The 72,089-nt window shown below is 37.1% G+C and overlaps 4 protein-coding genes across 4 annotated transcripts; 3 read left to right on the top strand and 1 right to left on the bottom strand.

Annotated features, from left to right (window-relative positions):
* The first annotated feature begins 34,385 nt into the window (after positions 1–34,385).
* LOC104217278 (uncharacterized) lies at positions 34,386–35,708 on the top strand. Its single transcript, XM_009767471.1, has one exon. It carries the CDS (start codon positions 34,386–34,388, stop codon positions 35,706–35,708), a length of 1,323 nt encoding a protein of 440 aa, XP_009765773.1.
* Positions 35,705–36,733, top strand: LOC138882825 (uncharacterized). Its single transcript, XM_070163458.1, has 3 exons — positions 35,705–35,739; positions 35,837–36,065; positions 36,221–36,733. Exons 1-3 carry the CDS (start codon positions 35,705–35,707, stop codon positions 36,731–36,733), a joined length of 777 nt encoding a protein of 258 aa, XP_070019559.1.
* Positions 36,734–39,261: 2,528 nt separating this feature from the next.
* On the bottom strand, positions 39,262–45,190 carry LOC104217276 (probable inositol transporter 2). Its single transcript, XM_009767470.2, has 6 exons — positions 44,871–45,190; positions 44,238–44,308; positions 42,098–42,433; positions 41,771–41,878; positions 40,720–41,322; positions 39,262–40,028 (listed from the first exon to the last, which is right to left on the bottom strand). The coding sequence occupies exons 1-6, from the start codon at positions 45,004–45,006 to the stop codon at positions 39,519–39,521; spliced, it is 1,764 nt and encodes a 587-aa protein (XP_009765772.1). The 5' UTR covers positions 45,007–45,190; the 3' UTR covers positions 39,262–39,518.
* An 18,687-nt stretch (positions 45,191–63,877) lies between these two features.
* Positions 63,878–69,779, top strand: LOC138882824 (uncharacterized). The gene is made up of 2 exons (XM_070163457.1): positions 63,878–64,285; positions 69,714–69,779. Exons 1-2 carry the CDS (start codon positions 63,878–63,880, stop codon positions 69,777–69,779), a joined length of 474 nt encoding a protein of 157 aa, XP_070019558.1.
* The last annotated feature ends 2,310 nt before the right edge of the window (positions 69,780–72,089 follow it).

Here is a 72,089-nt window from a genome sequence, read left to right as displayed (position 1 = left end):
AACCTTTCCCCAGCTAGTCGGTATTAGGGCTCCAACCCTGAACTGAGCATGCATATCCGCTTTCATCAATTTTATGAACTTCCTGGCGAATAATTAACGAGATTTTCCTAGTGAAACTGGGGCAAAAAATTTTGTTCGTTTGTTTTCTCTCGCAGGTCTGACCTCGAGCCACATGGATCGAAATTACCCACGAGATGAGTCCCAGTTCGGAATCAAAGAAGAAAAAAAAGAAAAAAGAAGATGTCCCGAGATATCGGAGTAAATGGAAGGCGGATTGACTCCAACATTTGATTAAGGTCCTAAACCCTGCCAATCGCGCCTCACTCAGTATCCCAGAGGTTAAACAAGTCGCCGCAACTCGCAAGCATCAAGATTCAGATCGGAGTCTACAAGCAGAATCAGCTAAGACCCAAGATCAAGCCGTAAAAGAATCATAGATAAGAATCTTGTAACTAGCAGTTGACATGCATATAAGTAGTTAGTCCAGTTTCCAATTTTCGTTTGGTTGTATTAAGGCGGTCAGTGATGCAGCAGTGACAACAGCAACAGCAGTAGCAGCAAGCATTGCAATCCCATGGTAGTCCCAGCTACCGAAACTTCTCGAACTACATTGACCTGATTCCTGTTTAGCCCAGGGTATGTAGGAAATCTTTGAAGCAAGATTCGGTCAGATCTTTCAAAAACATGCTTCATACGGAGTGGTCCATAGGCGAAAATCGCTCATACACGCTCACTTTATCTTAGCACAAAAACTCTTCGTGTTTCCGAACAAAGAGGGGCAGCTGTGAGCACGTGATTTTTGTTTCGCACGACAATCGCTCCAAAAGAAATAAAAATAATAATAATTGGCCCTGCTGTACAATTTTCGGATTTCTGTGCGGCACTTGGTTGATTTATTTGTGATTTTTGCCTATTTTTATTTTTTCTTATTTATTTATTTATTTAAAACAAAATACAAAATGTGTGTGTCATGCATAATTCGAACCGTAATCCGGTCGTTGAATAGAAAATCATAAATAGGCATCTTCGTCCGTGATTTTATTTTGTTTACCTGTTTTGAAATATTTTAGTGTGTGTACAAATAATTGAATTGAGTGTGTATTTAATTTTAATTTGATTTTTTGCTTAGTTTTGTTTTTAAAATAAATAAGAAAAAGAAATAAAAATAATAAATAAAAAAAAAAGCGAAAAAGACCCCTTTCTTCTTCCGGATTGGGCCAATTTTAATAAAATTGGCCCAAACAAGCAATGCACCCAAACCAGGCCTGCCCGGTCCAGTCCAGTTGATACCCAGGGTGTCCAAACGACGTCGTTTGGGTCGTGCCTGATCTGGGCCGTTGATCTCAGATTGATCAACGGCCAAGATCACCTCCCCATAACCCACTAATGGCCCCGACCCGTTTCCACCCGGACCAACCCAAACCTTTTACCCTCGAAACGACACCGTTCCACTTAAGCCATCAGATCCAGACCGTAGATCTAGATTGATCTAACGGTTGAGATCCGCCTAACCACTAACTATATAAGCCCATAATCTTACCCTGCCCCCCATCCCGAACCCCAGCCTTCGTCTCCACAAACCCTTCCCCTCAAACCCTAGCCGCCCCTGCACACCTTCACCAGAAACCCGGCGGCATGAACGCCGGTGACCTCGCCCTTAACACCTTAGAACCCCCTTACCGTCCTAAACCCAAATCTATCAACCACACACCTCGAATCCTATCCCACCTTCTCGAATCTTCATTTGAAGATTCGAGTCGGAACCCGATTTACACCAACCGACCCCAGCTTCACACCAGACACTCCCCAGACCCTCCTCGTGACCAAACCATACTTGGTTTGGTCCGAATCTGATCAGGGAAGCATGAATCCCAGATCTGAGTTTTGGAACTTTGTAGTTCTTCGTCACTGGTTCAACCGAAGAGGTTAAGGTCTAATGGACTTTAATCAAAGTGTTTCTCATCTGAGAAACACTTCAATTAAAGTTCGTTCAGCCTTAAGAAAGGTCTGTTCGAATCCAAGTCAAGACTTTTGATTTTTCAAGTTTTAAGGTGAGTCTGCTTTCTTTCCTTTACTTGTTTTAGTCTGTGTGATTTGTTTTAAAAGTCTGTTCATATTTGTTTTAATTTTATCAACTTGTGTTTGTCCACTTTACCTGAACCTCTGTGTTTGTCTGAATCCCCCCTCCTATTCTGATAAGGCATATGTATTTGTTGTGCAATTAGTTTGAATTTTAAATTTGTACTGATTAACTGATTCCTCGAAGTACAGTTCTGTTTAATCAGTACAAGTCGAGTCATGTGTCCTATACTTTGAATGTCTGATTTTTGGCTACGATTGTGTATGTTAATGCTAATATAGTCGAGTCGACATGTGTCGTCAATTAGTTTCAACTGCCTGAACAAAATAAATCGATTTGCTTCTGTTGAACATTTGCCTGAATCAATTAAGAACCAAGTTCAGTTACTTATAGTTGTTAATATGATTTCAGAAACCTAAGGCTTGATCTGTAATTGAAATCTGAGTTGATGGCATGTGCACTTGTGCACAGCATGTGCATTGTGCACAGCCTGTTTCCTGCATAAAGGGGTTTCTGAGTTAAAAATGGTTTGACAGCATATGCTGTCAGATATATTCTACTGCTCATGCTTGCTTTTAGTTAATAAAATAGGAAAGATAAGTCTGCCAGGGAATATTGATGGGGTTAATACTTAATTAGCTAAAGTGGAACTGAAAATGGAAGGCACATGGGAGGGGTATGGTGATAGTCTAAACAGGCTGTTAAAAGGGGTAAGGAAGGCTTATAAAAGAGGCAGACATCTGACTAAAGATAGACATATACAGAATTAGAGGGGAGAAAGAAAAAATACACAGACTGTGAGGAATTTTTTGAAAGAGAGAGCTGAAATACATACAAATAGATACACACAGAGCATATAGGAGAATTGGAAAGAAGAAGAGGGAGGGGAATACACACTGAGAGGTATACACACACAGACATACATAGAGAGACACAGGGGGAGCCTAAACTGAAATTTTGAGAACTGAAGTTCTGGGGGGAAAACAGTAAAAAACTGGAAAAAGTCTCTTTCTGATAACTCAAGTATAAGTTCAAAACTGCAGACTGATATTGGATTCTTGAAAATAAAGAAGATAGGGAAAGGGATAAACAGAAAAATCAGCAATTATTTCTGTCTTGTTTGTCTGATTCTCAGTCTTGTTCAACCTGTTCAATCAACTCTGTTTTCTTTCAAGTATCAGCTGAGTTCATTGGTTGATTCATATTGTTCGTTTCCCCTGGATTGGTCTGTCTTGGAGTTTTATTCCTACTGCATTGTTTGCTGCTACCTGTCTACCATTTCTTATCGGTTCTAACTGTATCTTGCACTGGGAGTTGTCCTATTTGTTCCTGCTGTTACTGCTGTTGTTTGGTGTTGCTTCTGTTGTCCTGCTGACCCCTCGCTTCTTCTGTTGTATCCGACATCCAGGTACATACTAAGATTTTGCATCTGATGTAACAATGAAAACATGAAATCAAAGATATGCAGGAGTTTAATCATTCGTTTGCTGCAGTTACAGTTTTACAAACGTTATTAAGATCTGTGTAATTTGTTTAGCTTGTAATTCGATAAAGAAACACTTTAGATAGCTTTGTACTTAACCATAGTTTAGTTCGTCCTAAACTGTGATTTCATTTGTTTAAGGGGTTGTCTAATGAGGAATGCATGAGTTTTCTTTAACACATAGATAATTAGGTAACTCTTAGCTGACATTCCGCATGTATAGAAAAGATTGCTTTAAAGCTTGCCAAATATGATGTTTAGTTTTATTGAACCTTTGTAGATAGTTCACAGGTTCACATTCAAACTCTATTAGTAATAGGTTCCGAAAGGTTAATTCCGCTGATTTGTTTTAAATAAGCAAGTTCCAAACTTAGATCTGAATAACGTTTATCATAAGCTTTTTTTTAACAGTTCTATTAATCTTGTATGGTAATTTCCCCTGACAATTTAACAACGTGCTCATCTATGAAATAAGGCACTAAATAATTCACGCCTCATAAAAATCAGATAATCAAGTAAGGATCCAAAGCGGGTCAAGCATATAATCAACACGTAATCCTTTCTTTTATTTTTAGAGACAAACGTAGTAGAAATGTAATCACTGTAGGATACCCTTCTAAAATAATGAGACGAGCCTCGCCAAATAAAAAAAAATGCAAATCGCGGGGCCTTCAATAAATAACCATAATAAATATTTTAGAATTCAGGCTAGGCCGTTTAGTGAATCTCACGGCCCTCCACTAAATAATAACGCGCTAGACTCTTCAGGCACGGTTTAAGTAAATTATATTCTTAAATTCGGGTGCACATTGATGTGACCCAAATCCAAATCTCAACGAAGTCCAAATGTGCTGACGATCACGGGCGCATTGATTGTGACATGGTTCGAGATGCATTTTCACGACGTTGCAATTCTATAAAAATAAACGATAATAATAAAAGCGGTTTAAACTTAATAAAAGCACATAAGTCACAACATGTATTTAAATCAGATATTTTAGCCATTATAACAATTTAAGCGACCGTGCTAGAACCACGGGATTCGAGGGTGCCTAACACCTTCCCTCGGGTCAACAGAATTCCTTACTTAGAATTTCTGGTTCGCAGACTTCATTTGGAAAAGTCGAAAATTTCCTCGATTTGGGATTCAAGATAAACCGTGACTTGGGACACCAAAAGCCAAACCTTTCCCAAGTGGCGACTCTGAATTAAATAAATAATCCCATTTCGAATATTGTCACTTAAATTGGAAAAACTCCCCCCGCGCATTTAACCCTTTGGGGCGCGGGCGCGCAAAAAGGAGGTGCGACACCATGTAGGAGTGGGCCTAGACGAAACTACCCTTTCCAAGCCGAAACAGAAAAATTTGTACGGTGAAAATACACTGACATGCCGTCCCATGCGCCACATTAGTGAGGATCTTCAGAGAGTTGATTTTTTCACTCTGCAGGAATTTTGCACAAGCGCCCTGAGCCCCGCGGTGCGGTAGTGCAATTTTCTCAGAGTAATTTTTGTTTTCTCACTTTTTGACATCCAGACTTAGTCCTCGATCCCCGAACATGATCCCGACTTAATTTCTTGCGCTCTTACTCAGACTTCAAAGCTCCAACTTGTTCAAATTAGCTCCATATTATCTTAATAGCTCGAAATTATTTCCTACAAGGCATAAACACGTAATAAGCACAATTCAAACCATTATTTAAGCTCAACCACAAGTAAAATGCAATGATTAGAGTGCAAATTATGACTATAATATAGGTTTCTAGCCTACCATCACCGGACAATAACACAATAGCCACCCTTATCTCTCTGTACATTCAACAATAGTGAGATGACACCCTTATGCCCCACATAATATCAACGGTGAAATGTCATCCTTATACTCTACATAACAACAACCAAACCACATAACAATTTACCATTTGCTAACATCACAATAACACGACGTATCAACTTGTAACACAACTGCCCATAGGTCATAACCTCTTCAAAGATCCAACACTATCAATATTTCCACAACAAATAGCACACGGCTCAAACACAATGCGTATATAATCTCAATAATAACAAGTGAACGGTAAAGTAACTTAACAAGGAACAACAACCCATTTTTACAACACATCTTCAATTAAAATAGATTAATGACTTTTGATAACCTCAATTCCAATTAATTGTTTAAGGATAGACTCAATAGTAAACTATCTCCATGAAATGGAAATCTCTGGATTCTAGTGCATGAACTAGGTTAACAATGAAAGACATGGTACAAACTAGTACTACATCTAAATGCATGAGAATAACCCGACAACAAAGGGATATCATGTAGCAATAATTTCAACTAAGAGTAAATCAACAATAAAAGAGATCGCATAATGATAAAAGTGGTAACAACTTCAAGTATAGCATATAAGAGCAAACCCGACAAGTAAAGTATGTGACATGTAACAATAATTTCAAATAAATCATGTGATAGTAGACATGGCGAATGAAAGATATAACATGTGCTAACAATTCCAAATAACTACATGAAAGAAGTCTAAGAGTCTAAACCAGTCAATTTTCAAGAATAAGCCTGAGTACGTACATGTCACCTCGCGTATACGGCTTTCACATAACACAATTAGCACAAACGACTCAAATCCTAAGAGGTAGTTCCCCCACACAAAGTTAGGCAAGATACTTATCTTAGAGAAGCTAAACTGATACTCTAAAATGACCTTCTAGCATGAAACAGCCTCTAGATGGTTAAATCTAGCCAAAATAACTTAATATCATAAATAAAACCTATAGGAAATAATTCCGAATAATAAAGTTTCGATCTTTAATAAAAATTAAAAAGCCAACCCCGGGCACGCACCTTGGAACCCGATAAAATTTATAAAATCCAAACACCCATTCCGATATGATTCCAACCTTACCAAAATAATCCAATCCCGATACTAAATCGACTTTCAAATCCCCATTTTACATTTTTGAAAGCTTTATACAAAAAAATCATTTTCTCCCATTCAAATCACTAATTAAAAGTTAAAAAAAACAAAGAGGAAATCACAAAATATAATCAAATCCGGATAAAGAAAGCTTAACCCAATCCAACACGTGAAGAACCCCTCCAAAATCACCCAAAATCGAGGTCTATAAGTAAAGATATGATAAAAATGACGACCCTCGAAACATAACCTTCTGCCCCAGCACTTCTGCTTTTGCGGACAAAAACACGCACCTGCGACAATTGCTTCTGCAGGGAAAAGCTCGCACCTACGAGAAGCACTGAACACAGGACCATCCGCATCTGCGCTCCATGAACCGCATCTGCAGTATCGAAAATGCGGAAAGCATCTGCGCTCACTCTAACCTTTGCTACCCTCGCACCTACGACAAACCTAGCGTTTGTGCGCTTATGCTTCTGCGACCATATGACCGCTTCTACGGTCCTACCTTCTCCAACCAAAGTCTCACCTGCGCTCCAAATCTCTGCTCCTGCGGTCCCTCATCTGCAGGTGTGAAGACACCAGCATACAGTTTCTTCAGCAACTTCCAAAAGGTTTAAAATGATCTGTAACATGTCTGAAACATATCCGGGACCCATGGGACGCCGTTCAATCATACCAACCAATCCAAAATAATAACGCGGACCTACTCGAGGCCTCAAATCACAACAAACAACGTCAAAACTACGAATCGCATCTCAAATTAAACTTAATGAACTTATGAACTTTCAACTTCCACAACTGCGCCGAATCATATGAAATCAACCCAGAATGAAGTTAAATTTTGCATGCAAGTTTCAAATGACACAATGGAGATGTATAAACTCTCGAAATCGAAATACGAATCCGATATCAACAAAGTCAACTTTCAGTCAAACCTTTCAATCTTCCAAACCTTCAACTTTCTCAATTTTTGCCAAAATGCATCAAATAAACCTATAGACTTCCAAATCTAAATTCGGACACACGCCCAAGTCCAAAATTACCATACAAAGCTATTGAAATTATCAAAATACCATTATGGGGTTGTCTTTACAAAAGTCAAACTCCGGTTAACCCTTTTCACTTAAACTTCTAAAACAAGAATTGTTCTTCCAAATCAAACCTGAAGCATCCAAAAACCGAACTCGACCATGTAAGCAAGTCGTAATACATGATAAGAAGATACTCGAGACCTTAGACTATCGAACGGAATGCTAATTCTCAAAACGACCAGTCGAATCGTTACGAAATAAGAAATATTAGGGTAAAATAGACAATGCATATGATAAGAGGAGCAAAATATCTATTGTTTAATGTTAGAAGAGGAGTTTGATTTTTAAGGCAATGTTGGGGCTCAAAATTATTTTCACCCTTTATTCATAGATATATACTCTACTCGTTTCAATTTATATGAATTTATTTAACAGGACATAGAGTTTAAGAAATTACAGGAAATGTTTGGAACTTGTGATCTAAAATAAGTTATTAATATTTATGTAGCTATAAATCATCTCATTAAAAGTAAAATGAGAAGTTTAAAATTAATTTTTTTAAATTTAAAAAAAAATATTTTGAAATAGATTAAATGTCATACCCTAACCTTGGGAGGTGCAATCGACACATGATGCCCGAAGGCTCGTGCGATCCGACGCCCATACTTACATCTTTTTAGTCATAAAATCCAGGCCAACGAGGCCTTTAAGTAGCAATACCATAAATTTAAAATGTACATAACTGATTGGGGAAGAGACATCAAAATTCATACAACTTCACAATTGTTACCAACGTAGTCATAACCAACCATTATATACAATCAACAATAGTCTGCAAGCATCTAAGAATGCTGAGAAAATATACATATGCGTAAAACTTGGTCGGAACAGGGCCCACCGTACCATAAATGACTAAAACATACACTTTAGTACCTGTCGACTTCTGAACAGCTACTCCGGAGAAGTGGAATGCAATAATCAACAGCTGAAACGCACACCCTACTGGGGAGGTACGCCACTAGTTCTATTAACACCTTGTTGAAGAATTAGTTACGTTTCTCCGAATTCCTACGTATTCGTGATTATTAACTCAGCCTTTAACGAGTCTACACAAATCAGGATAATAGGTATTACAGTGATGATCCAAAGTTTCTTCACGCTAAATCCTACTAAAATCGCCTCTGATTTAGTTTAGTCTGCTTAGAAACTTTCAAAGGAGGTTTGAGAGAGTTATAGGTGAGTTAGTGGGTGAAACTTCCCTTAATGAAAGAGAAAGAGCCAAACTGCTTTTTATACAATACCAAATCTAGGAAATTACGCCACTCCTACATGCAAAATGGGTTGCCCCACCTCAGTCACTGCATCCGATGGGATAGCTGGCACAAGCCAAAAGAAATACGTAGCCACTTTTGTCCTCATATGCGTCGCCAAATAATTGATCGTGCTAGAAGCCAAACTTGCCAATCTTTAAGTTGTGTGTATGTGGGGTGTAATATCATCCACCTTTTTTGGAACATTCATCCTTGAGTGTTGAATCATAGTCACTCTTTACAAACTTTTTTAGTCATATTGGTTCATGCCCGTTGCAGTGGATTCAACGTTGCCTTCCGTGGTAAGGATCAGATGAGGGTACATGGATTTCATATATTCTTCAACTTCCCCGGTTGTTTATTCTATGTTATAATTCCTCCAAAGTACTTTAACTAAAGCTACCTCTTTGGTTTGTAGTTTGTGCACTTGATGATCTAGGATAGCCACTCGAACTTCTTCATATGATAGGTCCTCTGTAACTTGAATATCTTCAGTGGGGATTATATAAGATTGGATCACTCAAGCGCTTTCGAAGCATATACACATGGAATACCAAATGCACTACTTCAAACTCCGGGAGAAATTCAAGCTTATAATCCACTTGACCAATTTTTTGAATAATTCGATATGGTCCGATATACCGGGGGTTGAGTTTGCCTCTTTTGCCAAATCTCATCAAGCCTTTCATAAGCGACACCCTTAAAAATATCCAACCCCCACAACAAACTCCAAATCTTGTCGTCAGTTATCCGAATAGGATTTTTGCCTGCTTTGAGTAGTCAATAATCAACTTAGAATTATTTTGACCTTTTCTATATCATGTTGCACCAATCTGGCACCTAGTAACTTTGTTTCACCAATTTCGAACCAGTTGATAGGAGATATGTGCTTACACCCGTATAGGGCCTCATACAGTGCCATCTGAATACTAGCATGATAGCTGTTGTTTGAAGAAAATTCAATGAGTGGTAGATGGTCCTTCCAATTTCCTTTGAAGTCCAGGACACATGCTCGTAACATATCCTCGAGCATTTAAATAGTGTGTTCGGCCTGACCGTCTGTTTGCAGATGGAAAGCTATGCTAAGGTTGATCCTCATACCCAATCCTTTTTGGAATGATCTCTAGAAATTAGCCATAAACTGGGTACCTCTATCCGATATGACAGAATTCAAAACTCCATGATATTGAACTATTTCCTTAATAAATAACTTAGCGTAGTCTTCAGTCGAGAAGGTAGCCTTAACTTGTAGGAAGTAAGCTGACTTGGTGAATCAGTCCACGATAACCCATAAGGAATCAAATCTTCGACATGAACGTGGAAACCCTGTAATGAAATCCATGTTTATCATCTCTCATTTCTAGGTCGGAATTTCCATATTCTGCAACAACCCTCCTGGTTTCTAGTGTTCGACCTTAACTTGTTGCAAATTTGGACACCGAGGGACGTGTTCAACGATGTATCTCTTCATACTATTCCACCAGTATAACTATCAAATATCATGGTACATCTTAGTTCACGCTGGATGAATAGAATACCGAGATCGATGAATCTCCACCATGATTTGCCCTCGGAGTCCCCCGACATCGGGGACACAAAACCGGTTCTTGTATCTTAGGAATCCGTCCTTGGATAACTCAAACACTTGCTTCTTTTGAAAGGGTATGCTTTCTTTAATTTTCACCAAAGCTAGATCGCCAAATTGTCGTGCTTTTACTTCCTCCACTAGCGAGGATTCAACAGCATTTCGATATATAAATCCTTTGTTAACGGTATCAATCAATTGTATGCTTAAGTTAGCCAATCAGTGTAAATATTTGGTCATATCCAACTTAGGCCTTTCCATATGTCGTAGACTGCCCATGGATTTCTGACTTACCGCATCAGCCACGATATTTGCCTTCCTGGGGTGGTACAAAATATTAACATCGTAATACTTTAACAATTCATGCCATCTTCGATGCCTCAGAATTAGTTCATTTTGCTTGAATATGTACTGCAAGTGATCAATGAATATGTTAACGTGAACTCCGTATATGTAGTGACGCCTTATTTTCAAAGCAAATACAACAGCTGCTACCTCCAAGTCATGAGTGGGGTAGTTTCGCTCCTGTTTCCTTAGTTGTCTCGAAGCATAAGCAACAACTCTACTATGTTACATTAAAATACTGGCCAATCCCACTCTAGAGGCATCAAAATATATAATGTACCCTCGGGTCCTTCAGGAGGAGTTAGAATTGGTACCGAGGTTAACTTGTCCTTTAACTCTTGAAAGCTCTTCTCGTAAACATCGGTCCACCGAAATTTTGTTGCCTTATACGTCAACTTCGTTAATGAAGTAGCTATAGATGGGAAATTTTTCACAAACCTTTGGGAGTAACCGGCTAAGCCCAAGAAGTTGCGTACTTCCGTAGGAGTTATGGGCCTTGGATAGTTCTTAACTGCTTTGATCTTTTGACTGTCAACTTTGATACCCTCATATGACACTATATGTCCAATAAAAGCCACTGAATTCATCCAGAACTCGCCCTTGAAAAACTTGGCATACAACTTGTGATCTCGGAGCATGCGTAAAAATATTCACAAATGCTCTACGTGCTCTGTTTCTGATCGGGATTACACCAAAATATCATCTATGAACACGATCACAAAATATCCAAAAATGGCTTGAACACCCAATTCATCAGATCTATGAAGGTTGTTGGTGCATTAGTTAGGCCAAAGGACATAACGAAAAAACTCGTAATGGCCATATCTGGTCCAAAAGGCTATCTTCGGAACATCTTCTTTCTCGATTCTTAACTGATGATACCTAGATCTAATATCGATCTTTGAAAAATATGCAGCGTCTTGCAATTGCTCAAACAAATTATCAATTCTCGGGAAAGAATACTTGTTTACAATGGTTACCTTATTCAGTTGTTGGTAATCGATACACATCCTCAACAAACCATCTTTCTTTCGAACAAATAGTACTGGGATCCACACAGGGAAATACTGGGTAGGATAATCCCTTATTAAGAAGGCCCTTTGACTAATCTTTTAGTTCCTTCAACTTGGCAAGAGCCATCATGTATGGAGGAATAGATATTGGTTGAGTATCGGGTGGTACATCGAAGGAAAACTTGATCTCTCCCTCTCTCTCTTTCTCTTTCTCGATTGGAATACCCGGGAGCTCATCAGGGAATACATCAGGTAATTCACTAACTAACGGAACCAATTGAAGGGTTGGAGGCTTCGCATCCTGCACCCATACCAAATGATAGAAACATTCCTTCGTGATCATCTTTCAAGCCTTAAGATAAGAATTAAACACCCATTTTGGCAATGTGATACCACCCTTGAAGTTAAAGTGAACAAATTTCTTCCAACAATCCACCGTAGCATAACAAGTGGCTAGCCAATCCATGACCATAATTATTATCAAATTCTATCATTTCTAATTCATTGAAATCAGCCAAGGTATGGTGATCATGAATCATCATATCACAACCTTGATATACACGCCTAACTACCACGGACTAGGATCCAATAATGATAAGGGCAAATACAAGACGATTAACAATAAGTTTATAAAGTGTAGTAGAGTCCAAAATTGAGCAACTTTGAATGTTACAGTGGCAAATTTGAACTTTACACCACAATTTTATAAGTATGGTTCATGACATACTCATAAACAAGACTCTACTAGATAAAGCTTGCAGATTTCCTATGGCACGACTTGCTCTGGTACCAAGTTTATCACACCCCAACCTTGGGAGGTACAACTCACACATGACGCCCGAAGGCTCGCGCGAACTGATACCCACACTTACATCTTCTTAGTTATAAAACCTGGTCCAACAAGGCCTTTAAGTAGCAATATAGAAAATTGAAAATGTACACAACTGACTGAAAAAAAGACATCAACATTCATACAACTTTACAACTATTACTAATGTAGTCATAACCAACCATTACATACAACTAACACTAGTATGCCTCTAAGAGTGCCGAGAAAACATATATATGCGTACAACTTGGCCGGGAGAGACACCGTACCCAAAATGACTGGAACATACACTTCAGTACCTATCGACTTCTGAACAACTAATCCGGAGAAGTGGAATGCAACAATCAACAGCTGAAATGCACACCCTACTGGGTAGGGACGTCACCGATTCTATCAGCACCTTGTTGAAAAACGGGCTACATTTCTCCAAATTCCTACGCCTTTGTGGTGATTAACTCAGCCTTCAACGAGACTCAAAAAATTAGGATAACAGGTATTGTAGTGATGATCCAAAGTTTTTTCACGCTAAATCCTACTAGAATCGCCTCTGATTCAGTTTAGTCTGCTTAGAAACTTTCAAAGGAGGCTTGAGAGCGTTATGGGTGAGTTAGAGTGGGTGACACTTTCTAGAATGAAAGAGAAAGATCCACACTGCTTTTTATATAATACCAAGTCTAGGAATTCTGTCACACTCACATGCAAAATAGGTCGCCCCACCCTTGTCATTGCTCTCGATTGGAGAGTTGGAGCAAGCCAAAAGAAACGCGTAGCCACCTCCTATCCTCATACGCGTCGTCGGTTGATTGGTCGTACTAGAAGCCAAACTTGCCAATCTTTAATTTGTGTATATGTAGGGTGTAACACTAAAAAGGATTTAGCTTCACATAAATTGAATGAAGGAAATATATTTTTTATGTCAGTGAGGGTGATACAGTGACACCAATAATGTTAAAAAGGAGATGCAGCTAAGAACTGATCCATAGGAGTAGTGTACACAACTATAGAGTTTGCTAGCCTAGTAACTGATTGAGAGTGTATTCATAGATTTACGTCTTGTAAAATAATACTAACAAACTTTTAGTTAGATGAAGTAGATAGGCCAACAGACTACGGTGTGATTTTGAAACGGAAAAGGTTCAAAATTGTCCCTTGACTATTTGATATAGGACAAGTTTACTCTATGTTAAAAGTTGGCATTATTTGTGCTCTTGCCATGACCTAAAGAGGTCAATACTACCCTCCATCACTAACGGACACAATTTTTGAATTTGTTTATTCCGAAAAAGTATTTTTCTCTTTTTTAAAATCCAACTGGAACAACCTACCTCAACCTTTTTTCTTTCTAGAAAAGGTCAAAATTTGCCCTAAACTATACAAAATAGGACAATATACCCGCTCCAGCCCCTTATTTTAGTTTTCTTTTTTTTATTTTATTTTTCCGCCCCTACATTTTCTTTCTCTTTCTTCTTCCTCTGTTTTCAATCTTCATCAAAGAACTCACCTAAAACCTCCCAAAGAATTCTAAGCCAACAAAATTTGCATTTTTATCTCCTCTTTTTTATTTTCTTTCTCCTTCTTTTTCCTCTCTTTTCAACCTCCATTTTGAATGAGTGTATGTGTATTTTTATTTGCATGTATTATAGCTAGAATATATTGGTTCTCTTTGATACAATCTCTAACTCTAATGTGTACCATCATCTATTAATAGTTAAAACTCTATTGAAAGCCAATGAAGCTCACTTAAGCTAGAGTTTGAAAATTTGAATTTTCGAAATTAAAATTTATTATGAGTGGGAGTTGTTGGAATAGATTTGGTGCATCTCAAGGAGTTTGAAACTCAATTTTGGGACGAATTGGTAGATATTTGAGGTGGTTTGAAGTCAAATTTGAGTCAAATTCGAAGTAAAAAATTATCATAGAAGAAGATAAGATGTGCATCACATTGTGTATCACTTATATGTTATATGTGTATCCACTATATATATCTCTTATATATTCATTATACCTGTATCTGAGATACATGCGTGATACATGTGTCGAATCGGAACTTTTTAAACTCGAATTTAATTACGAATTTTGATATCAAACCAATCTAAATTACTTCAAATCTTCCTCAAATTTTATATATTGCCTCGTATATTTTTGTTCTCAACGAATTTCTATCATACCCATTGAAAAAATAAATCCTAGTTTTTTTTTATAATATTGTACATTATTGGTAACTAATTTTGATTCCAAACTGGTCCAATTCACCTTCAATCTTTCTCGAATTTTGTATATTACCTCATCTATGTGTTTTCAATAAGTTCTAACGGTATCCATTGAAAGAATATTTCCTAGATTTTTTGAATGTTTTATATTATTAGCAACTTTTTTGATAGTATGACTAAAATGACTAACTATTAGTAAGGAGTGTCTTTTTGTGGTACATCTCAATGTTTTAAAAGGTGGGGGCGTGAAGTGTGGTATTTTACCTTTGACGAGGCGAGGCGTAACCCCGAGATATGGGGTGTAAGTCTCAAGGATCTTTAAATTTTACTAATTTTAAGATTTTTAAGATAGTATAAAATTATAAAATTATAAAAATTACATTAAAATCACAAAATTATGACAAATAATCTATTTAAAATATTTATAAATTATAATTCAACTATGAATAATACGAAAAGAATGACATATATCATAATATGCAAATTAAATGTAATGTTGCTACAACTCAAATATCAAAAGTAATGTATTCAATATGAATCTTATATGTATGTCTTAAGGAGTAAAGAATCTTGAAAGAATTTCGATATTATAATTTGATATATTTTTAAAATACTCCTTTTATTTAATATGCTTTCTATTTGAAAGAGAATTTATATAAAAATATAATTCTCTAGCATAATTTATTTTTAAGTTTTAACAAATTAATAAAGGGACACATAATTCACCATATTATACCATGATAACTAATTATTTGTAAATAGTTACTAGCTAATACTGAGTTATTAAATTAATAGGTATTGTATCTATCACGATCCAAACCGATGGGCCGCGACGGGTGACTGAATCCTACATGTCAAACATCCGTAAGCATGTGTTTAAAATATAAACATGAATAATGTACGTGAAGGATACCTATCCCAAAGACATATATACATAAACATGCGGAATACTGTGAGGCGAGCCGGCAATGCTGCTATAGACAACTATATACTCAAAACTGAAAGCCGACAAGGTCACATACTATCCAACTGAACATAACTGTCTACAGACCTCTAATAGAAATACAACTGTACAAAGAAGGGACTGAGTTGCGTCATACCTACATATATATATATATATATATATATATATATATATATATATATATATATATATACACACACACAAGTATATCGTACCAAAATCAAAAGTAGCACCGGATCAAGTAGAGCACGCCAATTCTCGCTGATCAAGGATCCTAAGAAGGGGAACCGTCAGCTTGCTTACCTACACCTGCGGGCATCAAACGCAGGCCCCGGGAAATAGGGCCTCAGTACGAAAAATGTACTGAGTATGTAAGGCATGAATATTAGTACGTAAAAGACATAGATGAAACATGTAATAAAGAAATTCATCTGTAAATCTAAATACCTTCGTAAATTCTGAAACATTTATAATGTCATGCACGTGCATATAAATGTCGTATAATGCATAGGTATAGGTGTACATAATATCATGAAGCCTTTGAGGGCATCCTATAAACCCAGGGGCGTTTTACGAGTGTTCTGTCCCAAGACGAACCCCGGACGAATCCCAATTCTACCTTTTAAAACTGATGTACATCTACGTAGTTTTATCTAATTATTTCTCGAACATTACCTTACACTTACAAATAGGAAAGAGGTTCACTTATCAACCTTATTTTATATGAAAAAATCGATCGACATCAGCTCACTAGGAATTGTATATTTGTATTTTGGATCCGTCAATTCTTATGCCTATGTCAATCTCCCAATTGCACACTATTACGTTCATAATGACAAACAAAATAACCATATAACTATGAATAAATGATTTCGTTTATATAAGATCAAGAGGTCAAAACAGGAATTGTAAGATCAAGAGGTCAAAACAGGGTGGATATCCTTCTCGATTCCCATATGAATAATTGGATAAATTAACTAAACCGATCAAAAGCAAAATGAAAAGAAAATTCTCAGCTCTAGTCCTCTCTATAGCACTTGTATTAATCGGTGGTGGAAATCACTAAAATTTTAATAAATAATAGAGTTTGAACCCATAATTTTAAAAATATAATGGGTTCAACAATAAAAACTTAAGGACGGAATCCATCAAATCAAAATCCTGGTACATGTATAACCTTTCCTCTAATTGTCATCTTCACTTTTGATGAGGAGAGGGTTGAAGATTATATGAAAAGAATAAAAAAGAAGTAAGATTTTTGTGAATAATCCACAAATGCATGTGATAATGGCTTCTAATATTTTTAAGCAGAAAATTGGGACAAAACGGCAAATGGGTTGATAACTTGCTACAAGGCTTCCGTTCTTGAGAAGAGAATAGGTCTCTAATGCTGCAGCAACACTTGCAACAAGTAGCATTCCAATAACCTAGATTCAAAAATTTTAGGGAATAATATGAGCTATAATTATGCAAAAAAAAAAAAAAAAAAATTACTCCCATTGTCCCAATTTATGAATGAGAGAACGTGTTTAATTTGTGTGGCTATAGATCATATTTCATTAAGGGTATAATTAAAAATTTAAAATTGAATTGTATCTAAAGAAAAGAGTGATATTTTGGGACAAACTAAAAAAATGTTACATACTGTTTAATATGTGACACAAAGTGATAAAGCTGGTTTTTGTAATTCCTTAAATAAGAAATAGAACATTTCGATTTTCCACAAAGAAGGTAAGTTAATTGATCATGAAATTAATTTTATAAAATAATACGAAAAACTGAACTTAATTTTATCATAATACATAAATTATAAGTTATTATCTCCTCTGGTTCTTCTTACTTTTCATATTTAATTTTTATTCGTCCTTTAAGAAAATATTAATTAAGAAGATAATTTCAAAAAACTGTCCTGATTTATTTTTTTATCTTAATTTATTTTAATTTTACTTTCACTATATTAATCACTCTCCACATTTAATATAGTAAGCATAAAGGTGGAAAAATTAATTAATGCTTTCTTAATATTTTAAAATGACAAGTATTTTAGATTTTTAATAATATGACAACTAAAAAGGATCGGGAATACCTAATAAAATTTGTATTATTAGAATCTTGACTTTACTTTTCCTAGGAGAAAAACAGTAAATAAAAGAAAGGGAAACAAGTCCATTACCATATCCAAAACAACGACCAATTTCCATAGAAGACTGCCGTTAGGAAGAATTATAACTAGAAGGTTGTAAGCAGCTCCAAGAAAATTCACAGCAATAAAGAACCTGTAATAAGGAATGAATTGATCTCAAAATTTGACTATTCATATATTTTGTGCTATGAAGTAACCAAAAAAAAAAAGGCTCTATATTGTAAAATATATTTACACAATAAGATCATTTTATAGGTTACATTATTATAAATAAATTTTTTGTTATATATATTAAAATTTACCGATAGAGTAAAAATATTGACATTGTCAGTACATAACTTTCCTTAGAAAATAAAATATTGACTGCATCAAAAAATATTCTCATGACCAAAAAAGAAATTCTGGTAAATGGTAATTTAAATTCTGAAAGATATTTCCTTAAAAATATGGTTAAACTAAATAAGGAAAGTAATAATTTCTTACCTTCTCTTGGTCCTGGATATAAAATACTAGTAATGTCTTTTACTGATTGACTCTATGTATTTAAAGACTCTATGGTCTCATTTGCCGACATCTCCGACCTAAACATAACTAAGGAAAAAATTTCTTTTCACAAAATATTTACCATAAAAGATATATGTTACACCAAGTTTATATGTCAAGCTAATCAATTTAAGTTCCAAGTATAGCGTAAAAAATAATTATACGTTTATATCACTTAATAAATAATTACAAGTAAATTTCTATGATCTACATGATTTAATAACCTAATAAAAATAGTAGTTAAATTAATATAATAGGTTCAACTGTTTGTCTACATAACTTGGGGTTTAAGTAATTATATACACTACTAATGTAGTTTAACTTGTTATAGTATGTCTGTTACCATTTTTATGAGGTTATCAATTAATACTTATCATAAAAATTAATTTACCTGTAATTCAACTTAAATCTTAAACTATATGGAGATGAAACTAAAATTTAAGAGGAGATATATACATAAAAAATGAATTTAGAGAGGTGAAAATTCTTACTGAAAGCTGTTCCAATCCTTGTAAGTTGCAGTGAAAAAAGTTGCATCATTTAATATGTGAACTGTTTGTCTGCTAGATAACATGGTAAGTGCAGCTGCTAAGCATGTTGCAAATATGACCAATCTTCCTGCTATCGAAATTTTTGTCTTGGCCATTCCTGCAAATTCTCGATTCATTTTAAGATTTTTCTTTTAAAAAAAAAAAATCATGCACGCAAATGAATAATTGTGTATCTCTTATAGTGCCACACTTTAAGAGTTATCGCGTTGAATTAGCTCACGTTTGGAAATAAAATTTTTGCTACTAGAGTAATTTTCTATTTTTCTTTATGATTTTATCATATGATATCAAACTGAGGGACGAATTCAGATTCACGACACGTAAGTGTTGTATTTGTATAGCTGTTTAAGGAGTACTAGCAAATAATGGATCGAGAAAGAACATAAGGAAGGAAAAAAAAAGAAGCTTACAATTTGATTTCGTTAGAGAAGGAAATTCTGTAGGAATTTAGATAAGCTAGTTTAGGGGCTGAGGAGGGTTTTGGCGAGAATTTAAGGGAGAAAACCAGTTCTAATTTAGGCTTGCTTCTCATCCAGCCCACTACAACAATATTGGGGCTTGGCCCAAAGCATTTTCACTTAGAGGGTCTCTAAGTTGTCGGGAGAAATTCAAAAATAGCAAGATTCACAAGGGAATTTTGGCATGGTATAACAACATACCTATATAATTGGCAAAGAATAGCCCTGGTTATAGATATTGACATAAAATAGCCAATAAATGTATATCACAATAATTATATGTATGTTATCAATATGCATATTAAAATTTTATTTTCATTCTTTGTATATAAATAATATCATTTTGTATATCTGTCACGACCCGAATTTTCCACCGTCGGGATCGTGATGGCGCCTAACTCTTAGAATGCTAGGCAAACCAATAGATACAGTTCTAACACATTAATCATTAATCAAAGCAGTAATTAACAATAATTTAAACTAAATAGATATGAAGTGCGGAAATTTTATAACAGTTTAAAACATTAATACACGACTACCCAAAGGATCTAGTGTCACAATCCACAAAATTCTAAGAGTTTTCCACAAATACTGATTTAAAAGAAATACATCTGTCAGGGTATGCAAACTTCGGCAGATCTACCTAGGGTCTCCTGATGGACTGAAGGCAGCAACCCAACTCTAATCACGAGGTTCGACATCGAAATCTGCACAGAAAGTACAGAGTACAATATCAGTATAACCGACCCCATGTACTGGTAAGTGCCGAGCCTAACCTCGGCGAAGTAGTGACGAAGCTAGGACACGATAAATAACATAAACCTGTGCAGTTAAATCATATACGAGAAAATAACAATAACAAAAATTTAACAGATAGACCGGAAGGGGGAAATCATGCCGAGGGGAAACATCAAGTTTTAGAAATAATACAGTAGAGAAACAAAGTAAATATCATGCTCTGAACCAACAGAAATAATAACATAGCAACATGTGCACGACATCACCCTTCGTGCTTTTACTCTTGTCCTTACCATAAGAAACAACAGAAAAGGCACGGCATCACCCTTCATGCATTAACTCTCTCATAACAAGGCACGACATCACCCTTCGTGCATTATCAATATCAGAATCCGGCACGACATCACCCTTCGTGCTTTATCACTCACTCACAAAATATTGCACCGCATCACCCTTCGTGCTTTACACTCTTCCTCACCCAAACAACAGAAACAACAACAACTCGGCAAGGAAATCATAAATAAACAACCCGTTTCATTATTTAACTTTACTATATAAATCTAAACTTGAGTCAATACTCAACCAATATCTAAAACAGGGAAAAACATAATAAAACTTGTTTAACATGAATAATTAACTAGTTAAAGCATGATAGTACGTATAAATGAATACAACAGTCACAAGTATAAGACTCACTCGCATGCTATGACCCGACAACAATGTATAAATACTCAACACTTCACTTATACGTCGTACTCAACAACTAAATACGTAGAAAATAAGGCAACAACACTTAATCCCTCAAGCTAAGGTTAGTCACAACACTTACCTCAATTCCACGACCAAAATCAAGCCTCAATTACCGTTTTACCTTTCGATTCTACCTCCAATCCACTCGTATCTAGCCACAATTAACTCAATATCAACAATTATTGCTAAGGGAATCAACTACAAATCTACAATGCATAAATTTAGTTTTCCCAAACTTTCGCCCAAAAAGTCAAAAACCGACCCCGTGCCCGCTTGGTCAAAACTCGAGGTTCGAACCAAAACTCATTCACCCACGAGCCCAAATATATAATTAGTTTCGGAATTTGACCCCAAATCGAGATCTAAATCCCAATTATACAAAAATTCCCAATTCTACCCAAATCCCCAATTTCTACCATAAAAACCCTAGATTTTTTGATGAAAATTGATAACATGCAATGGGTAATTGAAAGAAAGTGGTTTAGAATCATATACCAACACTTTGGGAAAGAACTTGTCTCTTGAAAATCGCATCTAGGCCTTCTTGTTTTTTGAAAATATGAAATTATGGAAGACTCCCATTTTTTATTCTGTTTATAAAACATTAGAAAGGCCTTATTCGCGTTTGCGAAAGGCCTATCGCTTTCGCGATGCATTGTGGCCAGAAGGGCCTTCGCGTTCGTGAAGAGTTGCTTGCATTCGCGATGGTCTTTCCCCCTGATCATCACGTTCGCGGGCCTTGGACCGCGTTCGCGAAGAACAACTCAGAGATTCCCCCAGCCACCTCCATTACACTACGCGTTCGCGTATGGTCAGTCGCGTTCGCAAAGAGCAATCCCCTAGTGCTCCGCGTTCGCGACCAAGACCTCGCTTTTGCGTAGAAGAAACCCCTCCCCAGCGCAGCTTGCACTTCGCGTTCGCGAAGCACAAAGCATCAATCATACCAGCAACAATAATACAACAGACTTTTCTAAGTTCAACACATCCCGTAGCCTATCCGAAACTCACCCGAGCCCTCGGGGCATCAAACCAAACATGAACACAAGTCTAAAACATCATACGGACTTGTTTGTGCGATTAAATCGCTAAAATAACACCTAAAAGTATTTAGCATCAAAATCAATGAAATTCTCAAGAACACTTAAAGTTTCTATTTTCTCAACCGAGGGTCAGAATTACGTCATAAAAACTCAATTTCTCACCAAATTTCACATACATGACTTAAATACCATATTAAACCTGTACCGCGATCCGAAACTAAAATACGAGCCTGATACCAACAAGATCAAAGATTATTCAATTTCTAAAAACCATTATATTTTCAATTTAACAATTTTCTTCAAATATTTATTTCTCGGGCTAGGGACCTCGGAATTCAATTCCGGGCATACGCCCAAGTCCCATATTTTATTACGGACCATCCGGAACCGTCAAAATACAGTTCCGGATCCGTTTACTCAAAATATTGACCGAAGTCAACTTAAATCAATTTTAAAGGCAAAACTTAGTATTTTTCTCAAATTTTCACATAAAGGCTTTCCGGAATCGCGCCGGACTGCGCATGCAAATTGAGGAGAAAGAAAATTAGGTTTTGAAGGCCTAGGAACTCCGAATTGGGTTCTAAAATACGAGATGACATTTTGGGTCATCACAATATTAATAATATAAAATTATATATACAGTTATTGCTTCCTTTATATCAATGTATATCATAATAAAAATATTGTATTATTTGTATATCACATTGTATAGCACATCGGACATGTGTATACCATAATAGATATCATAAGTTTATTTTTGTTCTTTGTGTATATAAAAAATTAATTTTCTTTGTATACCAAAATATTATTTACTTGCACAATTATATTTATTATTTTTATATTTTAGAACTTGCTTAAACATGTTATATAAAAAATTTATTTTCCTTTTTTATCAATAATTAATAATTATATTATTTTTATATCACAATGTATAACATAATAATAATGTGTATATCAAAAAATTTATTAAAATTTTATTTTTCTTCTTTGTATAACACATTTCAGATTGAAAATTCAAGTTCAAGACGACTCTACATGTGTATCCTCTATTGTAACCCATGTATAGCTTTATGTACATCATTGATATCTCATGTATATTATGTGTATCTGTGTATATCCATTTGTATTATATATACGATATACAATGTGATATACACGGGCGTCCATAAACAAATTATGTTGTATACACGATATACAAAGTGATATACACAGACGCCTTTAAAAACTTGTATGTGATATACACTATATGCACGATATACAACGTGATATACACATGTCGTAGGTGGATTTTTAGGTCTGATTATTTACCTGAAACCAGTCTAAATCATTTCTAATCTTGCTCAAAGTTTGTATATAGCCTCGTTTAGGTATTTTCAACCAATTTCAATTATACTCACTCATTCAATCCAACCAAAAAAAGAAGAGAGAAGAAATACAAAGTTGAAATATATTTTTTCTCCCTTGGGTTTTGCTAATCTTGCTCAAATTTTGTATATAGCTTCGTTTAGGTATTTTCAACCAATTTCAATCACAACTCATTAAATCCAACCAAAAAAAAAAGAAGAGAGAAGAAAAATAAAGTTAAAATATATTTTTTCTCCATTAGTTTTTGCTTCTGATTCTCTCTGATGTGAGATCAACCTTACCTTTTCATCCCACTGATTTTTTGTGTGCATAATTTAAGAATTTTTGTTAAAAGATGAGAGCAAAAAAGAAGAGATAGAAGAAGAAATACAAGGAGAGAAAGGTGGAGGGAAGCCAAATAAGCATGTAGTTTTTTTTGAGAGAGAATATAAAAGAGAGTAGTTTTTTTAAGATTTGGCTATATAATGCCAATTGTTTGGGGCTATCTTGGGCAGCTGTAAGCACGTGATTTTTGCCCAATATGAGAATTACTCCCAAAAAATCCAAAAATAAAATGATTTTTCTTTGGTGTGCAATTTTGTGATATTTTGTGATATTTTGAATAATTATTTGTATTTGTCTGTGCGTGTTTATTTGATAAATTAATAAAAAATACAAAAATATGTCGCATTTGCATGTAGGATTTAATTCTATAATTGTTACTAATTAAATTTGTTTACAAAAAATGAAAATTACAAAAATAGGCATCTTTTGCATTTTTAGCATTTAATGTCCAAATATACAATTTTATGCTTAATTATTACTTAATTGTGCGTTAATTGTTATTTGGAGTTAATTTGCACTTTTATAACTTAATTTAGTTCTTAATAATAGTTTAAGTATTTTTATAATTTAGTTTTAGAGAAATAAAAGAAGAAAAGAGAGCGAAAATATAAAGAAAGTCGGAATTGGGCCTCGTCTTCGATTTCAAGCCATAGGCCCAAAAAATGGCCCAATCTTCCCTACGACCCAGTCCATTTCGAACTGGGTCGACCCAGTCCATAACCCAAAAGACCCAAACCCCTTTGTCTTACATTTTACAAAACAAAACAAAAATTAAAAGACAAGAAACCCTAACACTAAACCAATCCGCCCCCACCCCTCCTATCTTCTTCTTCTTCTTCCTCAAGCTTTCTCAAGCACACATCCATGGCAGCCCTTCCTCACGCCTCCACCACCTCAACGCACACACACACACATGACATTCTCCATCGTCCCATCGACCCCAACACGAGCAGCCATGGCTGCTTCCCCTTCCCCCCCATTTCCCATTGTCGAAACCAAACGACCATTGGAGTAGCTTCACGTCCGCCATTGTTGCTGCGTTTTCTTCCAGTCGTTGCAGCTGCTACTGCTGTTCCTTCGTCATCCATGGAGGTCCTTCTGCTTCCATCTTCTCAACCTCAAGTCCAAACGACCAAGCTGCTCCGTTCTCCAAAACGCAGCAATGAGAGCTGCTCGAAACCAGCCCAAAAACGAGCTTCATTGTCGCTCCGTCGTGTTGCTGCGTCACTGCGTCTTCAGCTTCACCATTGCTGCTGCTGCTCACGTTTCTGCTCCAGCTGCTTCTCGCCGGGTCTGCCTTCGTCCTCTTCGTCGAGCTCAAGCTTGAGCTCGACATCCATGGACGCCGCTGTTTCTTCTTCATCGAAGCCCAACTCCATCGCGCTACTGCTGCTCCGTTCCAGCTGCTTCTTGCTGCGTTTTTCTTCATCTTTCACCTCAAATGATGCTTGTTTCTTTGTCGTCTTCAAGTCCGTTTATGCCCAAGTTCGTTGGTTTCGTTTAGAGTTCGTTCGATGTTCGTCGTTGGACATTCACGGTTAGTTATTCTAAGTTCTATTACGTCCATAATTTGTTTGATATTTTCAGATTTTGAATTAGCATAAGTTTGCTTTATTTTTCTTATTTTGTTTTAGATAAAAATTGTTAGTTTAATTATATTGTTGTTAGATTTAAGTTGAAGATTTAATTTAATTATTTTCAGTTTGTTTTATTAATTTTAAGAGGATTTAGTTTTAATGTAGAAAGGTGTTAGTTTAAATCGTTTAAATCCGTTGTTTGTTGTTAATATAGATTTAATTCGTATTCATTTTTTGAAGTTGGTTTTAATTTAGTGATTTAATGTGAAGTTATGTTTTGGTTTTAATTTTTGGATCATGCATCTTTGTTATAAGTTTCGTTGGATTTAATTTAAGAAAGATTAGTTGATTATTTGAAGATTAGTGATTTGAATATGTTTATTTGTTTTGTTTAAGTTTAATTCGAAGTTTGAACAAAGTTTGTTTGTTATTGTTATTGAATATTTTCATTCATGTTCATACTTTGTTTGGTTGATCTTGAATCCGAAATTTGTATAGTTTGATTTCTTGTTTACCATTTATGATTATTTCTTGAATTGGTCTCATAATCTTGTTTAAAGTTTAATATAAGAATTGTTTGTTGTAATGTTGTTAGTAGTTGATTTTAAGTTCAATATGATTGAAGTTAGAAATCTAAATATACTTGTTTGTTGTTGTTGTTTAAATCCGAAAATAGGTTTGTTGCTAAAATATTGTTCAATCAAATTTTAGTTGTTCTTTGTTGTTCAATTTGTGTTCATGTGATTTGTTGTTGAAATGTTGTTAAAATCGTGTTCATGTGATATTGTTGTTATGATGTTCATCCATGTTCATATTGTTGTTTGAACATTGTTAGAAATTGATCATATTGTCTATATTTTGGTTAAGTTTGATTAATTGATGTGTTATAGCTGATGGGTAGTTTGGTAAATTTGTAATACGTTCAGGGGTAGTTTGGTAATTTCAGTAAGGTCGGAAGGGGTAGTTTAGGAATTGTACATTTTGAAATTGTTTATTTGAAGCATGGGGGACAAAATGAAATGGGGTGGGTTGTGATATGATTATTTAATATAAAGGGGGGACAAGATTTAAATTAAAGGGGAATCTTGCATTATTTTAAATAAAGCATGGGGGACAAAATATAATGGGGTGGTGTGATATGTTTATTTAATGTAATGGGGATGAGTGGAAAGATAATGGGTTGGGTAGAGAAAAAGTATTGATTTTAATTAATTAAAATGTTTATGGGATGTGTTATATATGTGAAGTCTTGAAGACAAATAAGAAAAACAGAAATACAGAGAGAGAACACATACAGACGAGAAAAAATACACACACAGATAGAGAGAAAAAACGGACAAAGAATAGAAGAGAGAAAAATTCCGAAAAAATATTTAAGCTTTCAAAATAAAAATAAAAGCTAAAAAATCTACTGCTTTCTTTCTTTGTTTGAAATTAGTATTAATGGTTGTTGTTTCATTTAAAGCTTAAAGCTTTTGTTTTTGGGATTACTACTCCACCGGTCTGTTACCGGTTTGTTACTGTTGCTGGGCAGTTGTTGTTGTTGCACTGTTATTACTGTTGCTGATTTTCATCTTCATTTTCTTTTGCTTCCAATATCAGGTACATATCTTTTAAACTCATGTTGTGAAGAGTTTCAACATGGCAAGTAAATGAAGTTTGGAATTATAAGGATGTCTTCTACTCATTTAAATTTTATTAGTTTAAATTTCAGTTTTGTTTTAGTTGGTTAATATAGTATTAAATCAATTAGTAGATTAGTTCTCTTTCTTAATAACTAATGGCTTAGTTATTTTAGGAACGCGATCAACTCATTTCTTTTAATATATGAAATAATGTCAATTTTTTTTTACAAAATATAGAGTTAAGTGTTTGCAAATAATCGCATAGGCAGAGAATAAGAATTGGTTTATTTATCTCAAACTCAATCTTTGTAAACAAATTAACCAAACAATTATAACTTTGGACTAAAAACAAGTATATGAGAAGGATATGGGATTTACAAGCACGAATTGCAACATTTTATGTCAAGGATATGTAGAAATAGAATTCGCATTAAATATAACAATAAAAATTCTTCAGAAACTATTAATTTGTTTATCAAATTAATTCTTTTTCCAGTTTTATATGCGATTCGATTTTTGGATATGTTAATGTTGTATCCACGATAAAAATGGTAGTATTTTTAGTTACATGTTGTTTGTTTCTTTTTCATATCATTAATTCTTTAAAATTTGAATAGTTTTGAGGTATATAATTCATACGCGTAAAATAAGACTTGTAGCAACGCCTAATAAATTTTGAATTCTTTGTCAAGAAATTTGGTGGCATCCCAATCGGTAATTCTCCACGATTCTTACATTTAAAAATAGATGGATGCAATAAACATTTATGGAAAATCTATACTACTATTAAGAATCTTTTGCGTGATTAGGGATGCGTTCGCGTAACCTGATTATATTTCTAAAAGCAATTCGGATTATGCGTTCGCGCAACTTCGAACGAACATTTAATAAAAAGGGGGCTCTTCGGAGAATATCAATATTAATTTCATATAACTCGAGATGTGCGGTTCAATATTTAATTATACAAGAGCGACGAACGTTCTTAATTTTATTTTTAGCACAATTTCGAACTTAAGTCTTTTTTTTTTATATAATAAAAAATTTCGAAAAAAAATAATAATAATTATTATATTATCATTGTGTATACGTACGCGTGACACGATTTTCACGTTAAAAAATATTAATATATAAAACGAATACACGTACGCGTGATTCGATTCGAAGAAGAGTCTTTAATTATAAACAATCTAAATAGAAGCGGTAATAATAAAATCATGCAATAAAAATGTATTTAACAAATCAAAATAATCAAGCCAAATATAATAGTTGAGCGACCGTGCTAGAACCACGGAACTCGGGAATGCCTAACACCTTCTCCCGGGTTAACAGAATTCCTTATCCGGATTTCTGGTTCGCAGAATAATAAACAGAGTCATATTCTCCTCGATTCAGGGATTAAAATTGGTGACTTGGGACGCCTTAAAATTCCCAGGTGGCGACTCTGAAACAAACAAACAAATCCCGTTTCGACTGTCCTTTAATTGGAGAAAACTCCCTTGCACCCTCGCGGGGGCGGAAAAAGGAGGTGCGACACTTAATATTAGGCTAAAAAATTGTCAATTTCTGTTATGTGTTGTTATAGGATGCCAATTTTTCATTTAGAAGTGGTCATTGAAAAATAACCATAGTTTCAAAAGTAATCGAAATTTAGCCACTTTTCATATAAAGATAAATCTGAACGAAAACACTGTTCAAAATTCGAATATTCCAGCATAATATACTGGAGTTCCGTATAATATATCGGTCCAGCATAATATGCTAGAAGTTCATGCACATCTGCTCCAATTTCTAGTATATTATGTTGGAACTTTCCGTGTTGCAGCAAAATAGTGACTAGTTTTCAATGACTTTGCAAACGCTGGCTATTTTTCATTGATCAGTCCGAAAACTGGCTAGCCCGTACTATTTTTACCAAGTTGTCTTTTTTGATAAAATTTATCACACCAAAATCGTAGTTGCGGTTAAAAAAAATAAAGAAATATGAGAAATTTTATTGTGTACGAGATACAACTACTACATGGCCGAAATAAGTTGTACGAGTCTCCTTTCATCTTTCGCCAAGTAGACTTTTGGGTCCCACATTCAGTAATATTTACCTAGTCCTAGCCTGCCCTATTACTACTCTCTTTCTTTCTTTATTTCTAAAGCTATTACTGTCTCCTTGCCGAATTTCTTACCAATTACCTCAAACACAATCCTACCACGTGAGCCAAAGTCCCCAGCAGGATTTCCCTCCCTCCTCACACTCATTCTTCAAACTATCTTATTCCTTTTCTTTTTCTATTATTCTTTTAATCTATCGGTCCTTCTGCTATAAAAAAAGAAATCCTTATTTTTTTTATTATAATCTTCTCTTTATAAATCTAAGGACGATAAATTGTTTTGATGTATTTGACTGTGCTAGTTAAATAATATATGTTTTTCATATATTAATCTGTATTGGATATCATTGATTTAGAATGAATCTGAAATAAGAACAAGTGAACGATATACTTACCAGGATGTGTTTATGGCCGATGTTTATTGCTGGGTTTTATGAAATAGTACAAAATCCAATTGTTTGTTAAGGTTAATAGTGTTTTTACCTTTCCGTTTCTTTCTCGTTATTTTTTTGTTTTTAAGAGTTGAGTGACTTTCAAAAAGGGAGAAATTGCTTGAGAGACTGAGAAGATAAATTCTTTTTAAAGTGGTGAGAAATATTGAGTTTTTGTGAATGAAAACATTCAACTAGTAATTTGTAAGGAAAATGAACAGGGAGATACAACAGTAAAAAAAAATAACATAGAGATTCAGCAGAAAAAGAGAAAGGAAAGAATGATATGGCAAAGTAATATATGGCGGGTCCCATAATTCCAAATGTCAATCATTAACACCCTCACACAAGTGTGACATGGCATATCTCACACATCGTAAAATTAGCCAAGAAATATGGTCAAATTTGCCGTGTACTATTTGAAATTGAGCAACTTTGTACTCTGGTACACTTTTGGTCAAATGTTATTGGCGGTACTAAGGGAAATAGATTTATTTTCGCCCTTAAATAATCATATAAATCATAGTTAGAAGTTGAGTGGTATATTTGCAAATGTAGTGCAGCATTGTAATACAGGGATTATTTGTTGTTGGATATCTGATTTGTTGATTAAAGAAATTAGTTTTGAAGATCATGAGGGTGTTTTGTCATTTTTTGGTTTAATTTATGTAATGTGTGCTTATTGCACATTTTATAATGCATAAAATAATACATAAATTCTCACATAACTTATGTATATACCATATAAATCAAAATTGAAACCAAACAACAAGACAATATTGGATTTTATATATCATGATTAGTTCCTCCTATCAACTAACAAACGTGCTATTGCTCGACTGTTTTCTTTTTAGTTTTTTCTTTTTCTTTCATTTTATTGCTCGAGTATGGATCATCTTGGTTACATATCCTGCGTCTTTTCTTGAAATACCTTGTTAGGATCACAGTTTTTGCCTTTGAATTAAGAAATCATGCTTCCTTGCGTAAACAAAAATAATAGTAATACTATTCTACTATTAGTGAGCAGGCCTATTATGTACTCAGAGGTTAAGATCATTTCCAAGACTGCACCATTTCTTGCACCAAATCCAAATTTGGTGCAAGAAATGGTGTTTTTTTGCTCCAATGTAACAATAAATCTTGCACCATTATAGAGCATGAATAGTGTTGCACCAAATTTCATCACTCCAAATTTGATTTATTATTATTTTATTCAATTTTTTTATTTTTTGATTTTTAATTTATCATATATTGTGTATATAATTAATTTTTATATTAAGATCTTTATAATTTTAATTTTATATCCTATTTTTTGATATATTAATTTTTGTATATATTATATTTATATAAAACTATAAGTTAATTTATTATTATAATAGTATAAAAAGAGATATAACCATTTATCAATGATTTCACTTTTAGTTGATTTATCCTTTAAAATAATTTTGTAATAAATGATTATATAAGTGGTGAATGTGAATTATATATAATGAATATGGAAAAAAGAAAAAAAATAGTATTAGTTTGAAGGAAATAAAAAATGAAAAGTAAATAGAAGATAATAATATAATATAGAAGAGAGAAGATTTGGTGTAGAAAATGGTGTAATGATTGGAGTAAATTTGGTGTTACACCATTTTAGTGTGAAATTTGATATTAGGGTTGGAGATGGCCTAAGATACATAAATCTTCTGCCTCTAGATTAATCAGGCCAATTAGGCAATTACAAATGCTTTCTCTTTCCCAGTTTGACTGAAGTTGATGCTGTATGGTAGTTAATCATCATGAGACAGGTTGTTTGAGTAGTGATTGTCATTTGGCACTTCTTCTACACTCATAGGTCCACAATAAAACTGTGTTACATGTAGGCCTCGTTTGTTTGCTCTTAATACAAGTTTGAATCTTAATCATTCAGATCTTAGATATTAAGTTCGTTTGTTATTAAAGTCTGAATCTTAATTATTTAAATCTTAATCATTAAGTGTATTTATTTTTTTACTTCACAACCACTTAATGAGTCTTAATATGTCTGTATGGTTAAGATCTATAACAAAGACTTAATTTCATTAAGATACTATCAACCGTATTAATTATCGTTTTCCACCACCGCCTACTATTATCAACTATCAGTCTATCACCATGCCACGCACCACCACCATACTCAACCACCATCACTACCACCAGGGGCGGACCTATGCTAGGGGGTGGGGGGTCACTGGCACCCGTTAGCCTCGATAAAAATATTGTGTATATATATTAATACAGGGAGGACCCCTCTAAATATTTTATGCGGCCCCGTCAGTCACAAAGACTGGACAGAAGACTTGGTTTGTGGGAGTAGCTACCCTTTTTTGCTTAACGACCCAGGTTCTAATCTGGGGTTCAGAAATCCATATTATTTTATTTTTACTTTTTAAAATTGAATGATTATTTAATTACTTATTTACTTTATTACTTAGTATCCATCTGAAAGTCTTAAACACTAAAACAAACCCTCTCTGCTTCAATTTCAACTTTCCTTTCCAACTTTCCGTCATTCACTTCTTCATTTCTTTGCATCCCTTTGAATTCGAATCAATCCCTTATTAGGTGAGGGAGCCTCTTCTTCAAATCTGTGATTATTTGAGTAAGTTTTTCTTCTTTTTACAAATATTGCTTTTTTGATTTTTGTGATTTTGACCTAAATTAGCAATTGACCCAGATTGATTATGACTTATGGGCAGATTTATTGACTTACGTTCTTCCCCAATCAAAATATCCCTAATTATTTTATCTTAATACATTAATTTCATAGGTATTTGAAGATTTGTGCTAATGCTATTTGAAATATTGTTTTAGTGAAGTGAAGTGGACGATTTGAAACCAAGTTGTATTTGGAATCGAGGAATGCCGACAGTCACCATGAATTAAGTAATTGTAGGGACATTGAGATCGATGAAGTCATGGAGGCAATGCGTAAGATGAGAAGGGGCAGAGCTACCGGGCCAGACGAAATTCCGGTTGAACTGTGGAGGTGTGTGGGTAGAGCAGGCTTGGAATGGCTTACTGCATTGTTTAGTGTTATATTCAAGACTAATAGAATGCCTGAAGAGTGGAGGTGGAGTACAATGGTCCCGTTGTATAAGAACAAAGGTGATGTCCAGAGCTGTAACAACTATAGGGGCATCAAATTACTAAGTCATACCATGAAAGTTTGGGAGAGAGTGGTAGAAATGAGAGTGCGAAGGACGGTGTCTATTTCAGACAACCAGTTCGGGTTCATGCCGGGACGATCTACCACAGAAGCTATCCACCTTATTAGGAGGATGGTGGAACAGTACAGAGATAAGAAGAAGGATCTCCACATGGTGTTTATTGATCTGGAGAAAGCGTACGATAAGGTTCCTAGGAAGGTCTTATGGAGCTGCTTAGAGGATAAAGGGGTCCCGAGTAACTATATTAGGGTGATTAAAGACATGTATGATGGAGCTAAGACTCGGGTTAGGACAGTAGGAGGCGACTCTGAACACTTTCCAGTTATTACGGGGTTGCACCAAGGGTCTGCGCTCAGCCCATTCCTATTTGCCCTGGTGATGGATGCACTGACTCATCATATTCAAGGGGAGGTTCCATGGTGCATGCTATTTGCTGATGACATTATTCTAATTGACGAGACAAGAGGCGGCGTCAACGAGAGGCTAGAGATTTGGAGACATGCTCTTGAGTCTAAAGGTTTCAAGTTGAGTAGGACGAAGACGGAATACCTCGAGTGCAAATTTGGAGTTGAGCCGACGGAAGCGGGAGTTGAAGTGAGGCTTGACTCTCAAGTCATTCCCAAGAAAGGTAGTTTCAAGTACCTTGGATCGGTTATTCAGGGGATCGGGGAGATTGACGAGGATGTCACACACCGTATAGGGGTGGGGTGGATGAAGTGGAGGTTAGCGTCGGGAGTCTTGTGTGACAAGAAAGTGCCACCGTTACTAAAAGGTAAGTTTTATAGAGCAGTGGTTAGGCCTGCCATGTTGTATGGAACTGAATGTTGGCCGGTAAAGAACTCACACACCCAGAAGATGAAAGTAGCAGAGATGAGGATGTTGAGGTGGATGTGCGGGCATACAAGGATGGATAAGATTAGGAATGCAGATATTCGAGAGAAGGTGGGTGTGGCCCCCATGGAGGACAAGATGCGGGAAGTAAGACTCAGATGGTTCGGGCACATTCAGAGGAGGAGCACTGATGCACCGGTGAGGAGGTGTGAGCGACTGGCTGTAGTGGGCACGCGGAGAGGTAGAGGGAGACCTAAGAATTATTGGGGAGAGGTGATCAGACAGGACATGGCGCGACTTAGGATTACTGAGGACATGACCCTTGATAGGGAATTATGGAGGTCGAGCATTAAGGTTGTAGGTTAGGGGAGAGTGTGAATATTTCTACAGCACAATAGAGGGAGACTATCTAGTTAGGAGTTAGACTAGGAATGTCATTGGTCGTCTATTGATGCAGGGCTTTACCTTCTAGTTGTACTATACCAGCCATCTATTTCGTATTTCGTATTTCGTATCCTGTATTTCATATTTCATATCTCTTATATATTGTTGTTATTTTTATTACGCATTTTTATGGTACTAATATATCATCTCCTATTGCTTTTTTGAGCCGAGGGTCTCCTGGAAATACCCTCTCTACCCTTCGGGGTAGGGGTAAGGTCTGCGTACATATTACCCTCCCCAGACCCCACTTGTGGGATTATACTAGGTCGTCGTCGTCGTTGTTGTTGTTACATTAATTTCATAGGTATTTGAAGATTTGTGCTAATGCTATTTGAAATATTGTTTTAGTTAAGTGAAGTGAAGTGAAATATTTGAAAATATTATTTCTATTTTAGTATTAATATAAGGAGTGTGATTAATCATATTAAAAATGTTATTTTGCTTGGCATTGTTGCTTTGTAGGAAGTTCTGTTGATGTGAATTGAGATGGACATATTTTTGACGAGGTTTAATTCATCTCCACCAAGTTCTAGTTTTAGAGACAATTTCTCCTATCTTGTAGAGGAGTTTGACGTGAAATCACTTAACACTGACCCCGGAGAGAGAATATCCATTAGATATAGCTCTAGAATACAGGATGAAATGAGAAGACACTACATCCAAAGAGGGCCTTGCCAACCAGTTGATCACAAATTTCCTAAAGCTTTATTTGGGAAGAAAATGCGCCAATTTAGTCCGGGTTGGTTTAAAGGTTCGCATTCTAGATGGTTAGAGTATAGTGTGAAGAAAGATGCCGCATTTTGTTTATGTTGTTATTTATTCAAAAATGATTACGTTCATGGAAGCACAAGTGACTCTTTCACAAAAACCGGCTTTAAGGCTTGGAATAAAGGAATCGAAAGACTTGGTCTACATGTTGGTGAAGTAAATAATCTCCACCATAAGTGTTTCAACAATATGCTAGACTTGTCAAATCAATCTCAATCAATTCAAGCTGATTTTGAAAAGCAATCTGATCAACAAAAAACTGAATATCTAATTCGTTTAAATGTCTCAATCGATGTTGCAAGGTTTCTTTTGAACTTTGGATTGTCTTTTCGTGGTCACGATGAAAGTGAATCATCAACAAACAAAGGCCTTTTTCTAGGGCTTTTGGAATGGCTTGGAAATAGTCTTCCAGATATAGATAGAATTATATTAAAACATGCTCCAAAAAATGATATGATGACTTCGCCAAAAATTCAAAAGGATATTGTGAGTGCTTGTGCACAAGAGACCGTGAAAGCTATAATTGATGACTTGGATGGAGATTATTTTGGGATATTAGTTGATGAGTCCAAGGATATTTCACATCATGAACAAATGGCCCTCAATTTGCGGTATATTGACAAAAAAGGCCAAGTGAACGAGCTATTTATTAGCCTTGTTCGTGTTAGTGATACATCTGCAAAGTCGTTGAAAGAAGCAGTACTTTCTTTGCTAATAAAACACTCATTAAGTCCATCCAAAATACGTGGACAAGGCTATGATGGGGCTAGTGATATGCAGGGAAAGATGAATGGTCTTAAAGCTTTAATTTTGCAAGAAACTCCATCGGCATATTCAGCTCATTGTTTTGCACATCAATTACAGTTGACGCTTGTAGCTGTTGCTAAAAAACACAAGGAGTTAGAGACTTTCTTTGCTATAGTTACTAACGTGTTGAATGTAATTGGAGTTTCTTTTAAGCGTAGAGATCAACTTCGGGATCATCAAACAGAATTGTTGGAGCAATTGTTGGAGAGTGGTGAAGTTCAAAGTGGAAAATGATTAAATCAAGAGCGAGGGCTTCAAAGGCCAGGTGACACTCGTTGGGGATCACATTGTAAAATATTAGATAACTTTGTTATTTTATTTTCTTCTATTGTTCATGTGTTTGGGGTGATTGAATGTGACAGTGATGTTAATGATAAGTTGCAAGACGAAACTTTTTTCAGTAAAATTAAAGTATTTGAATTTGTTTTCTTGCTTCACTTAATGTTGAAAGTGTTGATAATGTCAAACGAGTTGAGCAAAGCTTTACAGAAGAAAGATCAAGATATTGTCAATGCCATGATATTTCTTGATATCACAAAGGAATGGTTGCAAGAAATGAGAGATAAAGGACGTGAACCATTGATGGATGAAGTATATTTATTTTGTGCAAAACATGATATTTTGGTGCCTAAGATGGAAGAATTCTATATTCCTGGAAAGTCGAAGCGTAGGCTTCTAGTGTTACTTATTCACATCACTTACGTGTTGAACTTTTTTATACCGTGATTGATTTGCAACTTCTGGAGCTTAATAGTTGTTTTGATGTTGTGAGTAGTAACCTGCTTCTTGGTATGGCTAGCTTGAATCCGATTAATTCATTTGCTAATTTTGATAAGGAAAGAATAATAACATTGGCCAAGCATTATCCCGATGAGTTTGGTGAATTGAAGTTTCGAGATCTTAGTCGCCAACTTGACACTTTCATATGGCACATGCAACATGGTGACCCTAGGTTCTCTGATTTGAAAGGAATTGGTGATTTGACAAAAGCATTGGTTGAGGCAAATCTTGTGGATACTTATTCACTTGTTTATTTGCTTGTGAAGTTGACTTTAATTTTACCTGTCGCAACTGCAACGGTGGAAAGAGCACTCTCATCCATGAAGTACATCAAAGATGAATTGTGTAGTAGTATTAGTGATGCATTTTTAAATAATTGTTTAGTTTGTTACTTTGAGAAGGAAGTATTTGTAAATATAAGCAATGATGCTATTATTGACCGTTTTCAAAACATGAAAGCGCGTCGAGTTCAACTATAAGTGGACAATGTACTTTTGTTATATTAGTATCAAGTTAATGGTATTTGATAATATTGATGTTTTTATTTTGATGATAAATTATCATAGTCATTTCAAAGAGTTACACCCGAACTTTATCGCTGGTGATTGACATACTAAAGATAATGGTGCCCCCGTTATGCTTAAATCCTGAGTTCGCCTCTGACTACCACCACCAAGCCGCCACCATTATTGACAACTACCACCTACCATCCCCACTATTCCCGCCACTATTATTTTCAACCACAACCACAAACTCATCAACCTCAACTACCACAACTAACCAACCCATCACCATTAACAACATAGCCCGATACTGCCCACCATTATAAACTACCACCACCTTCCTCAATCACAACTACCATCACCACCCACTATTATTAATTATTACCACCCATGACCCACCATCACCATCCTCAACCATAATCGCCATCATTATCAATTACCACTAGCTACTATACAGAACCACCACCATCAATCAAAACTACCACCAGTCGCCTCTAGTCGGCATTCACAAGCACCACTGTTAGTCATTACCATCATTAACTGTCATAATTTAATATATATATATATATATATATATATATATATATATATATATATATATATATATATATATATATATTATTGACAGAATATTAGATTAATTAGTATTTTATTTGAATTTATGTTTATTGATTTTCAAATCAAAATAAATTTTATATATTCAGATGTTAAAAACACAAACAATTTTAATCAAGTAGTATTCAAATCTTAGTACACATCTTAATATTCAAATGTGTATTCAGCAAGGGCGGCCAGAGGGTAAAACCACTAAAGCGGTATTTTTAGGCCCCATAATTTTGGGGGCCCCAATTTTTGTTTCCCAATTCTTATTTGATGTCCAATATTTAATTTGGGACAATGATTAATTCAAATTCATACCGTGTAAAATCCATTAAAGTGGGAACTGTTCCTTATAAGAGATCTTTTTCTGAAACCGAATATTTCCGATTAAAGAAGGAGATATGCTATCCATTCCACAACAACTCTTCTTGTGAGGCCCCAAATCTTTTGAAGAAAATATTAAGTATTTCAAAGTAGAAAAGTAAAATATTTTATATAAAAAAGGATTACATTAATCATTAGAAAATATATAATACACTTTTAAACTCTATTTTTTTCCTCAGGTTTTCATCATTGCAACGAGTATATTGAAACCTCAAAAAGTTCTTTTAGTACAAAGTTATCAACTTCTTGAATCATGTTCTATTACTTAAGATCATACTGCACATGAGAGACTAAATGGTTTTATGCGAAAAATTTCAAATAATTTTATTCTCAAAAAACTAGAAAAATCTACTTCAACTAAAAATATATATGATTGTTTTAAAAGGGCCTCACATCAAAGTTTGACTTTAGGCCACCAAGCTTATTGAGCAGCCCCTGGGATTCAGATTCAGATGTCTTAATCTTAATGCACATATTCAGATGTGTATTTAAATTCATACGTCTTAATCTTTAAAAAAAATAAAACATATGAGTGCGTAGTTGTTTATGGGTGCGAATGTGTGCAATGACTGATTAGAAGGAGCACGTCAATTGTCCCAATTTATGTAATAGTATTTTGGCACAGAGTTTATAAAAGAATGTACTTTTAAAATTTGTGGTGAAAAATAAGGTATTGATATTTGTGTGATTATAAATTATTTTATTAAGCGTAAACAAATATTTTAGTGTTAAATTTTTACTAAATATAGAATGATAGTATTCTTTTTTGTATTGACTGAAAAGGTAAAGTATCACATGAACTGGGACGGTGATAGATTTATATTTTAGAGGTTCCACGGGTAGTAATACATCCTAATTACACCCGTTTGACAGGAGATGATTTATATATATAAACTAACCGTTACAAAGTCCCTACTTCAAGACATATTTTTACGGGAGCACGTTAAGACAAATGGAAAATTAGTGTAATATAAGAAGAAAGGTTTTGTAAAGAGACGGTTTGCGGGAATTTGCATACAAGCCCCACCCATAACATATTACAACAACAATAATATATTTCGTGTATTCCTTTATTGTGAGATCGGTAAAAAGTAAAAGATTATTTTTAAAAGACCCTCATCTCAAAAATAAATTCAACATATTTGAATAGAAGAACAGTAATGAAGAGGTAAGCGGCGTAAGCCCCAGCCATGACATGAATCTATAAATGTTTATGAGATGAAAAGGACCATGTCCATTTGCAAAGGTTTATTGGAGATTTGACACAACTACCTAATGTTAGGATGCATGATGGAGAATGTGTGCCTTTTCTTATTCCAATTCATACTCATTTAATTTTTAACTAAAGTTCTCTTTATGTTGCAATTGATCAGTCCAAATTGTAACTAGCATATTGTACTTTCAAAGATTCTTTTTTTTTTTCTTTCCTAAATTCACAAAAGACAGAATTAACTTGGGAACTAGCATGAAATAAATTAATTATTAACAGAAGAAAGTGGAAAAACCTGGTGAAGACATAGTTAAGTAATAGAAGTGCGATCTCTATAACAACTTAAGTTCTTAGATGAGATGGTCACACACTTCAACCAAAGCAAGTCTGGAGCCTAATAAGCTTTCTTGGAGAAAGTTCTTATCAATAATCCAACTTCATCTAATCATCCACATTATATATTAATAATTATTTATCTTAAATAATTGGAAATCCTATCAAACACTAGCATAAACTAATTAAAGGATTTCCAATTCAAATCAAAGCTATCTATGTTTTTTCATTTCTTCATACATCTCCTCCCACTTCTTTCTTTCCATCAACTTCTCCACCATTCTTCTCTTTAGCCCTTTTCTTCCAAAACATCAAATGTAGACCTCTTCTCTCCAAAATCTTCTCAATTTCCTCAATTGGAAGTCCCTTAGTTTCTGGAACACAAATCAGGACAAAAAATAGGGCTATAACAGAGAGAACTCCAAATACAAGAAATGTCCATGATGTTCCAATAGCATGTGTCAATGACAAGAAAGATTGTGCTACAATGAGATTTGAAATCCAGTTTGCTGTTGCAGCTATTCCTCCACAAACTCCTCTGAATCTTAAAGGGTATATCTCCGAGTTAACGATCCATGGAACGGTACCCATTCCCGGAGAAAAAAATATGATGTATAGCGCTAGCCCGAGTAGGGCTAGCCATCCATATCTACTAGGGCATCCTCTTGTGTACCATAACCTATCTTGATCATGACAAGCATCCTTAATAGTATCATTTGAGATGAGACATGCCCCAGGTAGCAACTACAACAAAGAAAAAAAATATTAAACATACCTTTGATAGATATATACTTGCAATATTATATTAGTATTGAATATCAAGATAGTATAGACATTCCGTTTATGGCTATTATATAATGTCATAACACGTTATCAAAGAGAACATAGGAGAGTGTTGGGCTCGATCTTAAAGCATGGTAAGATGCATTACTTATCACTTTCATGTAGGCATAAAAGAAAAATATAATGGCTGTTGAAACAAAAATTTGCTCCCTTCAATCTCAAATATTTAGTCGTTTTGGCAAATTGAATTTGTTTGAAAATGTTTGAAGTTTTAGAAAAACAAGAAGCATTTATTATTTTCTCTCCAAAATATAGTGCTAACTAAATGAGACCATTAAAAGACAGATAAAGGGTATTTCATATAAATACTCTAATGATTAAGGCTATTGAATATTTGGGATTTTTACACAAATAGCCAGTTGGATTCATTGTTTTCTTTTCGTAACCGGTATACATAGATTATACATTGATCATACACGACTATAAACATATTATACATGAATTATACAATATTATACGTCCATCGACTATATTTGGATTAAACGGTCAAGTGAGCGGCTATTTAGGTTAATTCTTCAATATCTTCTTAGGAGGTGTGCGAAAAAAACCTTAAAACAGAGATAATATGAAGCATATAAGATGTCATTATTACCTTATTTTGAGGTGAAGCACAGAAGCCACAATCAGGAGAAGCTTTAAGGCACCTAGTACAATCCCAAGAACTAGCAGAACCAGCATTATGGTAAGCAGGACAAGTAAATGATGCTGCAAAATGAGATGTCTCAGCCATACTAACTGCTGGTGAAGTTGAAGTAGCCTCATAGAAAACTGCTGACAAAAACCCTAGAGAAATCATAACACCAAACAAGCTAATCACAAGAAGTTTCTTCCTCCCAGTCCTGTCTATGAAATATATACTAATAATCGAGCCAAAAGCGTTTAGCCCGGCTGTGACAAGCGATAGAAGGAGAGCTGTCCGGTTCGAGGCAATTCCAGCTAGTTGAATGATACTAGGACTGTAATACATAACAGTGTTTATTCCAACAAATTGCTGGAAAATTTGAAGACCAACTCCAGCTATTAGTCCACGACGAACTGTTTTCGTCTGGCATAACTTGAAGAGATTGATACCCTCAGATGCTTTGTTTTCTTCAATTTCTTTGTCTACTGATTCTTTAAGAGCTTGAATTTCAACTTCAACTTGCTCAGGTGAATATATCTTCCTTAGTATTGCTTTGGCTTCCTCTTGCCTCCCCTGTTTTTTCCAAGAAAACATTTGCAATTACTGCATTATTGTATTGAATGTGAAATACAATCAAACCTCTCTATAACAATATCGTTTGTTCCGAAATTTTTTGGTTGTTATAGTGAAGTGTTTCTATAGAGAACTTATATTATGACATAATATTCAAAGAAAACGTGGCCATTATAGTGAAGTATTATAGAGGATGATCGTTATAGAGAGGTTTGGCTCTATCATAATTGCTGGAAACAATATCTTGTTTTGTTCATAGAAGAAAGAATTAAATGAGAGTTTAACTTATGTTTACTGACGGTATACAATAGTTTTACACCATCAGGTTAAGATTACCTCCAACAACTTATTTGTCGCACTAAATAACTTTCTATAACAAGTTAAATATGCTGATAGTGTAAAATTCTTTATATTGTTAGTATATATAAGTTAAATGCATGAAATTAACCTTGCGATAAAGCCAACGAGGCGATTCAGGAAGGAGAAGCATTAGTATGAATTGGAGGAGGGCTGGCAATCCTGCTACTCCAAGCATCCATCTCCAGGTCCCTGGTGCCTAATTACAAGCAGCAAATATTATTATATCCATGTACATTATTGGAGAATAGCCGCCAACTGCTTAAACTAAAAATAGCATGCGGATGTAAATATAAGTAAAACCCATGCATAATATGTGTACAACTATGTATAATCAGTGTATACCAGTTAAGAAAAGTAAATGGTGAATTCGACTGGCTATTTATGCAAAAATCATAAAAGAATTAGAGTTGCATACCTTGGTAAAAGCGAGGTTAATAAGGTAAGACAAGAATTGGCCACCAGTAATGAGAAATCCATTAGTACTAACAAGAGCACCTCTAATTTTAGCAGGAGAAGCTTCTGATATGTACAAAGGAGCAGTCATTGATGCCATTCCAACACCAAGTCCAACAAAAATTCTACCAACAATAAGAAGTGCTGAATTCACTGCTGATGCCATAATCACAGCTCCAACAAAAAAGAGGAAATCAGCTATGAGTATTGCAGTTCTCCTTCCAAATTTGTCATTCAACCATCCACCAATTGCTGCTCCTATTATTGCTCCAGCCACTGCCATGCTCACTATAGATTCCTATAAATTAAATTAAAGCCATGCATAATTAGCAATTTTTAGTGTTATGTTGACCAAAAAATTTGGTGTCATGTGACCAGAAGGTCACGGGTTCGACCCGTGGAAATAGCCTCTTGCAGAAATGCAGGATAAGGTTGCGTACAATAGACCCTTGTATTCCGATTCTTCCCTGGACCCTGCGCATAGTGGGAGCTTAGTGCACTGGGCTGCCCTTTTAACATAAATAGCCTTCAACCCAACCGCTTAATTTTGAAAAAGACTGCAGATATATTGTATATATGTATAATCTATTTATATGTGTATAACTCTATATAAACAGAGCATAATCTATGTATACCGGCTAAAAGTAATCAATATATGAATCCGGTCGACTATTTGTTTAAAGATCAAAATTTATTTATATTAGGTGTTTATATCAAGCAAATGAATACATGATATGTGTCTTCTACTTATACTTTTATCACTTAATTCCATGGTTAATTAATTTTCACATTATATTTTTTATGTAACCATGAAAAATCAATATAGTTTTAGTGTAAACATGTGATATGGGTAGTTTATTCCTAAGTGGTCATGTTAAAATAAGACAATAAACCTAAAATTTGTGGGTGTGGAGTATGTGGTTTTGGGAAATGCAAATAAATTAAAATGTATAATTAGAAGAGTAATCCATTTTTTTTCAAACCACTAGGAGGGGTTTGTAATACTAATAAACAGAGGAAATTTGAGAGGCTAGAATTCTGGAAAATGAGACATTTGAGAATGTGAATCGTCTCTGTTGAGAATTCGTCTATGAAAATAACAAGAACTTTAAAGCAACATATCTTATTTTATTTTTTCGAAAAATAATTTTGTTAAACCAATTCTAACCAACAGAATTTGAAAGCTAAAAGTCTCAATTTTAAAAATAAAATTAAGTATTTAATGAAATTATTGGAAGAAAAAACATGTGAGGGTTAAAAATTAGGTATCTATAGGAGTCAAGGTTTATATTGGATCTAAGCAAGTTCAGGTGAAGACAATAAATGAATGGTCCAGCTACTTGATACATGTGTCACATAGTTATAGCAGAAAACGATTGATAATAACTGTTCTTTTCGAGAGGAAAAAGAAAATTTTAATCTTGTAAAAACGGGTAAAGTTAAAAAATAGCCACATATTCAAAAGTCACTCAAAATTAGCCAATTTTGAAATCCATGACAATATCATGGATTTCGAATCCTAAAATGGTGCAATTCCATGGCAATATCCTGAACGAAATCTATCCCACTAATCCACTATCATGGAGTTTCACTTTTTTTTCTTTAGCTTTGATGGATTTCAAAAACCAGTATTCCGAATATTATGGATTTTTCACTTGTTCAAGTTCTAATTCCATGACAATGTCACGGTGTTTTCACATTAAAAATAGCTACTTTTCGATGAATTTTCAAATATGAGCTATTTTCCAAAAATTGGACCGAAAAGTGGCTAATTTGTATAATTTTTACTGTAAGAACAACGTAGTTTAATCGACAAATTTGTTGGATATGGACCCTGGCATGGAACTATAAAATCACAAACTAAATTGATGGAAATCTGTCTTTCTAATCCAAATTAATGAAAGGGTCCCTAAACTACCAAAAACCATATGTTAAACCCCTCAATTTTATTTTTCTCATATAAGCAACAATAAGAGGGTATTTTTAGTGCAAATATATATATAAATAAATGTTTCCGTCAATATAATAACAGTGTGAACTATTGAAATTATGACGTAAACAAGGAAAAAGAAAATATAGAAGGATAATTGTTGTGTGCAAACCTGTAAAACGGTATTCCTATCAACATCTTTGAAGTCATCCCTAATATAAAGCAGAGCTCCTGATATGACTCCTATACTCCACAAAACAACACCAAGAACTTGAGACACTCAAATAAGTTTGTTTAGTTGGAATTAATGGAAATTAAAGGGGAAAAAATTAGTCTAAGTAATACGGCTAAAAGAGTTTAACTTCTATTCATTGACAATATAAAATTTTTAATAAAGAAATGACAGACCGATGCACTAAGCTCTAATTATGCGCGAGGTCCCGAGAACTCACAACATATAATTATTCATAGCATATTTTATAAAATAACAAAAGATAAAGTACATAACCTTGTTATGACAGGTAAAAGTACGTTGATGCATGAGATAGTGTAATTTAATACTTTCACTATATATAAGTTAAATATATTTATAAATATATAAAGTATAAGTTCTACGCGCGAATTATGTAAAAATATTTATACTACCAAGATAATTGTAGGCAATTTTCTATACAAATACTAAATAATCTTCCATATATAACATGTCAAGATTCACTGATAGAGTAAGAAATTTTTTACAACGGTCATGGTCATGGTCAGTATATATAACTTAAATCCGTAAATATATATAGAAAGAGATCGACACCTGTATCATAGCCAAAGAGAAGGCCACCAATTCCAGCAGAGAAAGCAAGGCGAAGAACATAAGGATTTTTGTAAGAAAGAGCTAAACATTCTTTAAAAGCTGTTGCATCTGCTCCATGAGCTACTCCTCCTTCCATTTCCACTTCTCTAACTAACTAACTTACTTAATTGTTTTTCTTGAATTTTCACTTCAAACACAAATTAAAGAAGTAAACAAGAAGACACTAGAAAGATGAAGAAGAGAAATTAGGTGTGTGTACTGGCTTTTTGGAACATGGAAGATGGAACTATGTGTAAGAAAGAAGAGGAGAGAGATAATCTAAGAAGGGAATTGGCTAAGACTGTGCAAATTTATAGAGGGCAAGAAAACTAAAAAAGAAGATAGTACTGCTATGTTTTTTTCAGGTAAAACAGGGGAGAAGAGGGGATAGGGGTGGTTATTAGCTAAATTTAACATGCCATCAACAATTATGGAAAATGCATATGATCTCACCACCATGTTAATTAACTAGAGATTTCGAGTGCAGGCTTTAAAAATAAAAATAAAATCCTCATAGGATACACTCCCTTTTAATGGATTATACGTAACACGAATATAAATTAATTTTTAAGTCTCAATGTAAATATTGGATACTAACAAAAAAAAAGGTATATTTTAAGAAAAACTAACTTCAACGGGGACTCTAAAGGGATCAAGAAATCTGCCAATGTTGTCGTATTCCTACTAATAATTCACACTGCTAAAGGTGAAGCACTATTGAATTTGTTATGACCACAAAATACACCTTTTTTCTAACAGTTTGAGATTTTGGACTTCATATTAACAGGAAAAGAGTGACTTGATCTCCAAAAATTCTTTAGGCACTCCGATGTTTATATTAAGTCATATTACTAACTTGTTATAATTAAATGACCAAATATGTATTAATTAATCACTATTAGACGATTAAAAAAAATTATACACAAATCATGTCATATATTTAATAACTATTAGTCCAATTTTCTTATTACACCATATACACAATTTGGGAGGTTACATAAAATCTGCCTAATTTTGGCTAATATTTGGTTAGAAAGTTTTTCTGATACTAAAAAATAATAATTTATGGGAAATTAGCAGAATATAAAAAAATTGGTCCCTGCTAGTTTCACGAAATTCGGTCGATGAAAATTATACATTAAAAATATTGTTCAACTATACAACATGAGAAATTCAAAGTACAACACTAAAAGCAGTCGTTTAATATATTTAGGATGATAATATGTTCCGCAAATATTTGGTGCAAGAAAAATAGTTTAAGGAATAATAAATAATGCACTTCATTATTCCTTCCTTGGTTTCTTAATGTTTTATGTTTTTATATTGCCATTTATGTAGGATTAATGCTTAATTCTTTGATCAAGAACTCACTTGTAACAAATTAAACCAAAATTTAACTACTTAATATCTTGAACCTTGTTTTAAAATATTATTACCATGTTTGAATTGGAACCATCAACTTGTTACCTTATTATCCTACAAGTTTATCGATATTATATTTGAAAACGGATAAAGTGGCGGAGCAACAAATTTATAAAAATAAGATATTAACAGGACTTTAAGATTATAGCTACTACTAGTTACTAGAAATTCCAAAGAAGAACATTAACCAAACACGTATGGCACTATAGATAATAATTAACCGATAGTTTATTCTTATTTCATCTGGCATTTTCCCATGTTGCCGGCTTGAAAATCAATTTTTGTCCCCCAAAAAATGTTCATTATATCTTATCCACAATCTCTATGTTGACTAGTGAGTAGTGAAGTCTGTTTCTATATTTTATAATATATAGCAAAAGCTTCAGAGTGTTTTACTTGAAACCTGTAGCAACTCGGAATTTCTACCTTGGGGAACGTGATGACGCCTAACATTTCACTTGCTAGACAAGTCAACGTTAGATGTAATTATTAATCATTCTTAACAAGTTTCAATACGATGACAATAAGGGAAAAACTTAATAATCTGAAAAAGGTAACTAAACTAATAAGTGACGAAATTCAAATACAATCCCCGATCTGATATCACAAATACATGAGCGTCTATGATACTACAGATAATGATTTGAAATAAACATAATTGTCTGAAACAAATGAACAACTAAAAGAAGTAGAAGGGGACTTCACAGCTGCGGACGTTGTGCAGCTATACCTCAAGTCTCCTCTGGGTAGCTAGATCCGAGCAAGTGTACAGTACGTCGCTGGTACCAACTCTAGTATTTGCACAAGAAGTGCAGAGTGTAGTATGAGTACAACCGACCCCATGTACTCTGTAAGTGTCGAGCCTAGCTTCGACGAAGTAGTGACGAGGCTAAGGCGGACCACTTGCATTAACATGTACGCAATAATAATAATAATAATAAATAACCGAAAAAACAAGAATAGAAGTAAAGCAGGTAACCCATATCAAAAAAACTCAAATCAACCAGCAGAGAGTCCTGAATAACCAGTTATATAACTCATCTCAACAACCGAGGCCGAACCAACAATCACAACAAATATAACTTGTATCAATATGTTGCAGCGTGCAACCCGAACCCACAATATAAACTTTAAGAAATCTATTGCGGCGCGCAACCCGGCCCCTCCATATAATCATCTGTCAATATCATAGTCCATCCCTATTGTTACACTCCGCAGTATTATGACGATGTTACACCCCGTAGTATTGTACGGCGATGTCTCCCCATATCATTGCTAGAAGAACTAGGACCTTGGGATGGATTGTTTGGTTGTTGGTACATTGGGGGCCTTTGAAAGCCTTGCCCCCGATTTCCTTGGTTTCCATTATTCCATCCACCTTGATTGTTGTTACCATTCCAATTTCCTTGATTGTTTTGATTGTTGTTCTGATTACCCTAGTTTTTGTTTTGGTTGTTGTTCCCCCAATTACCACTGCCTTGTTATTGTTGATTGCCCCAATTGGCTTGGGGTCTCCATTGTTGTTGGTTGGAAGAATTGCCCATTTGGCCTTGATAATTGTTACGTATTGCACCTCTTCACTCTGTCCATCGTAACCATCATCTTGAAATCCACCACAATCATTGTCAAATTGCTCCGAATTCCCTTCATTCTGTTGACCTCTTTGCCTTCTTTTGTTGACAAGTATGTTGATACCCTCCATAGCATTCACTTGGCGAGGATTTTGAACTTGTTGCAACTGTGCCTTTGCTAGTTGGTTCATAGTAGTTGTCAACTCAGCTATAGCCTGCCCATGATCATGTAACTCCTTGTGCAAATGAGTGACCGTGGGGGTCACCCTGGGGCACATTGGCTCTACTTTGCCACGTAGAAGAAGTGTCAACCATCTCGTCAAGAATGTCACAAGCCTCATCATAAGACAACTTCATAAAGTTGCCCCCAACAAGTTGGTTCACTATGCATTGGTTTGTTGTGTTAATGCCCCGGTAGAAAATCTGTTGGATCATAGCCTCAGTTATATCATTGTTGGGGCATTCCTTCACCATTGTTCTATAGCGCTCCTAAATCTCATGCAAAGGTTCGGTGGGCTCCTGCTTGAAGGCCAATATCTCATCTCTCAATGCAGTCATATGCCCCGGTGAGAAAATTTTTGCAATAAACTTGTCCGCCAACTCATCCCAAGTAGTGATGGAATGGTTGGGAAGTCGCTCAAGCCAATCTAATGTCTTCCCTCTAAGTGGGAATGGGAAGATCCTCAACCGAAGTGCATCTTCGAACACATTAGTTTTCTTGCTCACCCAACAGGTATCCATAAACCCCTTGAGATGTTTGTAAGCATTTTGAGTGGAAGCACCCGTGAAATACCCACGCTGCTCCAGCAATGTCATCATCACATTAGTAATTTGAAAATTGCCCGCCCGAATCCGGGGAGGGACAATTGCACTTGAATAGCCCTGATTTGGAAGCACTCGAGGAGCCACTCTTGGAGGTGGTGGGGGAGTGTCTGGAATATTATCATTGACTTGGCGGCCTCTCCTTTGTCCTTGAGGCACAATAGGGACCTCATCTTCAACATTGTCATCTACTTCCTCCCCTGGTGGAAGATCTCCAAGAGATGCGTTATTTAAGTTTGCTGCCATTTTGTACATGAAGTTGTGACTCAAACAAATTAGTAACACAGAAGGAAAGAAGAACAATACACAAAACTATTTAGATAGATAGCCAAAACCGTTAGTTCCCCGGCAACGACGCCAAAATGTGATCGAGGCCAACCCTGCACTACTATGGAGTAGCGAGAGCGGTCGAAACAGCTTTTACCCGATTAAGGCCGGGATCGATTTCCACAGGGAGCTAGATATTGGGGTCGGGTTTCTATCTAAAGCGGAGTTGTGTATTTGCTATTAATTGCACTTCTACACATTTTTGGTTTGATTTATAATTCTAATTTTATAAAACTACAATGCTCAATTAAACTAAATAAAGCTAAGGTTAAACTATTGCGAGTTGTTCAAATGATTAAAAGGCACTAGGGTAGTGACTTTTACCTAGGTATTCAATTGACGGATTCTTGAGTCTAAAACTAGATTGTCACCTTTGGGGAGTATGATATAACCATTGCACGATTCTACTCACTCTACACCTCTCGGTAGTTCGAGTGATTTTGCCCGAATTGACTTTCTCAAGACCAATTGGGTATGCAAATTTGCACAAGCAATTAAGGTTCAAGTCGGGTATTACTATCTCTAGGTTTAACCATTGAATTGGGGCTATCAATCTATTGAGTACGCCCCAATTCCTTGTTGGACTAATTTCATAGACTTAGGCTCTCTTTCTCAAGAAGAGCCAAAGTCTACTAGGCATTGTAAGCACGTGATTTTTGCCCTATATGAGAATTACTCCCAAAAATTCAAAAATAAAATGATTTTTCTTTGGTGTGCAATTTTGTGATATTTTGAATAATTATTTGTATTTGTCTGTGCGTGTTTATTTGCTAAATTAATAAAAATACAAAAATATGTCGCATTTTGCATATAGAATTTAATTCTACAATTGTTAGTAATTAGATGTGTTTTACAAAAATTAAAAAAAATTACAAAAATAGGCATCGTTTGCATTTTTAGCATTTAATGTCCAAATATACAATTTTATGCTTAATTATTATTTAATTGTGCGTTAATTGATATTGGGAGTTAATTTGCGCTTTTATAACTTAATTTAGTTCTTAATAATAGTTTAAGTATTTTTATAATTTAGTTTTAGAAAAATAAAAGAAGAAAAGAGAGCGAAAATATAAAGAAAGTAGGAATTGGGCCTCTTCTTCGATTTCAAGCCACAGGCCCAAAAAATGGCCCAACCTTCCCTATGACCCAGTCCATTTCGAACTGGGTCGACCCAGTCCATAACCCAACACCCCTATTATCTTACAAGCAACACAAAACAAAAAAAAAAGTAAGAAAACCCTAAAAATGCCTAAAGCATCCGCCCCCCCTATTCTCCTTCTTCTTCCTCAAAACTTCCCAAACACCCCAACGTCCATGGCTGCTGCCATTCACCAGCCCCGTCAACCACCAGCTCCCCCCTGCGTCGTCACTATCCCGTCGCCACCAGCTTCACCACCAAATAGACCCCTCCGCCTCTATCACCACCCGTCCAGCATCGTCAAGCAGCAGCTATTGCTGCTGCATCGTCCAAAACCACAGAACCCTTCCACCTCCAGCTGCCTCCCCGTCATCGTCACGGCCCAAGCATCCAGCAAACACCACCTCCATCGTCACCTTCTCCTTCGTCCAAAACCAGTAACGCCCAAACACCACAGTTCCGACAACCACCCAACCCAGCTCCTTCCGTCGCGTCGTCACTGTCCATCGCCTTCTGTCGCATCTCCGCTGTTTCCATGGCCAAGCTCATCGTCCAGTTCGAAGCCCCCATCCCCAGCTGTCGCATCTCCGCTGTCCGTCGACCTCTCATATGAGTCTGTACTGAAACCTCGTCGTCCATGGATGCCTTTGCTGCTTCACTTCTGCCGCGCCAACTGCCGGTATAGCTTCGGCGTGGATTCAGTTGTCAACTGCCGATATTGCTTCGTAGGTTCATGTTCGTCGTCGTCTGCTCGTGTTCGTCATCGTTGGTTCGAGCTTTGGTCGAGGCTCGTCAAGTTCGTTGTTGGGTTAGTCGTTTGTTCGTCGTTTCGATACGGTTAGTAGTTTTTGAGTTTTATTTTGTTCGTATTTTGTTTTGATATTTTCGAATCTAAAATCAACAAATGTTTGTTTTGTTTATCGTTTGAATTAATTTTTAGTTCATGTTCATGTGTTGTTTGTTAAATTAATTTTCAGATTTCAAAATGGAAGTTTAATTAGTTGTTTTCATGTTTATTTCATGTTTGTATTATTGTTTAAGTGAATATTTGTTAGTTTAATATTAGTTAGATACAAATTGAAGTTTAATTAATTGTTTCTTCAATTTGTTTCATGTATTTTATGTATTTTTCGGAAATTGTTAATATTGTTAAGTTCAAGTTTAAATTCATAATTGTTTCTTCTTAGGTTTTGTTTTGTCATTTGCCTAAAAGAATTTAGTTGTAATAAAGGAAGTATGTTGGTTTTAATCATTTGAATCCGTCGTTTTTATTTTTAGATTTAATTCATGTTCATATTATGTTTGTTGATCTTGAATCCGAAATTTGTATAGTTTGATTTCTTGTTTATCATTTATGATTATCTCTTGAATTTGTCTCATAATCTTGTTTAAGTTTGATATAGGAATTGTTGGTTGTAATGTTGTTATGGTTGATTTTAAGTTCAATATTATTGAATTTAGAAATCTAAATATACTTGTTTGATTGTTGTTGTTGTTTAAATCCGAAAATAGGTTTGTTGTTGCTAAAAATATTGTTCAATCAAATTTTAGTTGTTCTTGGTTGTTCAATTTGTGTTCATATGATTTGTGGTTGAAATCATGTTCATGTGATTTGTTATTGAAATGTTGAAGAAATCATGTTCATGAAATTTGTTGTTTGAACATTGTTAGAAATTAATCATATTGCCTATATTTTGGTTAAGTTTGATTAATTGATGTGTTATAGCTGATGGGTAGTTTGGTAATTTGTAGTACGTTCAGGGGTAGTTTGGTAATTTTTAGTAGGGTCGGAGGGGTAGTTTAGGAATTGTACATTTTGTAATTGTTTATATGAAGCATGTGGGACAAAATGAAATGGGGTGGGTTGTGATATAGTTATTTAATATAAAGGGGGGACAAGACAAATTTTAGTGTGGGGGAATCTTGTATTTGTTTATGTTAGGCATGGGGGACAAAATATAATGGGGTGGTGTGATATATTTATTTAATGTAATGGGGATGAGTGGGAAGATAATGGGTTTGGTAGAGAAAATGGGTTGATTTTAATTGATTAAAAGATTTATGGGTTGGGGGATATATAGAGAGGTCTTGAATCAGATTTAGGAGGAGAAGAATTTAAGAGAGAAAATTCCAAAAAAAAAAATACTAAGACTTTAGAAAAACAAAAAGAAAAACATTCTGGAAATTCAAAAGAAGAAGAATATACACCTGATATATAGTCCAAATATTCTGAGATACGGATTGAGAAATTAAGGGTTAAACACTAACTAGTCTTTCAAAAATCTGAAAAGTTTCCCTTTGCTTCTGTCCGTTGGTTGTTGTTGTTTCCGGATTTTGTCCTTGATTTTAAAATCTGTCACTAAGTTTCTCGTCGCTGGTTGTTACTAGTTGCTGGGATTGCTGTTGTTGTATGCTACTGAATTTCTGCTGATCTCTCACTTTTCTTTTGCTTCCAATATCAGGTACACAACTGACACGCTGATTATTGTAAACTGAAACAGGAAGCATGAATACGAAAAATGAAGAATTGAAGTTCTAAATTTATTTTGAATTATATTCTTAATTTTATTTGTATATATAAATTATTTAGCTTACAAAAATCGGAATCATGTAGCTATTTAATGTATATATAGTGGAACATCCAACGATAGCTTAACGGATGAACTATCTATATATTGCTTAAAAATAAATAAATGGTGTAGTAACTCCGTCTAAGTTAAAAATCAAACGAATAGACCATTTCGGAACTTGTAAGAAAATTGTTTAGTTAAATAATATTGGTTAATTCCAGCATGTAATTGTTTTAGATTAAAATTAGATTGCCAAGTAAATAAATAAATGGTGTAGTATAATATAATTAGGTAGTAATACGTGAGCCTGTGCCCATATTGGCAACGGACTGCCTTGCTTGTATCATTTTTCAGAATTTACGAATCATATTCGAAACTCAACTATAACAACTCAAGCATGTAAATAAATTAAGACCTTTTCTCTTTCATTTTTGTAGAGATAATTTTAATAGAAAATGTAGGCACTTTAGGATTATCCTGATAAAAATAAATGAGATGAGCCTCGCCAAATAAAACGCACAAATTGCGGGGCCCTCGATAAATGTTTAATTAAAATTACTTAGACTTCGGGATGAGCCGTTTAGCAAAATTCCACGGCCTTACCCAGAAATAATAATACGATAATTGCTTCAGGCGTGCATTTTAATAATCTTACCTTCTTAAATTCGGGTGCGCATTTATGTGACCCAAATCCAAATCTCAACGGAGTCGGAATGTATTAACAACCATGGGCGCATTGATTGTGACATGGTTCGAAATGCATTTTTACAATGTTGCAATTCCATAAAAAATAAATAATAATAAAAGCGGTTTTAAACTTAATGAAAGCACATAAGTAATAACATGTAATAAATCAGATATCTAGCCATTATAACAATTTAAGCGACCGTGCTAGAACCACGGGATTCGAGGGTGCCTAACACCTTCCCTCGGGTCAACAGAATTCCTTACTTAGAATTTCTGGTTCGCAGACTTCATTTGGAAAGTCGAATATTTTCCTCGATTTGGGATTCAAGATAAACCGGTGACTTGGGACACCAAAAGCCAAACCTTTCCCAAGTGGCGACTCTGAATTAATTAAATAATCTCATTTCGAATATTGTCACTTAAATTGGAAAAACTCCCTTGCGCATTCAACCCTTCGGGGCGGGCGCGCAAAAAGGAGGTGTGACAGCTTCTGGCGACTCCGCTGGGGATGAAACCCAGAACCACTGGTTCAGGGTTCAAGAATTCGAGCTTAGAATAATTGTTATATTTGGCTTTATTATCTGATCTTTATTACATGTTTTTGCATAACGTGCTAAATGTTGTCTTTTACCGCTTTGATATTATCTGAACTGTATATAAACTGTGCCGAAACCCTTCTCTTCTTACCTCCGGGGAGAAGCTCGCTGGTCGAGACTCCCCATTCTGTTAGTGTCAATACCTTAAATAAGAAAGAGGCCGGACAAGTTACAAAGCCGGACGATCTCGCGGGTCCCCGGTACGTAGCCCCCTCCTCTACTCGAGTTGTCTGCTCGGGTACACAGTCTAAAATATATACCCAGGTTATAAACCTAGCATAACGAAACATCATGCTGGATCCCTAGTAGGAACGATTATTTGCATCATGTTGCATTTGACGTAGGGGACTCAACACAGGGGTTGGGTCCGTCTAGGACAGGCAACCTGAAATGAAAAGACCATCCTGTTGCATCCCGTTTGTTGACGCATTTATTTGCTTCAGATCTGTATGCTGACCGGTTTCTAAAAAAAAAATTCAAAAAGTAGGGAGAAAAGAGAAAAATAGCAGCATAGGAAGATAATTACTTATTTTGAAAAAGATAAAACTAATGTCCAAGTAGTGTCAAAACCTCACCGGAATTTTCTTTTAAAAAAAAATGAAAACAAAATTTGTCTTTTAGTTTGATTTATATATATAAAAAATAATAATAAAAAAAATTCCTTTTAATCACTTTCAAAATCCAAAAACGGGTATTTATTTAAAAGTAAAAAAAAGGGAGAAAAATCAAAACTCAAAAAAAAAAAAAGGTATTTGTTTAAAATAAAAAAAAAAGATTTTCGAAATTTTAAAAAAAAAAGGGTGAAAAGAAGTTTAAAATTCATAAATATTTCCTTTAAAAAAAAAACGAAGTATAAATAAATAAAAAATTCCAGAAAAATACTTTTTTTTTCCCTTTAAAAGATTGTAGTCAGAAGGGGTTTAGTTTATTTGTACTCTACGCCTGATTGACCGAACTACGCCGGTTTGATTCTCACAGGGTGTGAGATACGTAGGCAACCCTCATCGAGTCCAATCTCCCCTTTTTCAGAAATAGCCAAAATGTCAGAATTTTTTTTTTTAACTTCATCATAAATGAGTAAGGTGATGCTGTTTTGTCAAGAATAACCGAATATTCCTGAAAGGGATGCCAGAAGGCTGACTTTGCACAAACAACCATTTTTTGTCATTTTGAACTTTGACCAATTTGCTTGACAGCCTTGGAATCCTCGTCCCCGAGGCTCTGTGAGGCCATGTTCCCAATGTCGTGTCACCATTCTAAAAAAAATCAAGTGATGTTTTTGTTGTCAAAAACAACCGAATGTTCCCGAAAGGGACGGCGGAAGGCTGACATTGCATAAACGGTCATCTTTGGTCATCGTTTTTATTTTTGACCGGTTGATCCTCGCAGCCTTAAAATCTTCGTTCCCGAAGTACTAAAAGGCCGCATTTGAAAACCGAGTCCATTATTTTGAAAACAAAATCTTTAAATAAAAAAAACATAGATAGTTTTATTTTTTTTGAGTCTAATAAAAGTTCTTCGTTGGCATAATCACCTTAATAAATGTGCAGGATGAGCACAATGCAAAATGAGCACTTTTCGATAATGACTAAAATCCCTGTCAAATTACGGCTATGGTGGAATGATCTAGGTCTTGAAGGACAAGATGAAGTCAAGAAATATCTGAAAGGTCTCACGGGTTTACTGGAAATCCAGCCTCGGGGAGATATCATAAGAGCTTTGGTCACTTACTGGGACCCAGCGCACAATGTTTTCCACTTCTCCGATTTTGAACTCACCCCAACTCTGGAGGAAATGGCTGGGTACATCGGAAATGCTGAACTTCCATTAAGGCAAAGATACCTGGTCGCCCCAAGAGCTGTCACGGTGCATCGATTTCTAGACTCACTAAAAATACCCAGGACAGTCCATAACCCAGATTTGGCCGCCGGTTTCTGTAATCCATGCTTCATATACGACAGGTATGGTCATGTAGGAGGATTCAACAATCCGATTAACAAGCTATGCAGCAAAGGAAGTCGTCAGAAGTGGGATAAGCACAGACGGGTGGCTTTCATGATAACATTTTTGGGCCTTCTGGTATTTCCGAGGAAAGATGGGAATATTGATCTGAAAATATCCGGGGTCGTCAGTACTTTGCTCACTCAAAATGACAGTACTCTCGCGCCTATGGTGGTATCCGATATCTTTCGAGCTCTCACAGCCTGCAAAGCCGGAGGGAATTTCTTCAAAGGTTGTAACTTGCTGCTACAAATATGGATGACTGAACATCTCTGCCATCGTTCCGAATTTTTGAGCCATGTTTCTTCGGAGAAGACTTGCATAGAAGAGTTTTACACGAGAACCAAAGAGATCAGTCTACCCAAAGGAGTTATGGCATGGACTTCATTCTTTCAAGCTCTTACTGCCAGCCAAATACAGTGGACACTGGGATGGTTGCCTGTTGATGAGATCATGTATATGCCAGCAACTAGAACTCATTTCCTACTGATGGGACTTAAGAGCATTCAACCTTACGCGCCCTGCCGAGTCTTGAGACAACTCGGAAGATATCAGATAGTGCCACACGAGGAAGATCTTAGTGCTCAAACAATTGAGATAAGCCCTGACGGACAATTTCCTGAAGCAAAAATCCGCCAGATCTGGAATGAATGTCAATATTTGAAAGCAGATACTTGTGTGCAGGATCGGGCCAAAAGTGAAATGGCGCCAGGTTACCTTGCATGGTACAGAAGAGAACTCAAACACGAAAGGCCGGCTAAAAGACCCCATATCTTAAATTTCGCCGAGTCATCGCAAAAGCAGTGGGATTGGTTGGCAAAAGAAAGAGGTTATCGTACCGAAATCAGCAAGTTGAAGCAACAAGTGGAAGGTCTAAAATACGAGCACAACGTGCAAGTTGCTACCGATATGGGAGAAAAGAACAGGTTGGCTCAGGAAAATGAGATGCTCAAGGCCCGGATTAAACAAATGAGGTTAGATGCTGATAACCAACAAAGGAGCCGGTCAGATGAACGATTGATAAAAACTCTAAGGACGGAAATTAGGGAGCGCCGGACTGAGTCAGAAAATGCCATAGCGGGGCTCGAGGCACGCTGGGCAAGAAGGACAGAAAAACGTAATCGGCACTTACAGCAGTTGGAAAGGGATCACGAGCGAACCATTGCCAATTTGAAGGAAAAGGTGGACAGAGCGTTTGAGCAAACCCGAACCCTAGGAGTTGAAAATAGACATTGCCGCAAGCTTTTAGCCCAGATGGAAGTAGAAATTCAGCAGTGGCAAAATCAATGCCTCCAGGATTCTCGGGTTATGACAGCCCGTAATGATCAAATAGAGCACTTACTCAAAGAGAAGAGGCGAACCAGGGATAAGATCAGGACCATTGCCCATGCCATTCATCAGAAGATGTCTACGGTGTGAAAACATGACCACCATTACCGTTCTCTCGGCAGTGATGGTGTATGTCAAGCAAACCATGCATGAGCTGGAACAACTTGAAAGGGATCTCACACCTAAGACCACGGCGAGGCCGAACGATGCCCCGCGGGCGCCAATTCTCGAAACCTTGATGTATTCATAGGTCGAGTATGCATCTTAGCATCTTCTGTCCGTCTTTCGCATCAGGGTGCATTAGTTTGTTTGAGTCTGCATTTGTTTTCAAGGTTTGTTTATTTTCCCCTTTTTCAAATGTTGGTTGTAATAGATTGCTTCAAGTAATAAAATGTGTGCTTCTTTTACGCTCCTCTATCCCGAACTACGCAAGATCTGATTCACGCGGCATCGTGATACGTAGGCAATCCTCATCGGATCCGGTCACATTTTTAACTGCAAATAATAAAATAAAATAAAAAAGCAAAGAAAGAAAAATGGTGATAAATAAAAGAAAAGCCTAAGGAGAAGCCGGAATGACACATGTCTTTGTTGCAAGCATGTAGAAAATTCCCTGACTGTATAGGTGCATCACACCCCAATGTGAGATTACCTGTCTGTTATTTGTTTTACACTAACCGTCATGTTTGCTGATAAGTTCAGGTTCCTAGAAAAGTGGTTTGGTTTTGTGGTAATCTGGCCTCTCATACATACTTCACGAGATCAAAAGGAAACGTTCAACCACCCTTCGCTAAATCAAGAGGAATTGCTCATACATATTTCACAAGGTCGAAGGGAAGTGTCGAAATGTCTTCAGAAATTCCTCTGCCAACGATTCCTATTTCGGAGGAAAGTTCAATCTCAGTCATCCCAACTTCTGAGTCAGCAACTGTCGAGGAAAATAGGATTCTGCGTCTCCGCATGATGGAAATGTGGGACGCCTGGGCCAATGGAAAAGAGCCACCAAGTGCGATCCCTGGATTCCCTGAGCTTTTTCCTAGGGCAAGTGGGACCTCCAACATCCCCACAAATTATCCAAATACCCCATTGGGATTTCCTACCATCTCAACCTACTTTACTGGAACACCTTCTGAGTCTCGCCCCCAGGTGTTAGCTGCCGGAGCGGTTTCAAACATATTCACTGCTCCACCTTGTTCATCCACGGCACAACCTGTCTTACCCAGGCCTAACTTCGATTCATCATCCTTCACATTTCAAGCACCACCTCTTCCATTGGAACCTAGTCAGTTCACTACCAATGCTTACCCTCAGCCGTCTCGGTACGAGTTTATCGCAGGACAGGAGAAAGCCGAGAAAACGCCTGAACAAGAGGAAATGACCAGAAAAATGAGAAGCATGGAGCAAACTCTCAAAAATATACAGGGTCTGAGCGGGCAAAAAAGCGTATCTTACGCTGACCTGTGCATGTTCCCACACGTACATCTGCCCTTGGGTTTCAAAACCCCAAAGTTTGAGAAATATGACGGGCATGGGGACCCCATAGCCCACCTCAAAAGGTACTGCAACCAGTTGCGGGGAGCGGGCGGAAAAGAAGAACTTCTTATGGCTTACTTTGGAGAAACTTTGACTGGCATTGCTTCTGAATGGTATACGGATCAGGAAGTATCTCGTTGGCACATTTGGGACGACTTGGCTAGGGATTTTGTCAGGCAGTTTCAATATAACATCGACATTGCCCCCGACAGGAATTCATTGTCAAATCTAAAGAAGAAGCCTTCGGAGAGCTTCCGAGAATATGCTGTCAAATGGCGCGAACAAGCATCCAGAGTCAAACCTCCCATGGATGAAACAGAAATGGTCAGCGTTTTCCTTCAAGCTCAAGAGGCTGATTATTATCAAAACATGATGTCTGCAATGGGAAAGCCGTTTGCTGAAGCCATCAAAATCGGTGAAATGGTGGAAAATGGTTTAAAAACAGGGCGAATCTTGAGTCAGTCTGCTATAAGGGCCACCTCCCAAGCAATCCAAGGCGGGTCTGGAGGAGGAGCAAACCGAAAGAAGAAGGAAGAAGCAACAATGGCAACTTCGAGTGTAAGAAAACCCCATCCGTCCAGATTTCATTTCTCTGAAAGACTCCCGCAACACTACTACCCCCATCAAGATGCGGCCTATGCTATGAACCTTCAGCCCTACACAGTAATGAATGAACAACCATATATTAGGCCACAACAACAATTTCACCAAAAACGAGCTCAATTTCCAAGAAATCAACCTCCTCACCAAGCTCAGTATAATCCCCGACCTCTACAAAATAATCTCCCCTACAACGCCCACACTCGAGAGCCGCCCAGGAAAATGGACTTCACACCTATTGGTGAATCATATTCCAACCTTTTCCCCAAATTGGTCCAAATGGGTTTGTTACAACCCGTACCCCCAAATAGGCAAAACCCAGAGTCACCCTCTTACCAACCTGGTGCCCGATGTGCCTATCATTCTGGAGTGGAAGGACATGACACTGAGAGCTGTTGGACTTTGAAAAGGGTTGTTGAAAACCTCATAGAACAAAAGCGAATAGTGTTAAAGGACGAAGACATTCCTAATGTGACCAACAATCTGTTACCGGCTCACAACAATGGACCGATTATTGGGATGATCTGCGAAGATAAAGAGTTTGATCCTGTCTTGAAAGCCATCATTGCAATCGCCGACATTGAGAAAGAGCCCAAGACGTATGCAAAGCAAGAAAAGGTGGACAAGAAGAGTAAAAACCCCCCTCAAAACACAGAAAAAGCAGTGAAAACAAAAATTGAGGTAGTACCCTCGAAAGATACTGTCCTTTATGTCCCCCGAGGTTCGAAGAAAGGACAAGTGACATTGAGCCCTCCAAGAAGGTTTGAGCTGAACAAAGGATCTAAGATGTATGTGCCCAAAGGGACCTATGCGGAACGGGGGCCAATAATTTCACCAAGGCTGAATGAGCCCGTGATTATTGGACGCGCGCCGCAGAGGCCCATGACGGATCCTACTACCGTCCCATGGAATTATAACAAGGCGGTAGTAACCTACAAAGGAAAAGAAATCCTGGGAGAAGTGAATGAAACTAACCCAACTGAGAAATACCTCAACCTGGAGGAGTTGAATGATTCTACAAAGAAGCGTTTCCCACGCAAGAAACCGGTTAGCGCCGAGGAAGCGGAAGAGTTTTTCAAGAAAATGAAAACTGCGGACTATGAGATAATTGATCAACTCCGAAACTCTCCCGCTCAGGTCTCGTTGTGGTCTCTATTGATGAATTCTACTAAGCATCAAAAAGTGTTGATCAAGACCCTCAACGAAGCTTACGTCCCAATTCAAACTACCGTGGAACAGCTAGAGAGGATGGTAGAAAGATTTTTCTGATCAATCAAATTTCCTTCAGCAAAAATGATCTGCCCCCGGAAGGGGCCGCTCACAACAAGGCCCTCCACCTAACAGTTAAATGTGAAGGGTAATATGTGAAGAGGGTCATGCTGGATGGCGGGTCCGGAGTGGATATCTGTCCCCTTTCGACTCTGCAAAGAATGGAGATCGAAACAGGAAGAATCAGGCCCAACAGCGTATGTGTTCGTGCCTTTGACGGCATCAAAAGGGACACCCTAGGCGAGATCGATTTGATTTTGACTATTGGACCTGTGGATTTTGAGGTGACCTTTCAGGTCCTAGATATGGATACTTCTTACAATTTCCTTCTAGGAAGGCCCTGGATTCATGCGACAGAAGCCATACCTTCTACTCTCCACCAGATGGTAAAATTTGTACATGAAAATCAAGAGATTATAGTCCATGGAGAGGATGAGCATTCAATTTATCGAGACCCGTCGGTTCCATGCCTCGAAGCTAAGGAGGGTAGTGAACACATAGTCTATCAAGTTTTCGAGGTTGTGGTCGCAGACCAATGCGAAGAAGGAAGCCCCTACCCTCAACCTTTTCTCTCAAAAGCGTCAGTTATGGTTGCCAAGGAAATGATCAGGCATGGTTATAAACTGGGAAAGGGACTCGGGGCATCATTGCAAGGTATCACCGAAACCTATCACATTACCTGCCGCCGAAAAGTTCTTCGGTATTGGTTTTTACGCCGAAGAAGCTGACGTAATGTGGGCAAACCAACGGAAGAGCAATGGTTGGGTATTATCTCAGCCAATTCCCCATCTTTACAGAACATTCGTCAAACCCAAGTACAATGAAGAAAGAGAGGATGAGACCTTCACGACCGAGGAAATTGAAGAAATCTGTGAGGTTATGAGGCAAATGATGTACGAAACCCATATGGTTCAGCCGGGAGAAGGCTCGAGCACCGCTGAGGTGCTTTACATGGGGCCCGATGCCAAATTTCAAAACTAGAAGGCTACTCCGTTTCCGATCAAGCGGGAATCCTGGTAGACCAGTCTTGCCACCTTTTCTGCATCACGAGTTATTTTGGGGTGTAACTCGAATGATTTCCTTTTAGTTTCTTGTCCTTAAATTCTGATGTAAACCCTATTATCTTCAAAATTCAATGAAATGAAATAAATATTTCATCTTTTATCTTATTTATTCTCTCTGATTTTTTATTTTTTTCTGTTTTATTTCTTTCAGTTCTAATAATGCGGCTTTAAATAACATGACATGCTTGCGGACTTCATGCCCAGATTCAAACATGCGGTCTAACTGCGAAATAATGAACCAAGAAATGGAATACGACGAAGAAGAGGCTTTTAAGGAAATAAATCGAGAATTGGAACACTTTGAGAACAAACCTAAGCCGAATCTGAATGACACCGAACCAGTTAATTTGGGAACTCCTGAAGAAATCCGAGAGACCAAAATAAGCATTCACACGGGCGAGAGAACGCGAAACGCGATAGTTCAACTCCTTGTTGAATTTAAAGATGTGTTTGCTTGGTCATACGATGACATGCCAGGATTAAGCGTTGATCTAGTGGTGCATAAATTGCCAATTCACCCTGATTGTCCTCCAGTTCAACAAAAGCAAAGAAAGTTCAAAACTGATGTCAGTGACAAGATTAAAGAAGAAATCACCAAGCAGCTGAAAACGGGAGTAATTCGGGTAATCCAGTACACCACGTGGTTAGCGAATGTAGTTCCAGTGCCGAAAAAAGATGGGAAAACTCGGGTCTGTGTGGATTATCGAGATTTGAACAGAGCGAGTCCCAAAGACAATTTCCCATTGCCCAACATCCACATCCTTGTTGATAATTGCGCCAAACATGAGATCCAGTCTTTCGTAGATTGTTACGCTGGATATCATCAGGTGTTGATGGATGAAGAAGACGCTGAGAAGACTACATTCACTACACCATGGGGCACTTACTGTTATCGGGTTATGCCATTCGGTCTGAAGAATGCTGGGGCAACTTACATAAGAGCCATGACGGCCATTTTTCATGACATGATGCATCAAGAAATAGAGGTGTATGTGGATGACATGATAATCAAGTCCAGGACTCGAGACAATCATATCCAAGACTTGAGAAAATTCTTCGAGAGACTGAGAAAGTACGACTTGAAGCTGAACCCGGCCAAATGCGCCTTCGGAGTCCCATCAGGCAAGCTTTTGGGTTTCATAGTAAGCAGGAGAGGTATAGAGTTAGATCCAACAAAGATAAAATCTATCAGAGATCTACCTCCCCCAAGAACGAAGAAAGACGTGATGAGTCTGTTGGGCAGGTTAAACTATATTAGTCGATTCATTGCCCAGCTAACTAGCATGTGTGAGCCCATATTTAAGCTATTAAGGAAGGATGCAGTGATCAAATGGACGACTGAATGTCAAGAAGCTTTTGACAAGATCAAAGAATATCTTTTAAATCCCCCAGTTTTGGTCCCGCCAGAGCCAGAGAGACCCCTGTTCTTGTATCTGACAGTCTTGGAAAATTCTTTCGGTTGCATCCTCGGGCAACATGACATAACCGGTAAGAAGGAACAGGCGATCTACTACTTGAGCAAGAAATTTACCGGCTACGAGGCCAAGTACACTCTGCTGGAAAGAACGTGTTGTGCTTTAACGTGGGTTGCTCAAAAATTGAGACATTATCTTCAAACTCACACTACTTACCTCATAAGCAGGTTGGATCCTTTGAAGTATATATTTCAGAAACCAATGCCTACTGGAAGACTGGCCAAGTGGCAAATCTTGCTTACTGAATTTGACATAGTCTATGTCACCCGTACGGCAATGAAAGCCCAGGCATTAGCAGATCATTTGGCCGAAAATCCGGTTGATGAGGAATACCAGCCATTGAGTACTTATTTTCCAGATGAAGAAATAAATACCATAGAAGTGGTCTCGGAAAATGCTCACGTTTGGAAGATGTTCTTTGATGGGGCCGTAAATGCCAAAGGTGTAGGAATAGGGGCAATCTTGATCTCACCTGCTGGTCAACATTATCCGGCTACAGCTAGGCTTCGTTTCTTTTGCACGAACAATACAACTGAATATGAAGCTTGCGTCATGGGAATGAATATGGCGATTGATCAAGATGTTGGGGATTTGTTGATTATGGGGGATTCTGATTTGATTATCCGGCAAGCCCATGGTGAATGGGAAACTCGAGATGTCAAGCTTATTCCCTACCGGCAGCACGTAGAGGATCTAAGCAAGCGGTTCAGATCAGTAGAGTTCAGGTATATCCCGCGATGTCACAATGAATTAGCCGATGCACTTGCCACTTTAGCTTCAATGTTACCTTATCCAGGCAATGCCCACATCGATCCCTTGGAAATCCAAATCAGGGAAAGGCATGGTTACTGCAACGCAATCGAGGCAGGACCAAGTATCCAGCCATGGTACCAGGATATTAAGAGGTTCTTGAAAACACAAGAATACCCCGAACATGCTACTGGATATCAGAAGAGAACTATTAGGCGGCAGGCAAGTGGATTCTTTTTTAGCGGTGAGATATTGTATAAAAGAACCCCTGATCTCAACTTATTAAGATGTGTTGATGCCGAAGAAGCATGCAGGATCATGCATGAAGTACATGCATGGGTGTGTGGACCTCATATGAACGGGTACGTTTTGGCAAAGAAAATCTTGCGGGCCGGATATTACTGGATGACCATGGAAAAGGACTGTTTCAACTTCGTTCGAAAGTGCCATCAGTGTCAGGTGCATGGAGATCTGATTCACGCACCTCCCACAGAACTGCATCCCATGTCTGCACCTTGGCCATTTGTTGCCTGGGGTATGGATGTCATTGGTCCGATTGAGCCCAAAGCTTCAAATGGACACAGATTCATATTGGTCGCTATCGACTACTTCACAAAATGGGTCGAGGCTGTCACTCTCAAATCAGTCACTAAGAAAGCCGTGGTGGATTTCATACATTCAAATCTTATCTGTTGTTTCGGTATTCCTGCAACTATAATCACAGATAATGCAGCAAACCTGAATAGTCATTTGATGGAGGATGTGTGTGAATAATTCAAAATAACACATAGGAATTCCACTCCTTATCGGCCCAAAGCCAACGACGCTGTTGAAGCAGCGAACAAAAACATCAAAAAGATTTTGAGGAAGACAACCCAGAGTTCCAGACAATGGCATGAGCAGTTACCTTTCGCCCTGCTTGGATATCGCACTACAGTATGCACCTCAGTAGGGGCAACCCCATACTTGTTGGTTTACGGGACCGAGGCTGTAATACCGGCAGAGGTAGAAATCCCTTCTCTCCGGATCATTGTTGAAGCTGAAATTGAAGATAGTGAGTGGGTCAAAACCCGTTTGGAACAGTTAACGCTGATCGATGAAAAGCGAATGGCTGCAGTTTGTCACGGGCAATTGTACCAACAAAGAATGGCTCGTGCTTACAACAAGAAAGTGCGACCCAGGAATTTTGAAGTAGGTCAACTGGTGTTAAGGCACATTCTTCCACATCACCAGGAAGCGAAAGGAAAATTTGCTCCTAATTGGAAAGGTCCATACATCATCAGGAAGATATTGCCCAGGGGAGCATTATATCTAGGTGATATTGAAGGAAAAGATCCCGACACAGCCGTGAATGCAGATGCAGTAAAAAGATACTATGTTTGAACTTGCTCTGACGATATTTTTTTTTTTGCACATTTGAGAGGACGAAAGCTTTCATTCCCGCTACCCAAACACTCAAATCCTTTGCTAACACTTTGAGCCATTTACCTTTCTTTCATTACCCTCTTTGGAACCCTGAAGTGAAGTGAAAAAAAAACCAAAATTTCTTGAACTACGTTTGACTTGATTCCGAAAGGATACGTAGGCAACCTCTCTATGGGGTTCAGTCACACCAAAACCAAAATATAATTCTCCCCAAAAAAGTTAAACTGGGGCAGACATTATAATAATTCGGCGATAATCCCGCCTGGACGGTTCTAAAGTTGTAATTCGATCCAAGTTCTTTTGACCCCAAACATGTTAAAAGTCCTTCTGATCAATCGGCAAAAGTTTCTTCAAAATCAAAGGACGCAGTTGCTCAGATCCGACACAGTCAGGATGAGAGAATCAAAATGAGAGAGTCTTATTGGTGAAAACCTATGGGCACCATAAGGCGATGGCGAGCAGAGAAATCAAAATGAGAGAGTCTTGTTAGTGAAAACTCATGACGAGCACTATAAGGCGACGGTGAGAAAAGAAATGAGAGAGGTCGGCTAGTGAAAACTCGCAAAGAGCGCTGTCGGCCGAAAGAGGATTTCACCACAGAAGGTTATGGCAAGGTTCCCTGGTTTGGAAACATAGATCCGTTTGGTTCGTGAGAAAATGTAGGTTCGTGAGATTCGGGCATCCAGTCCAAAAAGCAGGTTATGTCAATTTAAAGCCAGCATGGGCCAAGATAAGTCTTTCTTTTCCCAAAAAAGATGTTTTTTTTTAAATTCATTTTTTCTCGTTCTTTGTTTACTTTTCTTTGGATTCCTTTTTGGTTTAACCCTAAGCCCCAAAACATGCTAGAAAGAAAAGGTGGCAGGACCGGTTTCACAGGGCTCTGTTTGGCAAGAGGTAGAGAACATACCCGGCCTCAGTGATGCATCAGTTCAATACCGACTGATCATGGCGTTTGATTACCTCAAAATCCCCAAGCAGAGTGAGACGGAAGAAACAGAGCCGTACACGCACAAATCAGCGTGAAATCCTGAAATATTGAGTCTTATCAGTTTGAAAGGAGGTTGCCTTGGAAGCCAATCAATGGCGAATTTTCTCAAACAGAAATGAAGCTTGGGACCAAGAAAAACAATGAAGGCCATAAAACCGACCACAATTTCAAACTGACAATTTTTCTTTGTTTAGGAAAATTGAGACAGGTGCGATCCAAAGCAACCGTGCAAGAAGCAGGTGTAGCCCGAAAAAGAAATGAAGTGCACGAGTGTTGAAACAGCTTTGCAGCAAGAAAACGACCAAAAGTAAGTTTACCCAGAATTCTTTCATACATTTTGATAAATAAAAGGGCATAACCCGTGGACTTCCCTGGCATAACCCAGGGATCTCTTTCCCTTTTTCGGCATAACCCGATGATTTCCCTGGCATAACCCAGGAACCTCTTTGAATTTCCCGGCATAACCCGTGGACCCCCCTGGCATAACCCAGGGACCTCTTTCCCTTTTTCGGTATAACCCGATAATTTCCCTGGCATAACCCGAGGACTTTCTCCCTTTTCCGGCATAACCCGATGACTTCCCCGGCATAACCCGAGGACTCTGTCCCTTTCCCGGCATAACCCATGGACCTCCCTGGCATAACCCAGGGACCTCTTTCCCTTTTTCGGCATAACCCGATGATTTCGCTAGCATAACCCAGGAACCTCTTTGAATTTCCCGGCATAACCCGTGGACCCCCCTGGCATAACCCAGGGACCTCTTTCCCTTTTTCGGTATAACTCGATAATTTCCCCGGCATAACCCGAGGACTTTCTCCCTTTTCCGGCATAACCCGATGACATCCCCGGCATAACCCGAGGACTTTGTCCCTTTCCCGGCATAACCCGTGGACCTCCCTGGCATAACCCAAGGACCTCTTTCCCTTTTTCGGCATAACCCGATGATTTCCCTGGCATAACCCAGGAACCTTTTTTGAATTTCCCGGCATAACCCGTGGACCCCCCTGGCATAACCCAGGGACCTCTTTCCCTTTTCGGTATAACCCGATAATTTCCCCGGCATAACCCGAGGACTTTCTCCCTTTTCCGGCATAACCCGATGACTTCCCCGGCATAACCCGAGGACTCTGTCCCTTTCCCGGCATAACCCGTGGACCTCCCTGGCATAACCCAGGGACCTCTTTCCCTTTTTCGGCATAACCCGATGATTTCCCTGGCATAACCCAGGAACCTCTTTGAATTTCCCGGCATAACCCGTGGACCTCCCTGGCATAACCCAGGGACCTCTTTCCCTTTTTCGGCATAACCCGATGATTTCCCTGGCATAACCCAGGAACCTCTTTGAATTTCCCGGCATAACCCGTGGACCTCCCTGGCATAACCCAGGGACCTCTTTCCCTTTTTCGGTATAACCCGATAATTTCCCCGGCATAACCCGAGGACTTTCTCCCTTTTCCGGCATAACCCGATGACTTCCCCGGCATAACCCGAGGACTCTTTCCCTTTCCCGGCATAACCCGTGGACCTCCCTGGCATAACCCAGGGACCTCTTTCCCTTTTTCGGTATAACCCGATAATTTCCCCGGCATAACCCGAGGACTTTCTCCCTTTTCCGGCATAACCCGATGACTTCCCCGGCATAACCCGAGGACTCTGTCCCTTTCCCGGCATAACCCGTGGACCTCCCTGGCATAACCCAGGGACCTCTTTCCCTTTTTCGGCATAACCCGATGATTTCCCTGGCATAACCCAGGAACCTCTTTGAATTTCCCGGCATAACCCGTGGACCTCCCTGGCATAACCCAGGGACCTCTTTCCCTTTTTCGGTATAACCCGATAATTTCCCCGGCATAACCCGAGGACTTTATCCCTTTTCCGGCATAACCCGATGACTTCCCCGGCATAACCCGAGGACTCTGTCTCTTTCCCAGCATAACCCGTGGACCTCCCTGGCATAACCCAGGGACCTCTTTCCCTTTTTCGGCATAACCCGATGATTTCCCTGGCATAACCCAGGAACCTCTTTGAATTTCCCGGCATAACCCGTGGACCTCCCTGGCATAACCCAGGGACCTCTTTCCCTTTTTCGGCATAACCCGATGATTTCCCTGGCATAACCCAGGAACCTCTTTGAATTTCCCGGCATAACCCGTGGACCTCCCTGGCATAACCCAGGGACCTCCCCGGCATAACCCGAGGACTCTTTTCCTTTCCCGGAATAACCCGATGACTTCCCCGGCAAAACCCGTGGACCTCCCTGGCATAACCCAGGAACCTCTTTTCCTTTTCCGGTATAACCCGATGACTTCTCCGGCATAACCCGAGTACTCTTTTCCTTTCCCGGCATAACCCGATGACTTCCCCGGCATAACCCGTGGACCTCCCTGGCATAACCTAGGGACCTCTTTGAATTTTCCGGCATAACCCGTGGACCTCCCTGGCATAACCCAGGGACCTCTTTTCCGGCATAACCCGATGAATCTTCCCCGCATAACCCGTGGACCCTTTCCAGCATAACCTGGCAATTCTCCCAATTTAGGGCTCCGATCCTTAAGTTGAACAGGTTTCTATTTAGTCAGCATTAGGGCTCTAATCCCTGAACTGAGCGTTTTTTTTCCTGTTAGCCGACATTAGGGCTCCAATCCCTGAGTTGAGCAACCTTCCTTTAGCCAACATTAGGGATCCAATCCCTGAATTGTGCACTTTTACCTTTTGCGACATTAGGGCTCCAATCCTTGAGTTGCGCTTTGTAGACTAGGTTTTTTTTTTCAATCCCCTCATCAGTGCTGTAAATTTTCATGACAATTAACTCACGAAATTTTCCTAGTGAAACTAGGGCAGAAATTTTGTTCGTTTGTTTTGTTGTCTCAGCAGGTCTGACCCTGAGGTGCATGGATCGAGACGACCTACGGGGTGAGTCTCAATCCAGAATAAAGAAAAGAACAAAAGAACAAAAGAAAAAAAAGAAGATTCCCACATATTGGAACAAACAAAGGGCAGGTCGCTCAAAAAATTGGATCAAATTCTCGAGCTCCGCCAATCCTGTTTCATTAAATACTGCAGAAATAAACAAACGCCTACAACTTGCGAGCAACAAGATTCGGATCGAAGTCTACAAGCAGAATTAGCTGAGACCATAGATCAAGTTGCAAAAGAATTATAGATAGGAATCTTGTAACTAGCGGTTGACAGGCATAAGTAGTTAGTTCAGTTTCAATTTCCTTTGGTACTAATAAGGAGGTCATTAAAGCAGTAGTGGCAACAGCAACAGCAGTAACAGCAAGCATTGCAATCCCATGGTAGTCCCAGCTACCAAAATTTCCCGAACTACATGACCTGATTCCTGTTTAGCCCAGAATATGTAGGAAACCTTTGAAGCAAAGGTTCGGTCAAATATTTTTCAAAAAAAAAAAATGCTTCACACGGAGTACTCGGATGGGCAAAAATCGCTCGCTTTATCTTTGCACGAAATCCCTTCGTGTCTCTGGGCAAAGAGGGGCAGCTGTAAGCACATGATTTTTGCCCTATATGAGAATTACTCCCAAAAATTCAAAAATAAAATGATTTTTCTTTGGTGTGCAATTTTGTGATATTTTGAATAATTATTTGTATTTGTCTGTGCGTGTTTATTTGCTAAATTAATAAAAATACAAAAATATGTCGCATTTTGCATATAGGATTTAATTCTACAATTGTTAGTAATTAGATGTGTTTTAAAAAAATTAAAAAAAATTACAAAAATAGGCATCGTTTGCATTTTTAGCATTTAATGTCCAAATATACAGTTTTATGCTTAATTATTATTTAATTGTGCGTTAATTGATATTGGGAGTTAATTTGCGCTTTTATAACTTAATTTAGTTCTTAATAATAGTTTAAGTATTTTTATAATTTAGTTTTAGAAAAATAAAAGAAGAAAAGAGAGCGAAAATATAAAGAAAGTAGGAATTGGGCCTCTTCTTCGATTTCAAGCCACAGGCCCAAAAAATGGCCCAACCTTCCCTATGACCCAGTCCATTTCGAACTGGGTCGACCCAGTCCATAACCCAACACCCCTATTATCTTACAAGCAACACAAAACAAAAAAAAAGTAAGAAAACCCTAAAAATGCCTAAAGCATCCGCCCCCCTATTCTCCTTCTTCTTCCTCAAAACTTCCCAAACACCCCAACGTCCATGGCTGCTACCATTCACCAGCCCCGTCAACCACCAGTTCCCCCCCTGCATCGTCACTATCCCATCGCCACCAGCTTCACCACCAAATAGACCCCTCCGCCTCTATCACTACCCGTCCAACATCGTCAAGCAGCAGCTATTGCTGCTGCATCGTCCAAAACCACACAACCCTTCCACCTCCAGTTGCCTCCCCGTCATCGTCACGGCCCAAGCATCCAGCAAACACCACCTCCATCGTCACCTTCTCCTTCATCCAAAACCAGTAACGCCCAAACACCACAGTTCCGACAACCACCCAACCCAGCTCCTTCCGTCGCGTCGTCACTGTCCATCGCCTTCTGTCGCATCTCCGCTGTTTCCATGGCCAAGCTCATCGTCCAGTTCGAAGCCCCCGTCCCCAGCTGTCGCATCTCCGCTGTCCGTCGACCTCTCATATGAGTCTGTACTGAAACCTCGTCGTCCATGGATGCCTTTGCTGCTTCACTTCTGCCGCGCCAACTGCCGGTATAGCTTCGGCGTGGATTCAGTTGTCAACTGCCGATATTGCTTCGTAGGTTCATGTTCGTCGTCGTCTGCTCGTGTTCGTCATCGTTGGTTCGAGCTTTGGTCGAGGCTCGTCAAGTTCGTTGTTGGGTTAGTCGTTTGTTCGTCGTTTCGATCCGGTTAGTAGTTTTTGAGTTTTATTTTGTCCGTATTTTGTTTTGATATTTTCGAATCTAAAATCAACAAATGTTTGTTTTGTTTATCGTTTGAATTAATTTTTAGTTCATGTTCATGTGTTGTTTGTTAAATTAATTTTCAGATTTCAAAATGGAAGTTTAATTAGTTGTTTTCATATTTATTTCATGTTTGTATTATTGTTTAAGTGAATATTTGTTAGTTTAGTATTAGTTAGATACAAATTGAAGTTTAATTAATTGTTTCTTTAATTTGTTTCATGTATTTTATGTATTTTTCGGAAATTGTTAATATTGTTAAGTTCAAGTTTAAATTCATAATTGTTTCTTCTTAGGTTTTGTTTTGTCATTTGCCTAAAAGAATTTAGTTGTAATAAAGGAAGTATGTTGGTTTTAATCATTTGAATCCGTCGTTTTTATTTTTAGATTTAATTCATGTTCATATTATGTTTGTTGATCTTGAATCCGAAATTTGTATAGTTTGATTTCTTGTTTATCATTTATGATTATCTCTTGAATTTGTCTCATAATCTTGTTTAAGTTTGATATAGGAATTGTTGGTTGTAATGTTGTTATGGTTGATTTTAAGTTCAATATTATTGAATTTAGAAATCTAAATATACTTGTTTGATTGTTGTTGTTGTTTAAATCCGAAAATAGGTTTGTTGTTGCTAAAAATATTGTTCAATCAAATTTTAGTTGTTCTTGGTTGTTCAATTTGTGTTCATATGATTTGTGGTTGAAATCATGTTCATGTGATT

This window comes from Nicotiana sylvestris, chromosome 12 (assembly GCF_000393655.2).
Source record: "Nicotiana sylvestris chromosome 12, ASM39365v2, whole genome shotgun sequence".
Taxonomy (NCBI): domain Eukaryota; kingdom Viridiplantae; phylum Streptophyta; class Magnoliopsida; order Solanales; family Solanaceae; genus Nicotiana; species Nicotiana sylvestris.
This window is presented reverse-complemented; position numbering and strand designations above follow the sequence as displayed.

Bases quoted from the DNA above. Each gene is read 5' to 3' on its own strand.
- LOC104217278 (XM_009767471.1), top strand. From the start codon at position 34,386: ATGGACATATTTTTGACGAGGTTTAATTCATCTCCACCAAGTTCTAGT.
- LOC138882825 (XM_070163458.1), top strand. From the start codon at position 35,705: ATGATTAAATCAAGAGCGAGGGCTTCAAAGGCCAG. The intron at 35,740-35,836 runs GTGACACTCGTT...TGAATGTGACAG, and splicing joins GCGAGGGCTTCAAAGGCCAG to TGATGTTAATGATAAGTTGC. The intron at 36,066-36,220 runs GTATATTTATTT...CAACTTCTGGAG, and splicing joins GTGAACCATTGATGGATGAA to CTTAATAGTTGTTTTGATGT.
- LOC104217276 (XM_009767470.2), bottom strand. From the start codon at position 45,006: ATGGAAGGAGGAGTAGCTCATGGAGCAGATGCAACAGCTTTTAAAGAA. The intron at 44,309-44,870 runs GTGTCGATCTCT...TGTGGAGTATAG, and splicing joins TCTCTTTGGCTATGATACAG to GAGTCATATCAGGAGCTCTG. The intron at 41,323-41,770 runs GTTAATTTCATG...TGGAAAAAACAG, and splicing joins CTCGTTGGCTTTATCGCAAG to GGGAGGCAAGAGGAAGCCAA.
- LOC138882824 (XM_070163457.1), top strand. From the start codon at position 63,878: ATGGCGATTGATCAAGATGTTGGGGATTTGTTGATTATGGGGGATTCT. The intron at 64,286-69,713 runs GCAAGTGGATTC...GGTACTAATAAG, and splicing joins AGAGAACTATTAGGCGGCAG to GAGGTCATTAAAGCAGTAGT.